The sequence below is a fragment of the Suricata suricatta genome, chromosome 5 (genome assembly GCF_006229205.1).
Source record: "Suricata suricatta isolate VVHF042 chromosome 5, meerkat_22Aug2017_6uvM2_HiC, whole genome shotgun sequence".
Taxonomy (NCBI): domain Eukaryota; kingdom Metazoa; phylum Chordata; class Mammalia; order Carnivora; family Herpestidae; genus Suricata; species Suricata suricatta.
This window is the reverse complement of record NC_043704.1, coordinates 42,953,081-43,025,169: the sequence shown is the minus strand read 5'-3', so window position 1 is coordinate 43,025,169 and position 72,089 is coordinate 42,953,081.

Sequence of the window (72,089 nt, the reverse complement as noted above, 5' to 3'; positions counted from 1 at the left end):
CAAAGCAGGTACAGAGTGACTCATGTTCTGGGTCAGAAAAGAGTATGTGGAAGGCCAATACATGGGAAAGGGCACAGGATACCCAAGGAACTCCAAAAGACACAGGCTGATGGATAGAGGACACAGTGGTAGGGGATAGGCCTGTAGAAATAGGCCAGATCTTACATGATGGGTAGAATCTATTAAGGATTTAATTTTTGTTCTATAAAAAATGTGAGGCATTGGAAGATTTTAACCAGAAAAGGATGAAATTTGGATTAAAAATGCAATATTATTGACCATGTTGTAGAAAATAGATTATGAAGGAATAAATAATTTAGAAGGCTACTAATATAGTCCATGTGATAAATGATGGCATCTTTTAACATGTGTTAATGGAGGATATAGAAATGAATAAGTTCAAAGTGTTTACAAGAGGTAGAATTATCTGCATTTTGAACTGAATTGATTATGACAAGTGGGAAAGAAAGAGTTGAGCTTGAACCACTGTAAGCATAAAAGTGGCTGCTGGCTGAGGTAAAGAACTCTGGAGGAAGACTAGGTTCAATGTGGAAATATTTGATACAGTGCTATCTTATACTTGTGGCGCCCTTGGGTCATCTAATTAGGGAGATTAAATCAGCCACTGAATATGTAAACAAGTACTCAGAGAAGTGACCAGAGCTGGGGCATAGATATTTGGGAGCTATTATAATTGAAGCTAGGGTAAAAAAATAAAATAAAATAAAATAAAAAGGCGAGCACTGTGGTGGAAAATGTCGCATGAGAATAGAAAGGGACTTTGAATAACCTGAAATTCAAAGGCCAGATAAAAGAGCATAAGCTAGCAAAGAGACTGGCAAAGTGTGGTGAGAGAATATGGAACAAATCCTGGAGAATGGCATGGAATTCAAAAGAATTTCAAGAAAGAGTGTCAAATGTTGCATGAGAGGTGAAATACACATTGACTGCAGTTATATGGAAGTCACTGGTTACTTTAGCGAGAGGTCTGTTCAGGAGGGTGTGGAGTGGCAATAATGTGAGATCTAGATTACATTGACTTGGAAAATACATCTGTGATTCATAACTGAAGATAGAATTAACAGATAACTCCTAAGACATTTAGATGTGGAAAGAAAGTAATAGAGAGGCACGGTGAAGGGACATGTGGTATTGACTAGGTCCTGGGCATGTGTTTGGATTTTTGGAATGTATATATGTTTTTAATATTAGAAGAACTGAGCATGCTTGAATACATTCCCCCAAAGGAGACAATCTGGCCAAATTGCTCCAGTAATGCAATAAAGGCAGAGAGAGAGAGAGAGAGAGAGAGAGAGAGAGAGGAAGGACGGATGGGAGAGAGATGAGAACTTACTAGGAAGGAATATGCTGACAATAGAAAAAAAAAGAGAGAAGTAATTCTATAGTAAGGGTCCAGAGAAAACAAGCAGGAACCAAAAACAAGGATGTAGAGAAACGTTTAGCAGAACACAATCACATCAACCAATTTATAAGTATTTTCAGATAGTGTATATTTCCATTCTTCTGTCCTTTTCAATCTTCCAAACTCCATAGCAACCAATTAAGAAACTATGTAATTAAATTGCTGGGAGTAAATTCACATCTCCATTGTGATAGGCACAGATTTAGCCCACAAATAATAGAAATAAACAAGTTCACTTGTAAATTTTTTATAAAACAATTTGATGGTTCAAGATATTTAAGGAAATCATATTGTATTATACTTCTGTGACAAGCAAAATTTTGGAAAGTTCCTACTGAATTCTAAGAGTTTGTGTTACTCATTAAATTACATCTTAGTATTAATATATTTTTATTAAAAATATTTTAAATCCAAGTTACTGTAAATTCTTAGGAACATAATGCTGATTTCCTTGTTGCTCAAACTAAAATGAGTTGTATTTTTCTTTTACTTCTTAGTTCTACAAAGAAGACAGAATAAAATTGCTCTTTATCCAGCTACAAAAAGGAAAGAACTATAGCTAAATGAAACATCACAGAGGAATCTCAAAAACATGTGAATGAAAAAAGCCAGACACAAAAGAGCTCTATGCTTTGATGTGAACATTGTTTACATAGCATATACATTTTTCTTACTAAGCTATATACTTATGATCTTTTTATTTTATTGCATGTAAATCATATGTTAATAAAATTATACTTAAGCATTTCCATTAAAAGTCAATAATAAAAGGAATTTTCTATTTTTATTAATATTCTGGTTTTGTGCTATTAATTTCAAATGAGACCAGTCTCCCTTCAGAATTGGGCTTATTTGGGGGGACACCCATTCTTCCCCAACCTGCATTATCTGGGTCACATTTGTGGGTATTAAGCCATTTCGGAGTTCCCACACGTATCTGAGAATCAAGCAGGAGACACTCTCTTCTATCAGGTACAGATAAATATATCAGCCTTGTTTCCTCTCCCTCAGCTCTATACTCAACTACCATTCCTTACCATCCTGGGAGCTTAGGAACCATTGGCTCTCTTCAAGAAGAGCCTGACTATTGGAGGAGGTCAACAAGAAGACAAGACCGCCTGTGGTCCCACAGGTTGGATTTGGGCAACTGGATGCTCCCATGCCCTCCTGCATCTTTGTAATGCCTTCTTTCCTCACAGAAGCTGCTCCAAGGGCACAGCCTTGAGATAGAAATGTGGTATTGACTGGGTATATAACCGAACCCAGTTAAGGACTCTATAAAACTTCTAAGATTCTGGACACTGGATGTGGAGATTTGCTTGTACTGTGTTTGCCCAAGACACACCTCACATATAAATTCCTTTGTTTATTAAACCTACTACCTGCCTATCTGGAATGGTATGCTTCTTTCTCAGGCCTCTTCTCAGATTATACCCAGGAGGCTCCTGAGACTGAACTAACAATGACTCTACACTAAGGTGCTTTATCTGGAAGGAAATAAAAGAGCACTGCCCTCTTCTTTGCCAAATTTCCCAGTCATAGAGGAAGCTCAACCCTTCAATTTCACATCATGGCTAAGATTTCTTCACTGTGCACTTACTGCCCTAAGAGCCTAGGGACCTCCGGATCAGCCTTCTTTTGCCAGATCCAATCATCCTGAACAGAGGAGCTCTAAGATTACTAATAATTGTCCGCGTCTTCAGCCGTCAGTTCCTACCCAAGGATAAGCCTCATCCCAGTTGGATCCTTCTGTGGGAACAGTTGTTGCTTTGGGAAAAACTGCAGTCCTCTAAAAGCAAAGTTGTGTACTCCACCATGGATACAAACAGGACACATGCAACAGAACTGAATAGTCTAATTGCAGTACAATTTCTTCAATCTAAACAGAAGTAGCTACATACTCATTGGTGTTGAGCTTTACTAGAAAAAAATTTACTAGAAAAAATTATTTTTTAGCTCCATCTTCAACAAAAGGTGATGATAATCCTGTTTTCCCACTTTCCCAACTCTTTCACTTCTTCATCTCAGACACACACCCCACCACCACCACCACCATCAGAACAGAGTTTATAAGCTCAGTACATTGTAATCCATGTAAAGGAAATAAGTGCTAAACTAAAAATGTCTGATACATAGTTGTGACACAGTCATTAACAATATTGCATCTTATTAGACGAGACATCAGTTTCTCAATCTAAAATACAAGAGCCTATTATTTCACCATTTATTCAGTAATAATTTGTGGTTTTATTGGCTTGATGAGTATGGATAAGGCTCCTTATACCACACTTTCCCCTGTGCATTCCCCTAGAGACAGCTTTTTCTCCAAATATAGAATTCAAGATTCCATTTTCTGGGCAGACAATGCTTCTTTCAGTCTTTAAACTATAGTTCTTATCAGTGTCTGTCTTGAAATATTTTTAAAATTCTTAGGGATGAATTCCAGATAGATCATTCTGTTGCCAATGCAAAAAAAAAAATATTGTTGGCATGTCTTTCATAACCATTTCAAATACCACAAAAAATAAAAAACTTAATTTGAACTGTATTTGAATGTATAAATGAGTATATCTAGGCCCATCCAAATCCTCCAAAATGATGCCAATAGATTTATTTAGTATGTGAATGCCCTAATAATGAGATTATAAAGAAAAAAGGAAAGGAAGTAATTATTAATAAAAAAAGAAGTTGATTTTAAAAAGGGAAAAAGGCAATGGTGATAAAACAGGAGGTAGAAGAAGTAGAGACCAGGGTGTCTGGGTGACTCAGTCAGTTATGCATCTGACTCTTGGTTTCAGCTCATGTCATGATCTCACAGATTCATGGGTTTGAGCCCTATGTCAGGCTCTGCACTGATAGTGTGGAGCCTGCTTGGATTTTTCTTTCTCCCTTTCTCTCTGTGTTCCTCCTCCCCCCATCAAAAATAAGTAAATAAGCTTAAAAAAAGGTAGAGACTAAAAACAAAAAGTGAAGAGAGTAGGAAGATGACTGCAACATTTTTACATTTGTATTACACTTTCCAATCTACTTCAGAGAGCATCTTCACTCCCTTGTGATTTTCAATAAAAAGTTCTAAATCCACCTTGTGTACTTTGCTTTCCTCTATTTTATTCAACAAAATAAGCAACAGAATGTGTATTCTTAAAAAGTGAACATACTCTTCTCACATTTAGTCTTTACAAATTAATTGCATGCTCCCTTATGTTTTCAGAGCACAACATCTAGAAAAAGGATAATGGTTCCGGAGCTAAGACTTGTGTTTTACAGCCCTGACTTCTCAGTGTTGTAATCTTCAGTGATTAAAAGAGACCCAGCCTTCATTCCTGGACAAAGGAATGCAGAGGAAAATACTAATAAGCATATTCATAGCAATAATAACAACAACTAACAGGTTGTCAGGTATTGAATCAAGCACTTTATAAACCTTATCTTTCATGATCTTATCAATAATACTGTCAGGTTGACATTACAGTTGAAAAAATCGAGACTCACAGAGGTTAAGAAATTTGACCAAAACTCTAGACAGTATCAGAATCCAGTCTGTCTTAGGTAGAGTCCGCACACTTTCCACGACATCATCTGAGATTTTCAGATTTTCAACCAGGCCTTTCCTAACTTATCAGGGGATAGCCACACCATGCTTTACTTTTCACTTTATCTCTTCTACAAATCTTTCCTATTACTCATCCTGAAAATCTAAAAAGTCCTTAGGTTTGTTCATTCCATCAGCTCCTGTTTAAAGCTAGGGTGATCTTGGGAATAGTCATAGACATAGCTCTGATTCAGCATATATATAATAGCCTGCATTACATTGGCAGTAGCTTCCTTCTTTTCATTTATCATGTGCCACAAAACCATGTCTAAATTGCTAGTCACATTATTGATAAAACTCTCCTCACTGCAAACACTCCCTGAATTCTTTCCCAATGGACTACATTCTGCCTGGACACACAGTTTCTTTAAGGTTGTTGGCAGGAAGAACCAGACAGAAAACTGTGGTCTCATGAAGCCGGTTTCTATAAAGCTGCATACACAGACATATAGAGACAGATAGCAGGACTGGGATGTCAGAAGTCCTTTTGGAGGGGGGAAATCCTCTTTGGTTCATATATCTGCTGGGCCAAATTTCTATTCAAAATATCAAAGAAATGAATTTGGAGCTCTTGGAAGAAAGCCTCTGAATGCTGTCAGCTAATTTCCCAAGATAATAGCAGACATTGTATCATGTTTGTTTGGTACTTAACACACAAAACCACAAAACTTGTTTATATGTATATTTTTTATAGAAAAGATGGCTAAAACTGAAAAGTTACTGCCTTGTTTTGCTGAAAGGGAAAGAAGATACAGGTTTTTAATTTTCTTTCATGAATTAAAAACTGTTTCAAATTATGGAATGGTCAAAGTATAATAGAAGGAAATAAACAGAGGCCGTAAACTTCTATCTCTTTTTGTTTTGACACATCCGCAATTGAACATGGCATTCAGTACATCTTACAAAGGCAAAACAGAAGAATACAGTAGTAATGAACAGTGCTTAACACTGTCTGTTTCATTTTTCAAGACAGAAATGTCCTGTAGAATGAGTTTAAAGAAATGAAATTTTATAAAAAGGAGATATTGGGCATAAACTGTAACCCTTCTAAGTTTCTGAAGCTGTAAAGTGGACAGAAGAAAAAGGAAAAAAACTATCTATAGAAACATGATTGGCACAGAACCTGTTTAGAGAGAAAAAATATTTGAACAAGAGCTATATAAGCCATTACCTGGATCCTGATCCTGTAACAACAAGGTTTAGAAATGAATAAAAAGATTAAAAAAATGAACAAATAAGGAAGGAAAACTAAAGGAAGAAGAAAAAAAATAAGTTGCAGAAAAATGAAGAAAAGTTTAGACATTTAAGTTTATTTATTTATTTTGGGAAAGAGAGAGAGAGAGAGAGAGCACACATACACAAGCAGGGTAGGGGCAGAGAGAGAGGGACATAGAGAACCCCAAGCAGGCTCCTCTTTAGCAGTAAAGAGCCTGAGGCAGGACTAGAACTCACAAACTGAAAGAGCATAACCTAATCCAAAACGAAGAGTTGGACGCTTAACTGACTGAACCACCCAGGCTCCCCCTAGACATTTTTTTTTAAAGAAAAGTAAGTTTTAAAATATATATATATATATATATATATATATATATATACATATTGGGAGAAATAGGGGTAACACATCATCATTAATGACCTAAAGGTGTATCACTTAACACTAAAAAAAATTGTATAATTCACTAACCCCACAAATAATTTTTAAGTTTGCCAAAAAATCCCCCCAAAACAAAAAATTTGGTATAGTGTCAAAATAAATTCTTAGCTCCTTCACCCTCAAAATACTCTCAGGTATTAATTTTAAGCCCCTGTGTTTTTGTGCTTGCATTAGACATGAAAATTAGCTTTTGATCACTTTCTATATAAAAGATTTTTGAGTTTCCATGAGTTCAATGAACTCCCTTCTGTGACTCCTCATGGACAGTTAAGCTACAAATGTTGGTTTGGCGGAAATACGGGAGGGGGGTTTGTTTGCGTGGTTCTCAATTTCAAACGATCTGCCTATGAATATCTGAACTTGATGAAGAGGTTGATTTGAATGCATTTGTAAACAAATTTTCACAGAAATCTTTAGCTTCTGTGTTATCTATGCTTCTGTATTTCAATTGACAAATGTTTCTTTAAGGAAATTAAAGTTCTGTTGGGAGGGACCTGACTGAAAGGTCAAAATAAGAGTTAACAGTTATCTAGGAAAGGAACAGAAGGAAGTAGGCATAGGCCAAGGAAGGTAGAATCTAGAACCTGGAAAGAAACCAAAGAAAATATCCACTTAAATTCTGCCTAGACAAATACTGTAACCCATTAATCATATGCATTAAACATAATACTATGATCCATTAATGATAATTCTTCTATTCTAGATATTACCAAAGTGATCTGCATCTGTCTTTGTTTTGAGGGCTCCAAAATGTCACAAAGGACTATACTGGGCTTTTTATTTAAGATAATTTTTTGGTTTATCTTTTCACAAACATGCATCCTTTGGCCACTGTGAAAAAAATCTTCTAAAATATAGTCTTCTAAAATACTGAAAGATACTTAAGAACAAAATCTATGCAATGTTAGAACCTTTTAATGGGCCACTTACAAAACTCCAATAATCAGAAAACAACTTCATTAAATTTTCATAATTGTATTCACTAATAAATTATCTGCTGTGCCTTTCCTTTAACAATTGGCCATAATAGCAGTCACAGAAAAGAACTATTTCTTTAGAAACAAACAAACAAACAAAAACCCTTTAGCCATTGTTTCTAAATATGAACTGGTAACCAAAGACAGGTATAAATCACAGATCAGAGGTCTTAGTATAAAAAGCTGTGGCAGTAAACATTTAACGATGACATTTCATTTCAGCAGACATAATCATGAAAAGTGGCACCCTTGACAATATAGAAAATCTCAATAAAAATTTCCTAAGAAGAAGTTTATTTGATTTGAACTACTCTGATTCTATTATAAAGCCCAACAATATCATCTGGTGCTAATAATCTGAGCTACTGACCATCCCCTGTCTTGGATCATTATTGTCAAAGGAATAAAAATAATGTCATTGAGTGACTTCTTATTCAATAATTTAACATATCAAGACAATTCATCTAATTCATGTAGTGCCAGACTCTTCCACATATTTGTTCCCTAATTTTTCCTTTAATTCAGTATTCACTAATTACACACATGTTCTCACAGAGGCCTAGCCCTCAGTCCACACAACATAACCATTCCTGAAAGCTGCTGTAGGAGCTCTGAGTATTAAAAGAATGCTGCTCTCTAGTGTCATTGAAAAGAATAGCTAACCAGTGATGACAGCCAGGGCAAGTGTGAATGACAAAGAAGTACTTTACATCAGGACTTAATTTTGACCTCAAACACATATAGTTGCCTGATTTCTTCAAGTGTCTTAGGAAAGGACTCTAGGTGTCAGTAAATGACTTCAGTAAGACACACGGTGCCCCTCAAGTACCTAAGGTCAATGTGGAACTTACTGCCCACCCCCCATTTTATTGAGAAATAATTGGTAAACATCCCTGTTTACATTTAAAGTGTATAGCATGAGGGCCTGATTTACATATAATCATTCATGAAATGATTATCACTATAGGCTCAGCTAACGACCATCTTCTCATACAGATACAATAAAAAGAAAGAAAAAGGGGAAAAAACTTCTCCTTGTGATGAGAACTCAGGATTTAATCTCTTGACAACTTTCCCATATGTCATACAGCAGTATTAGCTACAGTCATTGTGTGGTACGTAACATCCCTAGTACTGACTTACCTTATAACCAGAAGTTTGTTCCTTTCGACCACCTTCCTCCAGTTCCACCACCACCACCCTCCACTTCTGGTAACCACAAGTAGGACCTTTTTTTCTAGCAGTTTCCTTTTTTTTTTTCTTTTTAAGGATTCCACATATAATGAAATCATATAATACTTATCTTTCTCTGACTTATTTCACTGACCATAATGCATTCAAGGTCCCTTTATTGTAAATGGTAGGATTTCCTCATTGTTTATATATATATACACACCCACACAATACACATACATGCATAGAGCTTGGCTCTTGTAACTAATGTGCTATGAACATGGGACTGCAGATATCTCCTCAAGTTAATGTTTTCATTTCTTTTGAATATATTCCCAGAAGTAGAACTGATGGATCATATGGTATGTCTATTTTTAATTTTCTAAGGATCCTTTACACTGTCTTCCATAGTGGTAGCACCGATTTACACTCTCACCAGCAGTGCATAATGGTTCCCTTGTGCCCACATTCATGACAGTAGTAACCTCTTGTCTCTTTTTATGATTCCATTCTAACCAGGTGTGAAGTGATATCTCGCTGTGGTTTTAATTTTCATTTCCTGAATGACTAGTGATGTTGGCCTTTCGTAGATCTCCAGGCAAATGCCTATTTAGGTCCTCTGCGCATTTTGTAATTGGGTTCCTTTTTGGCTATTGAGTTGTATGAGTACTTTACATGTTTGGATATTAACCTCTTATCAGGTATTTGGCTTGCAAATATTGTTTTTCCCCATTCCGTAGGTTGTCTTTTCACTTTGTTGCTGTTTGCTATGCAGAGGCTTTTTAGTTTGATGCAGTCTTACTGGTTTTATTTTACTTGTGTTTTAGGTGTCACAGTTGAAATTTCATTACCAAGACTCATTCATGTAAAGGAGCTTTGTTTTTACGGGGTTTTTTTTCATGGTTTCTGGTTTTATGTTTAAGTCTTTAATCCAGTTGAAGTTAATTTTTGTGAATAGTGTGAGATATGGATCCAGTTTAATTCCTTTGCATGTAAATATCCAATGATCTCAGTACCATTTATTGAAGAGACTTTTTTTTTTGTCCATCGAGTATTCTTGGCTCCCTTGTCAAATATTAGTTGACTGTATATACTTGGGTTTATTGCTGGGTTCTTGATTCTATCGGTTTGTCTGTTGTTATGCCAGTATCATAATTGTTTGATGACTACAACGTTCTCGGATAGCTTGAAATCAGAGGTGGGATGCCTCCTGCTTCACCCTTCTTTCTCAGGATTGCTCTGGCTATTTGAGGTCATTTGTGGTTCCCTGGTAATTTTAGGAATTTTTTTCTACTTCTTTAAAATATGCCATTGGAATCTTGATAGGGATTGCAGTGAATCTACTGATGGCTTTTAACCGTACTGATATTTTAACAATATCAATTCTTCCAATCCACGACCACAGAATACCTTTCCATTTATTTGTGCATTCTTTGATATCTTTCATCAGTATCTTGTAGTTTTGGGAATGGGGATCTTTCACCTCCTTAGTTAACTTTATTCTTAAGTGTTTTATTATTTTTGATGCTATTATAAATGCAATTAATTTCTTTTTCAGAAAAAAAATTGTTCTTTTTACAGCATGTTTAAGTCTACTTTTGAAACTCTCTATTGAATTCTTCCATTTGGTTATCTAATTTTTCAACCCTAGGATTTGTTTGCTTTAATGGTTGCTATTTCTTTGTCTAATTTCCCATTTTATTCATGTATTGTTTTTCTACTTTCATTCAGTTGTCTGTGTTTCCTGGTAGTTCACCAAACTTCAAAGAGGGTTTTTTCTGAGGTCTTTCCCTGACATTTCATAGAGCTCCATTTCTTTAGGCTTAGTTATTAGAGCTTTATTAGTTTACCTTGGTGTCGTATTTACCTGATTTCCAATGAACCTGGATTCCTTACATTGGTATCTGTGTTTTTTAGTATTTGGGCTCCTCTTCCAGACTTTACAGGTTTGCTTTGGCAGAGACTGCTCTTCACCAGTCAGCCAAGTTTGGGTTTCTGGATATGTCTGCTGATAATGTTCTTGGACAGGTAGGACCTGCTAGTTTGGTTTATTTGGGAATAAATTGCTTGAGCTCTGAGGATGAGGATGGAGGGGAGTGTGCCTTTAGCTGAGAACAACTGGATAAGAATGATGGTTTAGTTTCCTTGAGTGTGAGGCTCTAGGATGGGCTCCACAGTTGCTTTGATTCTTTGGTCAGGCTTACTAGATGGTCAGGACTAGGTACTGTATTTAGTATAGATGGGGCTATGAATTAGTTTCCCTGTCCCATTAGGGCAGCAAGCCAGGGCCCTGGGTCTGTACAGCTCAGTGTTTGGGGACTCAAATTAGGCCTGAGTGTGTACTCAATTCCCCAGTCAAGTGAAACCGCTAGTTTTGATCTGCAGACTAAGGAAGCCAGGGGCTATTTTCCCTGTTCCAGTGGCACTACACATTGGGCTGTTGAATGGACTACCGTTTCCCATTTTCTCTGGTTAGCTTCCCAGGTCAGACAGACTGAAGGCATATTCAGCAATGACTGGGACAAGTTAGATCTCCTGCGCAGGTACAGTAGAAGCAGCAGCTTTAAGGCTGGTAAAGCTCTTTGCTGTCTTAACTCAAAACAACCTGCACCCCAAGTTTCCTGGCTGAGCACAGCCACTGGCTTTGTTTTGCAAACTATTGGTTCTGGTTGGCCTTCTCTAGACTGGAGCACTAATGGGTTGCAAGGTTTCCAGGAATCATCACCAGCCAATCTGGTAAGACAGGACTGGAAGATACTCTCCACAATGGGTAAGGGCATGTCTTGGCTTCTTGCCTGAGCTGGAGGCGAGGAGCCCCACTAGGCTACACTCATTTTCCCACATATGCTCTCTGATCCCTAGGGGCTGGAAGCTACCCTCATTCTTGGCTATGAATTATGCATAGCATGGGGAGCTTGCACACGAGGTACTGGCTTTATTCTAGGAGCAGTTAGTTTGCCCACCTGTCTCTCAGCTGGAGTGTTGCAGGGCCAGGTAGCTTCCAGGAGTTGTGGCCAGCCCTGCTCAAAAGGGACCAGAAGACATTCTCTATAGCAGGGGTTCTGTGACTCTGCTCCTTGCCTGCGTATGGGCAAAAGAGGTTGCAGAATAGGCAAAACTTCCCATTTAAAGTTCTGAATAAGGCAGATCTGCACCCTGCCAAGTACCCTGCTCCGAGTGCATCCCTGTCCTGATTCTCTAGATGAGCAAAACCACTGGCTGATATTACTACTGAGCATTGCAGGTAAAAAATCAGTCTACCAAGATCTGTGGGCTGGCTGTTCTGAGCTCCTCCCCCTTTCTCCATCACAGATTACTAGTGGTTGAGCTCCCAAGTATTCCTCTGCAATACTAGAAGTGTGAGATCAGGGTAGAAGCTCCCACAATGTGTCCTTGATGCTGGGGCTGGGGGGAGCTTGTGGTCCCCTGCCCTGTTCTCTTTCCTACTAGAGGAACCAGGGGCTGGGGGCTGGGGGACCTCTGTGAAGTGCTGTGCTGGCCTGGGGGAGGAATACTGCCTTCAACTTGCAGCTGTTTCTCATACCCTTACAAAGGAACAACCTGTGTCCTGTCTTTTGACATCATTCCCACAACCTAATAAGCTAGGGAAAGCACTGAAAGTCAACCTTGAGTCTGAACTGTACTTTCATTTCTCGTCTTTACTGCTATAGGATTTATGAGTCCTGTGGCATACGTGAGAGAAACCAAGGCAATTCTGAGCCAGTAGCACACAGATGGCATCTCTTCCATCATAATTAGACAAAATGTACATCACAAGAGAGAGATATACATTTTTTTGCATACTCTTCCTTGAGTTTTAGCTCCTATTCTTACACTGTTTACGTTACCAGTGTGAAAGAAGGAAATTATCATTATGGATATGTTATGCATAGTAGGAGAAATGTGGGGTTTTTTTTGTTTGTTTCTGGATTTTTTGGGGGTACAAATCGAACATTTTAGAAGTTTTCTTCTGGAAGATTTTTTTCACATTTCTGGTAAATTCTTATTCTCAATTTGAAAATGGAGACTGACTTTAAAATTAATCTTTTTTGACCATAGCTGTGTTTTGGGCAGGGATTTGTAGGGGGGAAAAAAAAGAAAACACAAAAGAAAAAAAACTTAAGCAGTAAAATAAAACAAAATGAAACAAATTTATATTTATATGTAATTTAGAGAAAATATTGCAGGTGTATAAAAGGACAAACAAAGAGGAAGCAGTAATAAGAACACACAGATTATATCTGAAAACACTAAAAAAATTTAAGTTCAATTGATATCAGTAAGGTATTTTCCATGTCTCTCTTGCTCTACTCTTTGGCCTTCCTCCTCCCAGGTACAATCCTTTGCTCAGTCTCAGATCTCTACATTTCTTACAATAAAGTCTGAAATCATAACAAAAGAATCAGAGCCTATCTTGTCCAGGTTTGCAAGTAGGTCATATTTAGTAGCAAATTCTCTCCATTACAAATCCTTTAGTGAAGGCCTAATGCTAAGATATGTTGATATTTTTAGCCAGATGAAGAAGTACTTGAAGCCATCCCTACCTCTGAGAGAAACGATATGGTAAGAAAAGGAATCTGATAGAATTAGAGATTATTTTGAGTTTTAAGCAATGACGGGAAATATCAAATAGATATAAAGGGAACATAGACAGTCATATTCCAAAGATGTCTGCAAAAGGTGGAAACTGAAGTAAATTGGAGGGGTTTGAATTGGTTTGAACTCCAACAGAAATGGATTTTGAGACAGGATTCAATGCAAGTAGTTTTATTAGGGTTTACTGGTTTGATTTCAGGAAATACCTGTAAATGAGGAGGAACATGACTAAGGGAAGGGAACACAATCAATATAGGATTATACCCCGAAGCTCATTGCTGGGGAATAATGGGATTCATTTTAGAACAGAGACCTCTAACTTATCCCATCAGTGTTGATGGAAATGGTGAATTTGTACACCAACTACTGTCAGTGATTGGTGGAAAGCTGCTGCCAGGGGAAATAATGTGCCTGCACTTCTGTCTCAAGCAGAAAGGGATGCCATCTACACAGATAACTCTCAGAAAGATGCAGAAACTAGCAGTTGGAAATTAGGGCAGGGTGCAATAAAATGGCATGGTCACAGGAAACATGGACATGGTCACAGGAAACATGGACAAGGAGAGATTACACTTACTTCCAAGATCTCACTGTGCACATCTTTTCCTAAGTCCTCATTCAGTGACTTCCCAGGGGTAGCTTGAAATCAGCTGTGGTGGAAGGATTTACACCAGGGAAATCAGCAAATGCTACAAATGAGTCTTTCTTCATTCTTTCTTTTGAGAAACATTCTTTTGGTAAACGCCACTACAGAAAGCAATATTTACTAAAACATACAAGAGCTAGAAACCTTGCTAGATAATTTTTTGTAAGTTATCTGCAGAAAAAAATACTATGACCACATGAGTTCCAATCAGCTTCAACACTTGTTTGATATTCTCTCTTCAAAACATCTTCTAACTTTTGTATAACATAACTAATGCCTAAGACAACCACAAAAATGAGGAGTTAGATGACCTTACTCTAGGTGAAATGCTCTGCTAAGTAAGCGTGAAGGTAGTGGGAAAGCAGTAAGATGCAGCAAAGAACAACGGCAGGGAGGTCCAAAAGGTGAAAGGCAAGAAACCCGGCCTCTGGAGCTTGTAAGAAGATGGGAAGATAATTCAATCAGTATTGCTCGGCATTTCTGAGATGCCTCTGGCCTCTTTCAGAAGTTCACAACCACTCACAGTGACGCTGTGTAAAATCAGAGTGGATGACCGAAATAGGTGACCTAATATTAAAATGTCACCTTAATTTCACTATCACTTTTTTGGATGCATGGTTGCCAGAGACAGGTGGGGTGGGTGGTATGCAAAATGGGTGAAGGTGATCAAAAGACACAAACTTCCAGTTACAAAATACGTCACCGGCATGGAATGCACAGTATGGGGATCATAGTTAATGAGACTGCATCGCATCCTGGAAAGTTGCCAAGAAAGTAAGTCTTAAAAGTTCCCATAACAAGAGGAAAAAAGAAATTCATAATGATGGATGCTGACAGACATTAACTAGCATTACTATGATGATCATTTTGTAATATATACAAATATTGAATCATTATGTTGTACATAGGAAACTAACAATGCTATATGTTAAATTATACCTCTATAAGAGTAAGTCCTTTCCTTTTTTCTTCTTTTTAGTTTAATGATATAAAAACGTCCCTCTTACCTTAAGTTTAAAAATGGCCGAAGTTCACAACTTTCTATTTTTCTCAGCTTTTGAGCCAGGTATATTTTACAATTTCTCAACAGACATTATTAGCATAATTATCACTCTGATCTGCATAAAATCATCACTGGTATTCTGCTTCACCAACAAAAGCGACTACACTGTCTGTTACATTCCAGGTCTCAGGATGGCAGCTTTCCGCAAGCGGGAAACCTCTCTGTATGCCAGGTTCCACTTTTTAGCTTCAGACAAATCTTCCTGATCATAATACCAACAATTTTACCACTCCATTTTAATCAGGTAGAAACTAATATCATATTAAATTTCAAAATATTCAATAAATGAAAAGCAATACAGGAGCAGTTTCTCAAATACATTTAATTAATTTTTAAACATCACGGGCACTTTCAAAATTTGTTTTGAATGCTCTCTGCACAAGTTATTTGAATCCACAGTGTACTACCTTTAAAAATATTCAAAGGCTAATAATACCACATGGCATTTGGCATAGGGCATTAAAAAAAATTCTTAAGTTACCTCTAAAACATTACCTGGCAACAAATAGAGGCTCAAACGAAAGAACTCCTAGAAGTGCAACTTTGAATTTGGGGTTGACCGACCCTGATATGGAAAACTGTACAAAGTCCTGAAGGCAGAAACACTATTTGTAGCAACTACAGTAGCAGCAAGAGAGACTGGTGACAGATTGAGAACATGCAAGTCAGCTGGTATCCCCACTGGCACACTACGGAGACAAGAATCTGTAGCTTATTCTTGTGCAAAAGATCAGACACTGTCCTTCCCTGAGGAAGAACACTTAGCTCAAGAGGGTCCTGGCTTCCTATTTTATGATACTCAGGACCTAACTCATCTCATAAAAACCCACAAGGATCTCAGTTATTCATTTCACTTTGCCGCTGGAGGTATCAAACATTGGGCAAAAAATACTCAGTTGTTGACAGAAAAGAATTTCCACTGCCAGACAGGAAAATAGCTGCCTAGTTTGAATAAGTTATCGTTAAATGCATTCCGTTTCCCCAAATTCTTTGCATGTGAATTGTCTGGGAAGACATCTCACAGTTTTAGTGAGATGAATTCAGTCCAAGGCACTGTGCTCAATGCTGAAGAGGATTAGAAATGTAGTAGGGACCAATTTAATACTGCAAACAAATCTGATTTTGGATTTTTTTTTTTTTGGTGTGTATGGAGTGTAGAGGAGTTCAAACAAACTATTACAATCACTAATAAGATGTCAGAGTTTAATAAAACTTAAAGATCTAATGATGAGAGCTATCAAAACAAATGAATTTTGAACGTTCAGACTACAAATTATCAATATTCTTTACACTGTGTGTTGTTGAGACATCATAACCTTACTTCAGAACATGCTAAAAATGTCCTTATCTACTTTCGAATTTTAGTTTTTTAAAATATAATGTATGGTCAAATTGGCTTACATACAACATCCAGTGCTCATCCCAAGTGCCCTCCTCAATGCCCATCACCCATTTTCCCCTCTTCCCCACCCCCTCCCTCACGCACCCTCAGTTTGTTCTCTGTATTTAAGAGTCTCTTGTGGTTTGCCTCCCTCCCTCTCTGTTCGTAACTAATTTTTCCCCTTCCCTTTCCCCATGGTCTTTGTTAAGTTTCTCAAGATCCACAGATGAGTGAAAACATATGAGATCTGTCCTTCTCTGACTGACTTATTTCACTGAGCAGAGTACCTTCCATGCAAATGGCAAGATTTTATTCCTTCTCATTGTCGGGTAGTAATGGATAAAAAAGATATGGTTTATATATCAAACTTCCATTGGCTTACAATATAATCGTGATATAATTACAATATAATTGTGAAAGAGCATATTTTTTTTTCATTACTCCATATAGTGTTATACAACTGGAACCAGATTCCCAATTGAAAAACAAATCCCCAGTTGACAGGAAGCTTTTCCTCCGTTGGTACAATTTGAATGGAGAGATTCTTTCAGATGACTTTAGTGATGGGGGCACTAAGAGCTCCTGAAAATATAGAGAAACTAATTAAAGTCTGATTCATATCCAGACTTCCTTAAAGCTTACTAGCTCTTTTTATATTTCTCTCTGTAATAAAATTTATTAGATTGAATTCATTTATAATTACCAGTTCTCCCATAACCTTTTTGATTGATTGCTTATTTTCAGTCAGCTTTGCCAATCTCTCTTTTTGTCACTTAACTGTGACTATTATATTATGATTCAACTATCATGACCTTAAAGGAGAGAAAAATAATAATAATAAAGGAGCAGGAGAAAAGAAAGGAGAGACTAAGACGTGGAGGATAAAAAGGAGAAAGAATCAACAGAAATAATGAGGCAGATTTTTTTTAATGAGAAATAGAGAAGTATATAGACATGAAAAAAAAAAGTGAGATGGGAAGACAAAAGCAAGTAACCAGAACTAGAAATATCAAGATAGCAGAACTTTCATAAGGAAAATAGTACCTTTTTGGATTATTAGGATTTCACTGCTGACAATATTTTACATTTTGAAACATGTTTACCACCCTTATAATATGCAGATTTGATAATAAAGCCCTGTCTTACCATTCCCTTGTCCCCTCTAGATTTGAACTCATTACACAAGAAGTTCATCCTTGAACTCCATTTGACCTTCACCTATTGGTATGAAACCTCCAATTCTGTCTCTCACCTACATACCATTCTAAGTTTCCAAAACCAATGCCAGATTTTCCATTAACTTGGCCACAATGCCATTCCAAAGCCTCTTCTGCCATATTCACCAAGTCAACATGACCCTCCAAAATCACTGAAATAACAGAATTTAAGCTATGTGCAGCCAAATATAATGTTCAAATGAAATAATATGAAGTTTGTTTTTATATAGTTAACATTTCTATATATATTGAAAGGAATTTTATTTTTTTCCAGTGTATGTTTTTTCCTAAGTGTGTGTAGCGGCCACGAAAATAGGCCATTCACATCTCCTGCTATCAGGAGCATAACTGACATACAGCCTCAGCTGCTGTACTCTGAAGCCATTGCAATTGTACTGAGAGCATGCTTCCCACAGCTGCTCCCAGAAAATTACTGAGTATGGCGGGGATACTAAAGCAGGTCCTTTCCTAATTTGGCTTAAGGACTCCCCATGGGCTGAGTCAAAACTTTCCTAGAAATGTTTTGCAATCTGAGACTTCTCCTATACAACCCTTTCTTCTCTACTTCACCAGGGTCATTCCTACATGATGGTTACATAGTTTTACCCACCACCTCCTCTGACTCCATCCCCATCTTCCCTTGTAGACATTTTCCCTGGAAAATCCTTATATAGAAAATCCTGTCTTAGCACCTGCCTCTCAGAGGACCCAAACTAAAACCGGTGGTATAGAGAGTGGTCCAAGAACACAGGAAATAAAATTTGAATTTAAGACTCACTGCACAATGGGAAAAGAAGATAGATGAGGTACAGATAGTTCCTGGCACAAGACATCAGCTAAAACTTTAGCTAGTGGTGACCTGGGGTAATATCCCAGTAGAAGGAAATGCCACTCTTCTACTTAGTGATCTAAGCATTTGGGAAACATGGAGAAAATCATGCATTCAAAGACAGTAGAATTGACTGGTTCTTGTTAATTTGTACTGATGCCTTGAAGAGAGGTTATGAGAAGCTGAAGACCACTGACAAGTAGCAAAGGGTTCATTATGAGAAAGATAATCAAGAAAATGAAGACCTGATAGAGGTGCAGAGCTCCAGAGATGTTTGAATTCCAGCCAAAGTCGATCTGTGTTGCTCAAAACAGGGCCCCAGTTACGAATACGCGGGATTATGAGGCATGACATAAGGACCTCTGGACTAATTCCCCTGAGGATACTGGCTCAGCAGGTGCCCCCCAAACCTTAAAATCTAATTCCCAATTCTGGAAGATGTTTCAGATATATCTCCCCAACAAGGCAACAAGTGCCATGGATCATTCATCAAAGTGTTTATAAATGCTCTAGTGAATGAAGGACCAGCACAAATAATAAGTTCGGTATGATCCCTTAAATATGCCATAGCTGATGGAAGAAAAGGCAGTCATAGACCTGCCCTCATTAATATCCATGGGGATGAGGGGTCAGAGGTCAGTGCTTAACTACAAGAACCCAGAAGGTCCTAATGACCATAATGACTGGCAAGGTAAGTGGCAGACTGAAGGGGACTGTACTTCTTGTACAGATGGTTAATAAAGCATGGTGGCATCCCCAGCAGCAAACTAGATAAGTTTTGTTAGATTAGCTAATAGAACTGCTGATCAAAATCCAGTGTAAAAATTTAAAAGGTAAGATCGGACACATTCACATAAGGCCATAGAGAAGAAAAACATAGTTACAAAGAGGGAGACAAACCATAAGAGACTCTTAAATATACAGAACAAACTGAGTGTTGATGGAGGTGGAGAGGCTAGGGGGTGGGGGAAACGAGTGATGGGGATTGGGAGGGCACTTGCTAGGATGGGCACTGGGTGATGTATGTAAGTGATGAATCACGGGAATCTACTCTTAAAGCCACGAGCACACTGTACACCCTATATGTTAGCTCACTTGACAATAAATTATACAAAAATATTTAGAAGGCAAGCATGAAGGAGAAGGGACCTAAGGACAGTTATCCCAACATAAAGTCATGATCTATTGCTAAGTTCCCAGATCTAAGTTTATTTTCAGATCTAAAACATATAGATAGATAGATAGATAGATAGATAGATAGATAGATAGATAGACAGATATAGATACATATGATAACCCAATAAGTATTTAATATGATGTGATGATTTTCTTAGTCCTCCCCCAAAAGTAACCCAAAACCATTTACTTGGTTTATCTACACTGTGAAAAAAAGAATATCCAAACTGTTGGAAATAGGTTATTGATATCTAGAGGTCCAAGGCATCATTATGGCCCCTTATTAAAATGGGAGCAAATGGATATCATATAATAAATGGAAGGACTAAAGTCTAGATAAGAGAAGGCCCACTGGCTCTGTGTGCCCACACAGTGGTCATTTCCCCAATCTCCAAGTATATAATAAAAATGGCAATACTTAACGGTTGAAGTAAACTCCACCAATACATTATTGACCTATAAGGTAAGAGTTTTCATAGTGGGGGGGGGTAACTGGAAACACCTGAAATTTCTCACTCCTGACCAAGAATTAAACCAACATCAGTTTTGTATTCCAAGGGATATAGAGGAGATTGATACCACCATTAAGGTCCTCTGGGATACACACCTGGTGATTTCTATCTATCTTCATTTAATTCTGCCATACCAACCTCTGCAGAATCTGTGTGGCTCCTGATGAATGACTGAAGATAGCAGGCTTAATTAATTAGTTGCCCCAATATCAATTGCTGTGTCAGACATGATACAGTTGTTAGGGCAGATTAATAAGACTTCAGGTACATGGCTTACAATTATTGACTTGGTGAATGCATTCTTTTTCATTCTGATTAAAAAAGAGAACTGGAAACAGTTCATATTCACAGGGAACAGATGATAGTATTCATTGAAGGTTTTCCCTTAGATCTATATCAACTCTCCCACTTTGTCATAATATAGCCCAAAGAAATCCAAACTGCCAGAACATTCCATAGATCTTTACACTGATGACGCAATATATCAGTGATACCATATTGACCAAACAGGAAAAACAAGAGGTGGCTAGTACTCTGGGGGCTTTGATAAGACTCATGCGTTCCAGTAGAAAAGAGATAAACCTTACAAAGATTCAGAAGCTATCACTTCAGTGAGGATTTTATGGATCCAGCGGTCAGAAGGTTAGGATATTACCTCCAAAGCAAAAGAAAAATGCTGCATTTTGCACCAGCAGTGTATATTAGTTCTCTTTGGGTGCTGGAAACAAAATAGTCCATTATTAGTAATACTTCTCTCAACTTCAGACATGGTAATTTACATGTCTACTATCTCTGAGTGGGACCTGGAGCAGGAAAGGGCTCTACAAGGGGTCTGGGTTAATTGCAATCAGTCTTACCACATGGACCATGCATGCATCCATGGTCCAGTCGATTCCATGGTCTTTGTAGGGAAAGATGCAATTTTGGTTTTTGGCAAATGCTGGTAGGAAAATCATTCTGAAATAAAATCATGCAGAGAATAAAATCGTGTAGAGAAAACAACAAGCCATTTAACCATGGCAATTACATGATTATACATCTAAAACTGCTCACTCTGAATTGTGTTCTTTTGGACACACCAATTCATAAAGCAGATGGGCCCAATATCAACCCTTAACAAGAAGGAAAATGTAGGGGTGCATGGGTGGCCCAGTCAGTTGAGTGGCTGACTTTGCCTCAGGTCATAAGCCCTCAGTTTGTGGGTTCGAGCCCCTTTTTGGGTTCTGTGCTGATGGCTTAGGACCTGGAAACCTGTTTCAGATTCGTTGTGTCTCTCTCTGCTCCTCCCCTGCTCATGCTCTGTCTCTTTTTGTCTCTTAAAAATAAATAAACATTAAAAAGAGAAGAAGAAAAGGAAAAATGTATATCTGGGATAGATCCTGAACAGGATCAGATGTAAGTAAATTGAATGAGCAGATGGCTCAAATGCCCACGTCACTCACCACAGTTGCACCAGCACCATCCATGGCCGGCACCCATGACCCTATAAGAGATCCCATAAGACCAGATGAAGGAAGAATAAAAACCTGAGTTTGGATTTTAGATATTCATGCAGTCCAAAAGATACGCCCTAAGTGGATAATAATTCAGGTCTGTAATAGAAAGGGAAAATATTCTTTATGGGGAGAGTAGTGAATGGTACGCTTAGACATCTACTTTATATGAAAAGAGAAGTGGCTCAAGGCAAAAATAAGAGAGATTCCTGGGAAGTTGCCGATAGTATAACAAAATGATAAGAAGTAAAAAGAAAAAAACCTAGAAGATTAGAGATAAGCAAGTCTTGGAGACAAGATGGAGAAATGAAAAGGGGCAAAATGGGTAAAAATTTCTGTATCATAGTGTATTTTAGTCTATCACTAAAAATCACCCTCCATGGAGGAGGCACCACACAAAATAATAGACAAAATGAGTAGGCCAGTTGATGTTACCTGGCCTTCCTCATTGGCTATTCCAGAACTGGCATGGTGAGCCCCTGATAGAAATGGGCACAGTGGTGGAAACAGAAGCTACACATGGGCCCTCCGGCACGGATCCCAATGAGCAGGACCAATCCAGCTACTGCCGGCTCTGAAAGTTCCATTTGCTAGACACAGACCAGTGCTGAGCCCTGATGTGTCACTACTTAAACTTTATCAAAATTAAAAATGGTTTCTCTTTGAAAGATACTATGAAGGAAATGAAGAGGCAATCCACGGACTGGGAGAAAATATTCTAAGCCCAAATATCTGACAAAAAACTTGGATTCAGAATAATATAAAGAAATTTTAAACTCAGTAGTGAGATAATCCAATAGAAAATGGAGAAAGGTTTGAATAGACACTTAACAAAAGAAACATAAGCTTGTCCAATAAGCACATGAGGAAGTGAAAAAGAGCAGATCAGTGGGTGTCTGGGGACAAAAATATTGGGAGGGATAAACTACAAATGACAGGAAACTCTTAGGGGTAATAGAAATGTTTTATTTATTGACTGTGGTAGCAGTTTCATGGGTGTATGTATTTGTCAAAACTTATAAAATTGTACACTTAAAAGGGATGGAGTTTTTGTAGATTATAATTATATAATTATACAGCTATAATACATATAATTACATAATTATATATATAAATATTATACCTCCAAAGAATTGACAAAAGAACATTACTATGTAATTTGAAAAGAAAAATCTGTATTTCTATATCCTATGTGAGGGGATAGAGAGGATAAATACAAGGTTATTTACTACTTTAAATCATTTTTTATTTGATTTCCTAACAGTAAAATAATCTTTCCCACTTATGGAAATATAGAGATAATAATAAAAGTGTTACCTTTCCTATTTGGTTTCTCAAAGGAAAAATCACCTGAATGAGAAATACCAAAATGCTTATTGAAAATGCAAATGTTTGGACCGCTTCCCATAGCACCAAATTAAAATTTGCGGGTTATGTGTGTATCACCAGTATTTACATAGAGTTATATTTTTCCCTGCTGTAATAATTCATATGCTTGACCATGTGGGGAGAGGCAATCTCTGCCTGCCATCTCTAAATTACAAACAGTCACAATATTAAGAGTAGTCCTCAAACCTCAAAGCTCCCTTCCACTTTGAAGTCGCTGGCGACACAGAGAATTCACCACTCTATCTTCATCACTGAGTATGTTGAGATTTCCAGTGGTTTCCACAGGTCGGCAAGTGGAAACTCTGTGGTAAGAATCATGTGGAGATTTCCGAGTGTCTCCTGGAATCGGAGGGAATTCCAGAATGACTACCTGGTATGGAGAACTCTTCAAATCCCAGCTCCTGACAGGGGTTTTCTAGGGCTTTGGGGGACTTGCTGGATTGTGTGAACAGCACGGTGTCCCAGGGAGAAGTCCTACATCCCTCTCACTTTCAGTCTCCACTCAACTTTAGCTAGGTCCTTCAGGGAAGAAAAGGTTCAACTATTCTAGAGTTCAGATGAGCAGAATGCCTGGATTTAGGGTGTAAAAGCAAAATAGCACTGCATGTACATTTTTATTTTGTGCTATTGATTCCCTAATTTCAAAAAAAAGGCATAGTAATTAGTGTAAATCACTGTAATTATGCACTGATTATATATACAAACTGTATACAAATACAACTAAAGTAATGTTATATATGAAACTAATAGCAGAACTTTAAATCAACTTAATTTTTATTGACATAGAAGAGAGGAGGAGAGATGAGTGTTTACATATATACAAAAATATGTATTTACTCAGACAGGAAAAGAATCTTTAAAAAAGTATCCACAAAGTAACATGGACTCTTTGCACTTAGTACAGTTTGGACCAACAGTTTACAAAATGCTAACTTATGTAAGGCTAGTTAATTACATAAGTATATTGCTTAACTTGTTTAGACACCTGTGACTCTGTAAGCCTAACTGAAAAGAAAGGCTAATGCTAATCATTCTGGGTAAACCACAGTGCAGAGAGAAATGCACAGTGCAGAGAGGATGCAGCAGTCACTTTGAGTGTACTTTTTCTCAGGCTTCTAATTAGATAATGCATTTAAAAAATGATGAACTCGTATATCAGAGTCGGATGCTTCAAAAATAGGCATGCTGTAGTTAAACAATAAAACTCTAGGTGGTAACGGCTAGGAGGAGACATTCAATATTTTATCACAGGAAATATAAGTAAATCAATGACATCTGTGCATTGGAAGAAATTTTCTCAGTTTAGATTCATCTTGGAAGCTGTTCTCTTCTTGCCAAAATTGAGAAGCTATAAAAGTCCTTCTACCAAGTAGCTTAGTTTAGCTTAGCCGGAGGCTGAGCCCTTATCACAGAGCAGAGAACAGAGGCAGGAGCCCACAAGCTAGCATTTTGCAGACACCAGGTTTTGGGAGATTGGCAAACATGCTTGGATAGATTCAGCAGAGAATATAGAGAATGGAAACCTTTAGAAATTGTTTAAAGCGATCCTCAGTATTCCCTGATTATGACCTTAAGTTCCTTAATAAAAGAAAATGACCATCCAATAGATTAGAATATGAATTAAGGAGATCTGAGAAAAGCAGATTCCAATGACTAGAACCAGAATATCAGCATGACAATAACAACAATAACAACAGCATCAAACAAACAAAACTAAACTAAACAGGTCTCTTTGAACTAGGTGACCTGGTGACTAGTTTCCCTAATCAGACAGGAACGGAAACTAATACCCAAATATCACAGTGCATATTAATTTACTTTGCTACACACTTCTCATTGCAGGTTGTAGATTCCATTCTTTTTTTTAATGTTTTTTTAATTTATTTTTGATACAGAGAGAGACAGAGCATGAGAGGGGGAGGGGCAGAGAGAGAAGGAGACATAGAACCAGAAGCAGGCTCCAGGCTCTGAGCTAGCTGTCAGCCCAGAGCCTGATGCGGGGCTCGAACTCACGAATGTGAAATCTGACCTGAGCCGAAGTCGGAGGCTTAACCAACTGAGCCACCCAGGTGCCCCTGTAGATTCCATTCTTAACCTTTTTTCCCTCTATTATCTTTCCAAGGTCCCGATTTCAAGAATCCTACCATGTATTACTAGAAAAAAATACCCATAAAAGATAGATACTAACTTCTGGTTTCAGAGTCTGAAGAAAGGAAAGTTCTATCTTAACAGAATTTTGAGGTGGCACACATCATAAGACATAGGCCACTTGAAATAAGAGTATAATTATGAAGAAGATAAAAGCTCCTCTTCTTTGAGTTACTGATACTTTGTAATGGCATTCATCACTTTTCACCTTTTACTATAAATATTTGCATACATTTTATCTCTCCTTACACGGAGGGATATGACTTATTTGTAAAAGCATGCATGTCATATAGTAAACATATTTGTAGAGCTGAATGACTAAATGAATGAACAATGTGTGATGTCATTATTTTGTTCCTCAGGGCAATTGAGAGGAGTGGAAAATATATTTCAGGCAGCAAATTCTGGATCTGTATCCAATTTCTATGGGTATTAGACATTTGGCCTTGGGCAAATCATATGACCTAGACCAATCTCTCTCAAATTAAAATTTTATTTGAGTGACGTAGAAGATGTTAGAGAATTGTCCTGCTATAGGTTGAATTGTATCCTCTTTCCCCGGATTCCTATCTTGATATCCTAAGGCCCAGGACCTCAGAATGTGACATTATCTGGAGATGAGATCTGTAAAGAGACAATCAAGTTAACACGAGGTAATTAGGGCGGGTCCTTAAGCCAAGGCGATTCGGAAATTTTGACAGAGGTGTACAGAGGGAGGGAAGACAAGGTGAAGACAGAGATAGAGGGAGAGCATTTCCATATAAGCCAAGGAGACAGCCTTAGAAAAGACCCTTTCTTCACAGACTTCACAAACCATCAACCCTACCAACACCATGATGTTGCACTTCTAGCCTCCGGAACTGGGAGAAAATAAATTTCTTCTGTTAATCCCACCTAGTTTGTGCTACTTTACTGTGGAAATCCTGAGAGCAGTCTTGATAAGAGAGATCTTGAGAAGTTTTATACCTCGCCATGTGGTTCTCAGCATATTGTCCTCCCTAATTCTAGAGCAGAGATCAGCAAACTATTGTTCTGTAAAAGGCTGTAAAGTTCCGTTGGGCTTTGTAGGCCACATGCAGTTTCTGCTGCATTTTCTATTTTAATCCTTTAAAAGTGTGAAAACCATCCTTAGCTGGTTGACTATGCACAACCGGGCTGTGGGCCGCATAGTTTGCCAACTTCCAGAGCAGTGTCTCATGTCACAGGGGAGGCTTTTAGGATCTTTTTTGGTAAATCCTAAAATACATTTTACAAATAGTACAAATTTATTTCAATAAAAGCATCTCAGTTATTTTTTAACAAAATGTTAGTTTTCAACCAACCCCTTCTCTTTACCCCTCAAAAGCTGTAGTAGGATCCTAAGGTCTTTTCTCTACCTTTTATCAACTATGGAATTGTATTTTTAAAGAAGTACTTACATATTAGGTTCTAATTTCAAGTGATATTCCTGACAGATAGAAAACTTTTCATGTACCTGTTTCAATGAACACCTAATTTTGACAGCTGGATCCTCCCTGTCCAAATACACCATGATTTAACAGTTCAGTATCAACAAGGCACTAACACTGCCTTCAGTGCAGAATTAGATATATTGATTCCTCAATAATGTCAAAGTATACTTTGGGTAAAAAAAAAATTGTAATTAATACCGCCCACAAAGGACTTTACAGATCAAAGCCCCAAAGCCACTTCAAAAATATATAGTCCAATGAGCACAGGCAAGGCAGTTTTCCTGCTAATCACAAAATCCAATTTGTTCCTAAATGCTGAAATGTATGTGCTGGAGTTACAAGTGCAGCCCCAGTGCTCACTACTATTTCTTAGGAAATCACTTATTAGGTGTGTAGGTTTGTGAAGTGATAAATAGGTCCTTGTTCTGCTAAAGTGACTAACCTTTATTCTTTATAGATCTATCTCTAGGCATTAAAACATCAAAAAAATCTGTCCTGCTGAATGCAAAAACTTTTCACATTTAATTCTGACTGAACTTCAATTGTGAAGACGAAAATAGAAATTTATTATTGGCAGATGAGTAAACTAGCACACAATTTTTTAAACCAGCAGATATTTCCTCCTTTATCTGTGAACATCTTGTCTTATTTCCTTCCAATTACATTTTTTTTCTTCCATGAACAGCAAATATGTCATTTCTATCATTCTCCTGCTGGTGGCCTTCTGGAAGATGATTGAATTACCCAATCTTTGGAAGGAACAAGCTGTTTTATGTCTTGAGTACCATGGATTTTGTAGATTCTCTAGCTCTGGGGTCTTTCTCAGGTTATTACAGATTTTAAGCTACTTGCACTGAATAATGTTCTCCCGAAGGAAATGAAGGAATGAACTCTGGCTACATGCAGCTCTCCTGGGCACAAAATCACAATGATGAGCTTTCCCTACATCTTAATGAAAGATGGAAATTGTGAGAAGTAATTCAGGCTTTCTCAAACTAGTTAAGAGACTATCTGCATCGAATTCCCCATATTATCTGCTAAATTACAGACTTTTGATTCTGATCCCAGACTTTCTGAATCAAGATCTACAAAGGCGAGTCCCATGTATAAGTTTTCTATTTCTGGTTAACAAATCACCACAACGTAGTGGCTCAAAATAAAACACATTTATTATCTGATCTGTGGGTCAGGAGTAGTTGGGTCCTCTGCTCAGGATCTTACAAGGCTGAAATCAAAGTGTTTACCAGGCCATCTACCTTTCTGAACTCAGGTCCTCTTCCAAGCTTGTGCAGTTGTTGGCAGAGTCTATATTCTTGTGGTTCTAGCTGTAGGACTGAGAGCCCTAACTTACTGACTGTTGACTGAAGGCTACCTCTACTTCCTAGAGGCTGCCTGTGGTTCTCTGTGATATGCCCCTCACCGTAGGCAGTTCACAACATGACTGTTTGCTTCTTCAAGGCCAGCAGGAGGCTCTCTCAGCAGATTGCTAAGATAGAGTCTAAATTATAAATTTAGGGGCACCTCGGTGGCTCAGTTGGTTAAGCATCTGACTTTTGATTTTGGTTCAAGTCATAATCTCACGGTGGTGAGATCAAGCCCCAGATCAGGCTGTCTCTCTTTCTCTTTTTCTCCCCTTGCTTAAGTTTCTCTCTGTCTCTCTGTCTCTCTTTTTCTCCCCTGCTTAAGTTTCTCTCTCTCTCTCTCTCTCTCTCTCAGGGTGCCTGGGTGGCTTAGTCAGTTGAATGGCTAACTCCTGATTTCAGCTCAGGTCATGATCTCAAGATTAGTGAGATAAAGCCCTATGTTGGGCTCTGCACAGACAGCATGGAGCCAGCCTGAGACTTTCTGTCTCTCTCTGCCCTTCACACCCACTCTCTCTCTCTTTCTCAAAATAAATAAACATTTAAAAAATTCTCTCTCTCTCCCTCTGCCTCTCCCTGCTCTTTCTCAACAAATAATAATGATGATAATAATAAATTAAAAAATAAATTTAGAATTTGGAGCCAGAATTCTAAGAATGGCCCCCAGGATTCCATGACCTGCTTTGGTGAATATTCTGAGATATCAGTTCCACAAGTTTTTTTTGTTTTTGCTTTTTTCCAGTTATTTGTATCTAAGAAAGGAATGCATTCAACTAAGAAGATGAGATATTTACTCAAATAAATTCAGATACTTTATTTAGTTTGAATCTTTGTCCTGTATGGCTGTAGACATGTCACATCTTTTATAGAATTCTCCATTCATATAGTCACTAAGGATGACCAGGACATTCTTATAAGTGTTTTACAAGTTTAGGCTGGTAGTCTTTTCTCCTCTCTTGTGTTGGTGTTCCTTCAGTAAGTTTAATGCTACTTTTTTTTCAAGAGCATTTGCAATCGATATGCAAGTTAGGGAAATTTTGTCCATTAAGATATGTTTGAATCTTATTCCAAAGGGTTTTGTCATGACTTATACTCTCCCCAAATTGCTGGGTTCCTAGCACTCACACACAGAATTGATATATACAAAGGGCTCAATACATAACCATTGAATGAATGAATCATTCATCTCTGATTTTAAATCAGATTAATCCTTTGAAGGATTAATTCAGTGTAACACCCAACTGTTGTGATTCCCTAAAAGCACTATGCTAATCCCATATCAGTCTAGACCAGCTCCCCCCCTAGCCCACACAATACCCATGCAAAGCAAGTTTATGTATGTAACTAACTTTCCTTAAAGTAACCAATTTTAAATTGCATGCAAAATATCCATACTTGTATGAGAAACAAGAAATGTGACCACTGACTAAATATTTGATGATGCCAAGGAATTATGATTGGTTGCATTGTGGTAATTAAACTGATGTTATTATATATGTCAAGAGAAGTTGTCTTTAGATATAAAACAATTGATGCTGGCATTTGATTTAAAATAATCTAATTGGAGGGCAAAACAAAGTACATTGACGAAACAATTAGCAACACATGAAGCAGAGAGATAGGTGTGTTGGCGGTGGTGGGAGGGGCATTCATCATACTATTTTCACTTCGTATATTTGAAAAATCCTATACTAAAAAGTTCGTAAATAATTTTATTCTGTAAAATATAATTTAATAAAATAAAAATTTCTCAAATACTCTCCCCTTTGAATTATAGTCTACTCACATGTTTTTTGACCCTCATCTTTCTCTCCTTCCCTTTGCCATGACTTCCCTCTTTTCTCTCAGTAAAAGTAACAACACAGAAATATTTATCATGAAAAATAATATACTTTGTCCAGCCTTTAACCATAAGCTCAGACCTCTATTTTAATATCCAAAGGCTTAGGTCAAGTAATATGTATAAGGACTCTGTTTTTAATGCTTTTACATGCATCATCAATCCTCATCACTTGCCTATGATAAAAAGACGACTACTATACTCTGTTTTACTGTTCGGGAAATTGTAGCACAGAGAGATTGAAGCATCTGGCTAAGCCACACAGCGAGGAAGTAGTGCATCTGGGATTTGAATCCAGATAATATGGTTTCAGTCAATGACCATACAATACTACCTCTCTAATTAGAAGACTGTAGATTCCAAGAGAAAAGTCATCACCTCCCATAGTGGCATGGGGTGGGGATAGGGATTGTTTAGTTTTGTGTTTCTAGTTATTTATTCACCTCATTGATAGACAATTGACTTGACACATCATCTGATATCTTAAGAGATGATCAACCTTTGTTTTTAAGACCTCCTTTCAACATTTTTATCACACATTTTTCCAAGTGTTCAAGTATACTCAGCAACATGTTCTTACTTCATATATTATATTAAGATACTTCATGAGTGAGGAGGATTATGTACCAGAATAGACAAGCTTTCAATCCCCATTACTTTCAGAACTGCTGAAGGCAAGCCGGCCCCTTAGGTTGTCCTATTACATTGCAATGCTAATTAGTTCGTAATAAGTGTAATAAACTCACAAATGTGAAGTGCATGGAGCCATGTTTCATTGAATCAGTTATGCTGTCTGAGCATCGTTAACTCAATTCATAGTTAATTACATATCTCAGCTTTTATTTGTCTATTTTGAAAATGCTTACATGTGTTCATAATTTTAATAAGCAATTAAAATGAATATTTGGTATCTTTATGTAACATATATTATTTTTGGCCACTATAAGAAATACGTAAGTTCCTAGATATATCAAAAATAACCTAGAAAGGAATTATATAGGTGGCAAAAGTTTTATAGATGTTCCAATTTTAAGGTTTCTGGTATCAAGTTCTCTTGGAGACATGAAGTTGAAGATAATTAGTTGGTATTTTAAGGATATGTATTTTTTGCTATAGGAGACTTTGAAAGTGCTCTTTATAAAGTCATCATTTTCTCCCCACATTTGTCAGTGAAATTATTCAAAATATGTGCAATGACTACTGAATCCATTTTTCCTTACCTATGTTATCACTAATCACAACTCTTATTTGTTATGGCCAAGGCACTGACATTCTGCCAAAAAGACCAGTGATTCCTTATAAGATTATCCACCATTCATTCACTGATTTTAGCCCTGCTTGTTTTTTCTTCTGGTATTACTGAATAATTGGTCTAGTCTCAAAATGAATTCTTGGCTCCTTCAACCCCCATACAATTTTTCCCTAATTTCTCCTCTATTCTCCTTCTTCGACTCTTTGTTGCCATTTTTTCCTCTGTCATACAAATGATGGGCACCTAAAAGTTGACTATTTGCCTTCCAATTTCTAGCTCTACACATAGTCATCTAAAACAACAGTTCCTCCATACAAATAATCTCAGCAGTCACCTCTTTCCTTTCAACTTCAGTATCTAAGGTCTTACTCTTTCTTGGGTCCTTTATCATCACCTGCCTATAGATAATCTCCTAGATATGTCATCAGCAGAAACTCTGTTTAGAACTAACATTCTAAAGTAAAATTTGTACTAAAGTACAACATAAATACACAATAAAATACACAACCATAACTGCATAATTTAATAAAATTTCATAAACGGACCATGAGGACCTATAGGGCACACATATCCAGATATTGTGTATCAGTAGCATCTAAGAACTCCCTGTTGTGCTCTATATTAGCTACTATCCCTTTAATAATACTCATTATCCTTACTTCTCACATGAGGAAATAGTTTTGCCTTTATTTGTATTTGTTGTAAGTGGAATCACAAAGTATATATTCTTATACAATTGGCTCCTTTCACTAACCATTATATGTAAGATGTCCATTATATTGTTGAGTATAGTTACAATTTGTTTATACTCCTTGTTGAGTAAAATTTCATTGTATGAATATACAAACTTTTCTTTTTAAATGCTCACTTTTGAGAAGAGAGAGACAGAGAGAGGGATGGAAAGAGACAGAGTGTAAATGGGACAGGGACAGAGAGAGAGACAGACAGAATCCGAAGCAGGCTCTAGGCTCTGAGCTGTTAGCACACAGCCTGGTGTAAGGCTTGAACTCATGAACCATGAGATGATGACCTGAGCTGAAGCTGGATGCTTAATTGACTGAACCACCCAGCTGCCACAAGTATACTAACTTTTAAAATCCATTTTCTGGTGAATGGACAGTTGGGTAGTTTACAATTTGGTACTACCATGAAGAGTGTGGGTTCTTGTTCATGGCTGTGGTGTATACAACATTTCTGTCATTTTACTACATGTAGTAATGAAACTCCTAGGCCACATTTCCCTTTAAAAAGTACTACCAAATACTTTTCCAAAGTGGTTGAACTAATGTATAATTCTGTCCAATTGTGTCTTGTATTCATAGAGCTAACATTTTTTTAAATATCCACTTTCGTACTCTTCCATTTCTATCAATGACAGCAAAACTCTAACATTACAAATATAGGAACTTAAAGTTAATTTAATTTCTTTATTTATGTGTCATTTCTGCACACTAGTGAGTTAGTCAGCAAACATTTTTTTAATGCCTATTTATTTTTGAGAGAAAGACACACAGAATGTGAGCGGGGGAGGGGCAGAGAGAAAGGAAGACACAGAATCTGAAGCTGGCTCCAGGCTCTGAGCTTTCAGCACAGAGCATGACACAGGGTTCAAACCCACAAACTGTGAGATCATGACCTGAGTTTAAGTCAGCTGCTTAACCAACTGAGCCACCCAGGCACCCCAGTCAGCAAATATTTTTTAACTTTTATCAGACTACTCGAATAGTATACTTACCAGAAAAGTGACACAAAAGTTTTATGGGGAAAAGCCAAAATACTGACCTAGATCAGTGTGTCAGCACTGGACTGTAGTCAACAAACAGGTTGTGACACTGCAGAAGATTTGATAAACTGTTTAAACACTTTTATAGTAATCTGGCATTGCCACAACTCCCATAAATTGGTAATTATTCTATTAAAAATTTTTATTGAAATTTAGAAAAGTATTGTTCACTGTAGAGTAAAAGAAGAAGAAAAATAAAACGCACTTTCTTTACAGATAGTTCAAGAAGTTCTGGTCTAGATTGTGATGTTGAAGCTAGAATATAAAATAGGCTGTATTCTGAATTCTTTGAATTTTATCCTATAAAAGTTTTAAAAATTAGAATACACACATATTTATATGGTAGAGAATTCTAGCAGCTATATATAATGGTGATATCAAAGGAAAATGACACTGGTGGTAGCAAACCTGTTTGAAACAAAGTCACTACAGCGATTCAGGTAAGAGTGAATCCTTGAAGAAGTGCAGATAGAAAAAAAAGGGGGGGGATAGATTTGAAAATCATTTCAGAGTTGAGTTTACTAAACTTGATGACAAATTGTCTGGATAAGGAGGAATTAATTGTCAGTGTTAAATATAATTACAAAAATTCCCATATCAAAGGATGATGAGTGAAAAGTTTATAGGGAAAACAAAAATGTTTGATTTTAAACATTTTGTGTTTGAGCTGACTGTGAAGCTTGAAGGTAGAAAATGGAAGGAGGAGGGGCATCTGAGATACAGAAAGTGAGCTCGAAGTCTTCACTATGTAGGACATTGCTCACAGAGGAAGTACATGTTGTAAAGAAAAGAGGCCTGAGTTCAGAACTCTCCATATACTTCCACTGAAAAGGTAGACACTACTCAAGAGAATGCCAACACTAAGTGAGCTGATAGAGAATAGTCAGGAAAAAGAAAAGATAATAATAATAACAATAATAATAATAATAAAAACAGTCCAAGTTAGGAGAAGAAAACACATGCTAAAAAGAAAATGGTCTGTGAGAATGTGAAAACAATGAGAGTAATTACTCTTCCAAGAAGTATGCTGTAGCAAAATGGAGGAGTTAAGACATTGCTTGGGTAAGAATAAATGGAAATGTCTTGTTCGTGGATAAAGGTGACGAAGAAGACGACAGTGGAAATGAACAGAGAGGAAGTATGAAACCAGTTGCCAAATTTTTTTCTTTTTTGACACATCTCCACAGGAGACTTCTTGATAGAGATTACTTCTTATTCATTATTGCCATGCTTTGGCCCAGACTCTCTTACTACCTGCTTATTATCTTAAGATATCAATTTTCTGCATGGTTCCAAAATCTCTAAGCCTGTTCTAAACTACATTTTCCTGAAGTCTCCTGCAGCCATCTACTTCCCTGTTAAAAGATCCTTTAGCTTCAAGTTAAGACTGCTCAGTCTAGCTCAGCTCCTAAAACTTACCCTTCACTTGGGTCCAACAGAGCCAGTATTTCAGCCAGAGAATTCACCAAACTATATTCCTCATGTGAACTTCCAAGCTAGTTTAGTATCTCAACACATTCTTGCTCTTTATATCCATACATATATTGTTAATGCACTTAGGGTTTTTTGTTTCATTTTGTTTTGAAGTTTATTTATTTATTTTTGAGAAAGGGGGAGAGAGAAGAGCACAGAGAGAGGGAGAGAAATGATCCCAAGTAGGGGCTGCACTGTCACTGAGGAGCCCAACAGAGGGCCTAAGCTCATGATCCATGAGATCATGACCTGAGAAAAAAATCAAGATTCAGTTGCTTAATGACTCAGCCAGGCAGGTGTCCCTAATGGGCTTAGATTTTTATTTTATTTTTTTAATGTTTATTTATTTTTGAGAGACAGAGAGACACCGTGTGAGCAGGAGAAGGGCATAGAGAGAAGGAGACAGATTCTGAAGCAGGCTCCAGGCTCTGTGCTGCCAGCACAGAAGTCAACACGGGGTTCGAACTCACCAATCGTGAGATCATGACCTGAGCTGAAGTCGACCGCTTTACCGGCTGAGCCACCCAGGTACCCTATGGGCTTAGTTTTTTAAAAGCAGTTTTAGGTTTACAGAAAAAAAAAAAAAAAGCATTAGGGGAAAGTACAGGGTCCTCAACACTATACATATAATTTCTATTATTAACATTTTACAGAAGTGTGGTCCATTATTTTTTGCAATTGATGAGCCAATATTGATATGTTATTATTAAAGTCCATGGTTTTATATTAATGTTCACACTTTAAATTTTTTTTTAATATTTAATTTATTTTTGAGAGAGAAACAGCATGAACAGGGGAGGGGCAGAGAGAGAGGGAGACACATAATCTGAAGACAGGTTCCAGGCTCTGAGCTAGCTGTCAGCACAGAGCCTGACGCAGGGCTTGAACCCATGAATCGTGAGATCATGACCTGAGCCAAAGTCAGACGATTAACCAACTGAGCCATCCAGGTGGTTACTCTTTGAGATTATTTTTCTGGTGTAATCTTAACCAGATTCGTAGTCCTCTTTTTGCCTCTGACATGCTCACAAGCATTGTTATCCAGCCTTCCCATGTATACTGTGGGCTTCCAGGTACCTTAACAATATATCCTTTTTCTTTTTAAAAAGTCTAAATTAGCCCCAATTGTTTGTAATAAAGAAATCTGTCACAGAAACTGGCACTAGGAGTGGGTCCAGGACTCAGATCCTTGGAGAAATGGAAAATAACTTAAATGCATTATCTAACTTAAATGAGTCTAAAATTAGTGACAATGCATGAATATTTAGAAATTAGAATTTTATGCACATAAGTGAAAAACCATGAACTGAATTACAACTTGAGTTTACCTGGAAGCAAGACCTATGGGGTTATAGATGTAGCTGGAAACAAGAATACATTATTGACTAACTTATGTAACCCTGAAAAAGGTAGCTAAAGTCCTCACCTCCAGTACTTCACAAAGTAAACAAACTTTGTTTGGAAATAGGGCCAATGTGATGGAATTAGTTAAGTCAAATGAGGTCATACTGGATGAGGGTGGGATCCTAGTCCAATATGGCTAGTGTCCTTAGAAGAAGGCAGCCATGGGAAGACAGAGATGAACAAAGGGAGAATGCCATGTGTCAATGAAAACAAAGATTGGACTTACACAGCTGTGAACCAGAGAACACTGAAGACTGCTTACAAACCATCAGAAGCTAAGAAGATTCAAGGAAAGTGTTCTCTCACAGATTTCAGAGAAAATATGCCCTGGCAACAACTTGATTTAAGACTTCTGTTCTCCAGAATGGTGATACAATCAGTTTCTGTAGTTTTTAGCCTCTTTGGCTTTGTGGTATATTTTATTATGGTTTCTAAGAAACTAATACAGGCCTTTTTTTAATGAGAATCTCAAGAAATGTGGAACATTGTGATTGCTCTTAACACTATTTGGCAGATTTAGAAGAGCACAAAATCACATTCCTAAGTTTTTAACTCAAGCAATGGACTTCAATCTAGACACTTTCTATGATGGTGTTAAAATATCTATTATCACCTGTAGTTACAGACAGATACTTGAAAAACAAATGAAGAGATTAATCCTATAGTTTGCTGATCTATAATGACAGTTGCATTTGAAGCCAAGCTCTATCTTTTATATAAGATATGGCATTGTTTTGGAAAAACTAGGATCCTAAAAACTAGAAACAATATATTTGAACATCTGGATGGCATGGAATAGGTCTCTGATATTTCCTCAGCAGTCAAAGCAGCCCCTTTTCTGAAAGTCTTTTTTTCCCCTTGTTTTAAAATCTTATCAGAAAAAAGAAAAGGATCTTAATGCTGCTCCCTCGCCCTCCTTTCCATCTCTTATTAACTACAATCAGATTTCAGCATGACTGAGATGGAATTGGGCATATCACATCATGGAAAAATGGATTATGCACTAACTTAACTCAAAGCTTGCTAATTTTGTCAATAAACTTGTGAGTAATATAAGAAATAAAGGGGTCCCCTAGCAACATATTTGAAAAGCATTTAGTGACTGTTCTCTGTAGCTCTTACAGTGTCAGGGAATTCTGAGTTAATGCTTGTTTATATTTCCAATTCTTGAAGAAGATTCTCACCAACTGGAAAAATTCCTACAGGTCTTCTTGTCCTATGAAAAAGAGTTATTATGGTAGAAATAACAAAGATAAAGTCCTCTGGACTCCTGCTTTCTAGCAAAATAATAAATCAGATAGTATACCACTTAACTGGGAAAATGACAGAGATGAGCGCTACTACTGAGACTTGAAAGATGAATATATCTTGACTGCTTCACCAAAACAGCTGACGAGTATTTGAAAAAGGAGAGTAAATTTTTACAAACTCAGAGAGTGACTCCAAATAATAGTTACTGTTCCAGATGTGGTCCAATTACTAGAACAACTCAGTTCAATTCACGAATCTCTTATGTATTTTAGAAAGATCGATGAATGAGAAAAAAATTAGAAACAAATTCCACAAAAAAACAAATATTTCAAGTCTAAGCATACCTTATATGGATATTGACCTGAAAATGAAGGGGAAGGTTTTGCACTCTCGTTCTCCAAGATTAAGAAAGTGACACTAGTTGGAAAGCATCTTTGTAGTTCTACCTAACATAAACTACATTTGGTGACCCAGGGAGACCTATTTACAGATGTCCTAAATACCTGTAGTGTTGAATCAGATCCCCCCCACACACACACACATACAATCACCACCAAAAAGAAGTTGTTTGATATAGGCTACTGGGCAAATAGCTCTTCCTCTAGGTTATTAAGACTTTGTAGAAGTCAGCTGTGCTCAGAGATCTCTTGTGTCTAAGATAGTTGTACACTATCTGGGAAAAGGACAGTAGGGGCTTTAAAGGTTTTGTTGTATGTCTTCTTTATCAACTAACTCTCCCGGCAAAATGGCTTCTGACTTGCTGAGAAACCCTGAGAAGCCTGATAGAGCGAGCAATTTCCCATGGAAGAATAAGTGATGATTTAACCTGTTTTAAGTCATGAATTGGATGTTATTATATCCAGACAGATATTTTAGCAGAGCAAACTATCACTTAATTACAAAGTAATAGTAGTACATATGGGAAAGGGCTCAGTCTTATGCAGAAAGTAGAGATGGTTCCCACTCCAAATTCCCTCATATTTCCAAGGCATGTATCCCAGCTATAACTCAATTCTCCATCAACATAAACCAGTGAACCCATGAGGATACTCTGTCATCAGTTGTCCAGAGAAGAAATAAATTAATTAAACCTGATGGCTCTGCACAAAATGCTGGCATTGCCCAGATGTGGATTGCTAGGGCATTATAGCTCCACTAATGGCAGACAATGTAATTGACCATATTAGAAAGACCTTCAAGCTGGCCTTCGGATTATCTACTTTGCTTATAAGAAAAGGCCTGCAGTTATGATATTTATTGGTTTCTTTGCTGTATTTATTTTTGTTCATTTATTTTAGTGTAAGGTAGCATGGATTAATTTAGTTAAACCTAAACAAAATTTTTAATGATTACTAATACGTCTTTGGTTTTTTTTCATTTTCAAAGATAAATAAGACTGCTATGTGACTTAACAACTTTAATTCATCCACTGTAGGAAGACTGAGTGGATATAATCTCTGAGTTTAACACTGTGTAATTTTTTTAAGAAATTAAATATCAGGTTATTAGAAAGCAAGCACTTTTTATTAATATTATAAAATCTCCAGAAACTAGTCTAGTCTTTGACTTTTAAAGGGATTCAATGCATTTTTGGCTAATTAATGAATAGGAATGACCACAATAACAATTAAAGGAGAGTCTGAGTCATTTTTGTTGAAGTTTCACAGTTTAAATACTTGCTAATATTGTTAGAATACACTATTCAATCTATATGATTCTATAATTTCTACATTTTAAGAAATATGTAGCAAATCTGGACTCATCAAAATTCTTCCATCATCATACTGATTTGATTACTACAGCTTTGTAGTATATCCTCAAATCTAGAATTATGATACATCAGCTTTGTTTGTCTTTCTCAAGATTGGTTTGGCTTTTGGGGTCTTTTGTGGTTCCATACCAAATTTAGCATTATTTGTTCTAGTTCTACAAAAAACATTTGGTATTTTGATAGGGATTGCATTCAATCAGTAGATTTCTTTGCGTAGTATGGAGATTTTAACAATATTAATATTCCATGACTATAGAATATATTTTTATTTATTTGTATCATCTTCAATTTCTTTCATCACTGTTTTATAGTTTTTAGAGTACAGATCTTTCACCTTTCTTAAGTTTATTCCTAGTTGTTTTCTTCTTTCCAGTGAACTGTATATGTAATTGTTTTCTTAATTACTCTTTGTGCTGCACCATTATTAGTGTATAGAAACACAACAGAATTTGAGGTATTAATTTTATATGCTGCAAGTTTACTGAAATCATTTGTTATTTCTAATATTTTTTGGTGGAGTCTTTAGCAATTTCTAAATATAGTATCACGTCATCTGCAAATGGTAACAGTTTAACATCTTCCTTTCTAACACGAATGCCTATTTTTTCTTGTCTGATTGTTGTGGCTAAGATTACTAGTAATATATTGATTAGAAGTGGTGAGCGTGGACATCTTTGTCTTGTTCCTGATCTTAGAGAAAAAGTTCATGGTTTTTCATTATCGAGTGAGATATTAACTGTGTCTTTTTTATATTGTCCTTTATTATGTTAAGGTATGTTCCCTCTAAACCCAACTTTGTTCAGTTTTTATCATGAATAAATATTGAATTTTGTCAAATGCTTTTTCTACATCAATTAAGATGATCATATGATTTATATTCTGTTTTATTAATGTGGTACTTTACATTGATTGATTTATAAATATTAAACCATCCTTGTATCCTTGGAATAAGTCCAACTTGATCATGGTGAGTGACCCTTTTAATGTACAGTTCAGTGCAGTTTACTAGACACATAGTCCAATGGGACAGAATAGAGAACCCAGGAATAAAGCCATACCTACATAGCCTATTCATCTACAACAAAAGAGGCAAGAATACACAATGGAGAAAAGGCAGTCTCTTCAATAAATGGTATTGTAAAAACTGGACAACTACATGCAAAAGAATGACACTTTACCACTTTCTAACAACACACACACACACCCCTTCAAAATGGATTAGGGACCTAAATGTGAGACCCTGAACCATAAAACTACTAAAAGTGAACATAGGTAGTAATTTCTTTGACATCAGCCAAAGCAATATTTTTTCTAGGTATATCTCTTGAGGCAAGGGAAACAAAAATAAAATTAGACTATTAAAACTATACCAAAATAAAAAGCTTTTGAAAAGCAAAGGAAACCATCAACAAAACAAAAAGGCAACCTACTGAATGGGAGAAGGTATTCGTAAATAACATATCTGACAATAGGTTCATACCTAAAATATGTTAAGAATATATATACCTCAAAATAATAATAATACTAATGTCATCATCATCATTCAACTAAAAATGGGTAAGGACCTGAATAGACATTTTTTTCCAAAAAAAAAAAAAAAGACATAGAGATGGCCAGCAGGCACATGAAAAGATGCTCACCATTACTAATCACCAGGGAAATGAAAATTTAAAACACAATGAGATATCACTTTACACCTGTCAGAATGGCTGGAATTTTTAAAAAAAAGAAATAATAAGTGTTGATGAGAATGTGGAGAAAAAAGAAACCTTGTGTACTACTGGTGAGAATGTGAAATGGGGCAGCCATGGTGGAAAACAGTATAGATATTCTTCTTAAAAAAAAAAAAAAGCTAAAAATATAAAATATAAAAACTATATGTAGGATCTAATAATTCCACTACTGGGTATCTATCTGAAGAAACAGAAAACACTAAATTCAAAAGATATATGCACCCCTTTGTTTACTGCAGAATTATTTATAATAGCTAAAGTATGACACATCCCAAGTGTCAATTAATAAATGCTTAAATACAAAAAAGTATGCATTATGTGTCTATATGTGTGTACACATGTAAGGTGTGTGTGGATACACACACATATATAAATATTACATATATACATATATTTATATAACAGAATATTACTCATCCATAAGAAAAGATGAGATCTTGCCATTTGTGACAATATGGATAAACCTAGAGGGTATTATCCTAAGTGAAATAAGTCAGACAAATACCATATGATTTCACTTACATGTGGAATCTAAAAAAAATAAAATAAAACAAATGAATAAACAAACAAAAAGCAGAATTAGATGTATAAATACAGAGAATAAACTGACGGTTGCCAGAAGGAAGGGGGTGGGAGGATGGGCAAAATGGGTGACGAGGAGAGAAGTACAGTTCCAGTCACAGAGTCAGTCACAACAGTAACAGTCACTGACATAGGGAATAGAGGCAAAGATATTGTAATCATATTGCTTGGTGACAGATGGTAGCTACACTTGTGGGAAGCACAGCTTAATGTATACAGATGTTGTTGAAACGCTATATTGTATACCTGAAACTAATGTATCATTGTTCGCCAACCATACTCAAAACAACAACAACAATAAATTCTGCTATCACTATTGTTTTTTTCTCATTTCTCTTGGTATCTGATAGAATAATCAACTAGAGGTCTAAAACTTGAGGTAAATCTTGATTTCTGTAGTCTGCCTAGGAAACAACATGATTACTGTCACTTTATCCCTTTTCCCTTCCAATCAATTAGAAATTGTTAATGTTTTAAAATAATCTGTTATGGTGGCAATTAAGATCAAAATAACATAAATTATTTGTAAGCAATAGTTTCAATTTATTTAGACTTTTGAAACATTTAAGTAATTTTGTGTTTGCTTTGTATAAAGCATATCAGAACACAAGCAACAGTTTATTCCATGGCCTCAATAAATAGGAGCAAATCTTCAATGATGGTTTTTTAAGGCTAAAATGCTAAGAACCCTAGGGCAGTTTCTTTGACTATTATTAGAATTACAAAGAAGCATGACTCCTTAGAACTTCTAATATCAGAGACTAGTAATTTTTTTCTAGGTCTTCTATGGCCTGGTCTTGTGAAGCCTGAATTCAATAACCAAAATAACTGGTATCAGGTAAACTTTAAAGTTCTGGCTTTGCTCCTAGTGATCTTTTATGTTTTTATTTTATTTTTGAAAGAGAGACTGAGTAGGAGCAGGGGAAGGGCAGAGAGAGAGGGAGACAGAATCTGAAGCAGGCTTCAGGCTCTAAGATGTCAGTACAGGGCCCAACGTGGGACTTAAATTCACAGAGTATGAGATCATGACCTGAGCCAAAGTCAGATGCCCAACCGACTGAGCCACCCAGTCACCCCTGCTCCTAGTGATTTAATCTACATTATATTTGACTTTAAATGGTATTTATTAGAAGCAATCATAATTATTCTTTTCAATGGCATATTTTGTTCATCTTTTGAATCTTTTAACATCAGATAATCACATTCCCTTCAAGATGGACACAAAGGTTGAAAAATTTTTATTTTTAGCCTAAATCAAAGTATAAATATGAAAGATTTAAAACTAAGTCACAAACAAGTATGTGCATTATTCAGTAACGCATTTTTTCTGTAAAGACATTTTTATTTCCACATAAGCATACATGATTCAGAAGTCTTATATTGAATCAAAAAAAAAGAAAGAAAAAAATAGTATGAGCTCTAGCTGTTGTTACTGGTCCTTTTGTTACTAATACAGCACTAATTTAAATAGAACTTCTCTCCCTGTCTTCTTTCATCAGTTCTACAATGATGCTGAATTTTAAATGTTCCAGATCAGTGGTATTTATTACTGTGAAGTAAATGTGGCTTGCAGGTTGAACATCCTATTTCAACTTACACATTAAACCAAAAGGTAACAGCAGATGGAGATGTTGGAAATGTTTCCACTACAAATTTTATCTGAGCAATATATTTATCATTATTGCTTATAACAGAGCAATGAAAATTGAAAGTTTCCCCCCAAAGCAGATCCCAGATTTCTCCAGTTTCCTTGACTTTTAAGTGGCTGCACAGTAGCTAAAAAGAATGAAGAAATTTAAATTATTTTGGTGCTTGTAGTGAAAGGGATTTATGCTGAGCTGTTGAAAATATCTGACCCTGGGGCACCTGGGTGACTAAGGTGATTGGACATCTGACTTCACCTCAGGTCATGATCTCACAGCTTGTGGGTTCAAGCCCTGTGTTGGGCTCTGTGCTGACAGCTCAGAGCCTGGAGCCTGCCTCAGATTCTGTGTCTCCCTCTCTCTCTGCCCCTCCCCTGACATGCTTGCTCTCTCTCTCTCTCAAAAATAAACATTTAAAACATTTTAAAAAAGAAAGAAAATATCTGACTCTAAATGTACGTATATTCTTATAATTTAAATTAACTTATCTTATAAAATAATACTATTTTATAAATCTTATATAATATCCTGACTTTCAAATCAAACTTATTTCAAACTTAACTTATGTGCATAGCTTTGCTGCAATATACCTTTCAGCCTACATTCATATTTTCAAAGAAAAAGTAAAAGATGATTATGAAGATCACACTATTCTTTAATCTGAGTAAATTACCTACACACTGTGACTAAGCTGCGGATTACTTATGGGACTAAATCTTAGCATCTCAGTGTCTGAATTTCCTGTTTGTCCTGGGAAAGTTGGATCAATTGGTAAATTTGAGCTGTATACAGTCTTGAGGACTGAATCTTTTATTCATGCTATTTTCCTGAATTATGTAATTACTATGCCAAATACACATGTACTACCAGATTTCTGGATGTATAGACAGCCTCCTCAGGAAATTTGGTAACTGTCACATTTTACAAGTTATGGATAAATCCAATCAGGAAAAAAATGAAATTTCTGGCTATATTTAGAATTTCAGAAAAATGCAGTGAAAACAGATCAAGTGTGCTTGGCATCTCCATCTGCCCCTCCAGATCCACTCTCTACTCCATTTCATCTTACTCAAGGACTCAAGAGGCTAATCTGTTGAAATATATCATCAGATCTCCCGTGCACTTTCCTTCCAGCTAGGGAAGCTCAGGAGAATTTTGGAAGAAGGGATGAGAGCAAGTTAAGAGCTTTAATTCTCCTGATTATCTTCTTTGAAGTCACCTCACACTGGCTGTAGCCATTGAAAAGACAGAATTCTGTACTCATGATGGTCTATTCCATATTTTCTTCTAGCTCTGAAAATTCCTCCTATCACACATTTTAGACCTATATACCTAGGAGGGTGGCATTTGCTTCTAGTAGCAGGGTTCTGGGATTCTGCACTAAGCTTTGTGGTTTTCTAAGACACTACCCATTGCTTTTATATATATATTGATTGATTGATTGATTGATTTTTGAGACAGAGAGAGACAGAGCATGAGCGGGTGAGGGGCAGAGAGAGAGGGAGACACAGAATCTGAGGCAGGCTCCAGACTCTGAGCTGTCAGCACAGAACCTGACATGGAGCTTGAACCCACGAACCGTGAAATCATGACCTCAGCTGAAGTCAGACGCTGAAACAACTGAGCCACCCAGGCACCCCTAGCCATTGCTTTTTAATTCAGCACTTTATAAAGGAATCATTTTCAGATGATTATCCTAAGACTGGCGTGAGGTGGTATCTCAGTGTGGTTTTGCTTTGTGTTTCCCTGATGATAAGTGATGTTGAGCATCATTTCATGTGCCTGTAGGCCATCTGGATGTTGTCTTTGGAGAAGTGTCTGTTTATGTCCTCTGCCCATTTCTTCACTGGGTTATTTGCTTTTTGGGTGTGGAGTTTGGTGAGTTCCTTGTAGATTTTGGATACTAGCCCTTTATCTGATATATCATTTGCAACTATCTTTTCCCATTCTGTCGGTTGCCTCTTTAGCAGGTGGTGCTGGGAGAACTGAACAGCAACATGAAGAAGAATGAAACTAGACCTCTTTCTTACACCATACACAAAAATAAACTCAAAATGGCTGAAGGGCATGAATGTGAGACAGGAAACCATCAAAACCCTCAAGAAGAAAGTAGGAAACAACCTCCTTTACCTCAACCACAGCAATTTCCTACTCGACACATCCCCAAAGGCAAGGGAAATTAAAGCAAAAATGAACTCGTGAGACCTCATCAAGATAAAAAGCTTCTGCACTGCAAAGGAAACAATCAAGAAAACTAATAGGCATGGACATTCTTAATGATGTCCCTAGTGGTTACACTCTATAGGCCAGAGATGTCAGTGTGAGATACTACAGTAAAAGTTTTCTCTGTGATCTCAGTGGTAATGGGATTCTAGATTAATGGCATACAGATGTAAGCATTCAAATACTAGAGAAAATGTATCTGGCATACAATAAGCTATAGGTAAAGAAAGATCACCAGTGTTTTGATTCACAGTAATCTATGGCAATTGCTAATTATTCATAGATTCAGAAATAAAATAAATCAATCGTTAGGAGTCAACTTACATGCTTTTTATCATACACAGGATGATAAAGTCTAGGTTTTCTTGGCAAAAATTTGACTTGCATTGCCACTTTGGAGATTCAGAGCTTAGTTATGCCTAAGTCAGTTGAAGACAAAACCTAGGTCATAATAAAGGTTAAGGCTGATCAATTTGACAAAGAAACCTTCATTAGGTTCCCAAATAGACCCATAACCATTTACCAGAATGCTTTTGGAAAGAGAAATACCCATACAGCAGAATTTATTAGATACTGGCTCTGAATTCATATCTATCCTCAGAGACCCAAGTCCCATCCATCACATTCCACTAGACAGGGTGAGCTTTGTGCTATTCTAGCAGTGGCCCTAGAACCTATAATGGGAACCAAATATACTTCATAGGCAGAATTCTTATATGAGTTCCCTAATACTTAGAACAGAGCTGTTATTATGGGAAGAACCAAAGAAAAGCCTCTGCATCTCTTCCCTCCTTGAATATAGTAAGCCAAAATATCACCTCTGGGGGAATTACAGAGGTTACTGCTACCATCAAGGACTTGCGATATGCAAGTGATTACCAACACAGCATCAATTAGTTACGTTTGGTGGGTGCAAAGGCCTACTACATGGAAAATGGCATTAGGTTATCAAAACCTTGATCACATGTTCATGCCTATTGCAGCTATGCCTCAATTAGATATCTTTACCAGCACAACTCAAAGCAGCTTTCAGCATCTGCGATACAGTAAATAATTTATTTTCTATTAAAGTCAGTAAGCAAAATCAAAAACAATTGCAATGGACATGTCAGAGACAACCGTGTAATTTCACTGTCTGGCCACAGGGCTATGTCAACTCTAGCTTTCTTTCATAATATATAGTTCCTTAGTTTGCTAATTATCCAGCACTCTGGAAACTTAGTAACATAAGCCTATGCCTGAAGGTAGGAGATAAACCACCACTCCTTATGAGTCTGTTCTGTTGTTGGTGTTTCCAGGAGTCCAATGACTTAGGCCATGTCAGAATATTCTTTCTAAATGGAAAGATAAGACCAACCTCAAAAGAATAAGCACATTGATCTGTGGATATATTTGGATTTTAGAGACAAAATATCCAGTATTTTAGTGAGCTTCTTGTAGCCAGTTTCCAGGTAACTAACAGGGGCCTGTTTTGAGTGTGGTCTGGAACATGAAATGTCACTTCATCAGGTTTAGGTTGTAGTACAATTTTGCTACTATTGTGCATAATGACTCAGTAGTTCAAATGGCTTTGGAATTGCTTATAGCATATAGATGGTGTATGAAGTTTTTGGTAAAACCCTAAAAAGAAAATCAGCAAAAAAGATCATGTCCTTCTCTTTTGGCAGTTGGTCCATATTTGAAAAGCAGCTCCTGGCTTGTGATTGGGCCCATGTGGACTAAATGCCTCAACATGAGATATCTAATGACCATAAACCAAACTACCCATGATGTTGATATATTTCCTAAGATAACAAACTTTAATACTAGTCTGCACAGCAGCATTCCCTTATGAAGTAGTGATGAAATATATAAGATAAAGTTCCTAAAGACGTGTGAACTGCATACGCAGATAATTAAGACTCTCATAGCACCTGTTCCTACTGTTTCACCGTGTCTCTCTCAACCTACGTCTTTGGTCTCATGGAAAGTTCCCTAGGAGTAGTTAATAAAAGAGGAAAAGGTGTAGGTATTATCATGGATGGGTCTACTGGAAGCAGACAGAGGTATATGTCTAGTGCTCTACACCCCCACTCAGAAATGGACCTGAAGGCAGGAAAGGCAAGCCCTCTTGTATGGAAGTCCCTCTCCACATAGGGAAATGGGCCCCTATCGGTCTGCTAGAATAGAACTTAAACAAGTTGCAAAGTTAACGATAAAGTGGACTGGTAAAATATAAATGACAACAATTGCCACAAAAGGATTCATAACTTAAAAGGTATTAGCGCCTAAGGAAATACACCCATTCACCTAAACAAAAAAACCAAATGATTCTAAAAATATAGAAAAAATAAGCATCATGAAAAGATGATTTATTTTTAAAACTATTTTTGGATTTTTTTAATTTAAAATATGCTTTTAATTTTTTAAATGTTTTTATTTATTTTTGAGAGACAGAGAGAGACAGCATGAGCAGGGGAGGGTCAAAGAGAGAGGGAGACACAGAATCTGAAGTAGGCTTCAGCTCTGAGCTGTCAGCACAGAGCCCGACGTGGGGCTCAAACCCACGAACCATGAGATCATGACCTGAACTGAAGCCAGACGCTTAACCAACTGAGCCACTCAGGTGCCCTCTGCTACATTTTTTTATTTAATTTTTATTATAGTAGGCTATGATTCAGGTAAATTTCCCAATATAAAGATTTTTTTTGCTCCCTTGTTTTGAAGAAAGCAATTGTCAACATTTGCCTACATTTATATCAGTGCAACAATACAACAAATCACATTCTTGATCATGTAGGAACATAATGATCAATAATTATTTCTGCCATTTTCTTGCAAATGCTAGAAACCAGTGTTTATGTGGAGTACTGTATGACATGGCCCAATTACTGTCCGGGGGCAGGAATTCTTGGTGTGTTTAAGCCCAATTTAACATTGCGTTTGGCTACCCAATAGATGCTGGTAAGTGGTTGCTTAGGGCAATTGCAGGGTCATGTCAAGGTCCTGGAGCTCAAGATCATTCCAGAAGCCCTGCAATCATGACAGACCAATCACTTAGTGTTTAAATGCCCCACACTCTATCAAGGCCTTGCCAATATCAGTGTATTTTAGCATTTATCTCCTGTAATGAGTAATATAATTGACTTAATTTCTTTCTCTGGTTATCAAAAGATAGAAGACCTCTATGTTAAAGGTCATAATAACATTGGTTAGAAATCTGGGCACCTGGGTGGGTCAGTCAGTTAAGCATCTGACTTCAGCATAGGTCATGATCTCATGGTTCGTGAGTTTGAGCCCCACATTGGTCTCTGTGCTGACAGCTCAGAGGGTAGAGCCTGCTTCAGATTCTGTCTCCCTCTCTTTCTGCCTCTCTCCTGCTCACATTCTCTCTCTCTCTCTCTCTCTCTCTCTCAAAAATAAATAAACATTAAAAATTTTTTAAAAGAAATCTGCATTTAATATGATAAGAAAGCATTATTTAACCAATTAAAAGTCAAAAAATATTAAGAAATATTATCAAGACCACTTAAAGAGGACTATATCTCTTCATATACAGATTGTTTGAAAATATCCCCTGCCACTTGTGAATCCAACAGAAAAGTCCTTTCTTTGTTTCATAAAAAAGCTTACGTTAAGCAGGTGGCAAGGCTATCATTGTGCCCTTTTCCATTTACTTTTAACATACTCTTAATTAAGGATCAAAGAGGATATTCTTATAGTCTGTTATATGGTAAATTAGAAATCCTTCATTCATTTACAAAAATTATTTGGCTTGAACTGTACATCTAGTATAAGATATGCAGCCAGCAAGGCAGGAACATAAGAGAGAGTACACAAAGCCTGTTCCTGCTCTTGAACTTCTTACAACCTGATAAAGGCTAACTGGATGCTGCTATGAGGTAGTCTCTATTGCACAAGCAATTAAACCCATAATTCCCTCAAGTACGTGCATTCACAGGTACACATGCAGCACTGAGATCTGCCAGTGTTAAATCCCAGCCTGTTCTCCTTCAGGTAAGAACAGCCAGAGCACTCTCTAGCCTCAGAGCTCAACACAAATCCCTAGGACTTATATATACAACAGCAGATAATCTTTACCTGCAATATTAGAGATCATTTGTACATGGTTTCCTTAGCCCCTCCTGCTTTTTCAGGAACATACTTTGGCACTTACTATTATCTAGCACTGTAATTTGAGAAAAGCTTAACTATTGCTCCAAAAATTACAATAACATCAACACAATAATAATAAGTAAATGATAGTTTGTAAAAGTGTTTAATAAATTTGAAGCTAAAAAACCGTTCTGAATTTGATTAATCTAGACTTAATGTATTAAGGTTAGGAGTTTGGGTGAACTGGGAGCACCTTCATATCTTATTAATCAACTTAACGATAACTCACAACCCTTGGACGAACTAACCTTCATATCTTAAAGACACCGAATCACATACCTCAGATTTCTAACATCAGGTCCTACAAATTTGCTTGAGGGAAAAAAAATTACTTAAAATAATTCTAATCATCAAAAATTGGGCTTAAAGGCTTTAATAAGTGATTTAATTTTAGAATTTGGTTTTTCTAAAAGTCATCAAACTGATACATACATCATAAACTTATACCAGATTATTCATAAGGCTGAAAGTAATATTCGTAGGCCATTTAATGTAGGGTACCCATGAATTTCACTGTGGTGGGCATATGGAGATAACAAGACTTCAGATCATCCTGTTTCCAGGGGCAAGAATAAAATGCCATAGGATTTAAATTCTAAGATCTTATTTGGTTGGACAGATGCAGATGATAAATTATCAAAATGTTGAAATTATTAACCTGGAATTCTCATGTGTTTCTTTTTGTATACCAGTTAAATATGCCCTCCCAAATAATAAAGTATTTTTTATCATATATTTCTAAATTGCAGACAATTTGCATATGGGTATAATGTATTAAATGGTTATTTTATTCAATGTAAAACACATTAATACATATTTGAAACATTTTTCAGGGCACCTGGGTGGCTCAGTTGGCTAAGCGTCTGACTCTTGATTTTAGCTTTGGTCATGATCCCACAGTTCGTGAGATCAATCCCTGCATCAGGCTCTGCGGTGACAATGCAGAATCTGCTTGGGATTCTCTGACTCCCTCTCTCTGCCCCCCCTTCCTTTCTCAAAGTAAATAAATAAACAAACTTTAAAAAGAAATATATATAAATAGATGTTATAAAAGTAGGTGTCATAAAAGTAGAAATGGGAACAGAAGGAAGCAAAGTCAAGGAGTATTAAGAAAGCTAATACATGTAAAATAAATACATATCATGTGTGAATTTACAAGATATAAAGTTTTTTTGGTATATTTTTAAAACAAATTGAAATGGAGATTTCCAGACTTCTTCCCCAAAGGTCCTGAGTATTTAGCTGTCCATAAATTGGCCATTTACTATTAATACAATACATAGGAGCACAGAAGCACAAAGAGCTACCTTAATAAGAACCCTGGCTCTAGACACTGCTTGCTCTTCTTGTATAGCATCAACCCTAATGCCTCGTGGTAATTTTTGTTAATTACTTCTAGTAGTACAGGACTTCCTGTTTTTGCTTGTTGGTCCACTGTCTGGAGAAACTCAAAGCAGTTTGATGCTCTATAAGCATCCAGTTCAGTGAAACTCCATGTCCCCTGGCCAACTACAATGTTACTTCCCTGAAAACTATGATCCTCATTAGAACCTAAATTTATAGGTAGTGTAAGGATGTTGATAAAAACCGATGGTTTTCCCAACACTTATTGCCTGGAACTATGGATTTTAGTTTGGGAGACATCCCAACAGAAAATAAACTGTTAGTTCAGTACATACATAGCCTCTTAGGTATCCGTCCTACCCCTAGAGGATTTCGTCCATATGCTAGTACCATAGCTAAGCCCTCAGCAGTCCATCACATCATTCTAGAAGGTCATTTGCTACCAGTGAAATCTATGGCTCTGTTTTGTGTTTGTTGGTTGGTTGGTTTGGTTGGTTGGTTATTTTTTTATGCCTCTTTTGCCATCAAATGGGTCCCTGGAGCTGAGGTAACATCCTGTGGATTAACATGTTTATAATTCAGACATTCTATAAGCACTTAGATGGTGATTGCAAGGGAGGTACTACAGATAAAGAACCAGCCCATATCTAGGTAAATATTGATTATAATAAGGAAAATTGCTACCTTATCCAAGAAAGAAGAGGTCCGATGTGGTCAATGTAGCTACTGTGATCAGTAGCTAATTGGTCTTCTCAAGAAATGGTGTCACATGACACTTGATTAGACATTCAGGAAAAAAGCTGCAGCTAATAAATTCTGGTAAAAGAGAGACTATGCTATTGAGTCCATGTATAGCCCATCCCTTCACCACGGCTGCTCTATTTATGAGCCCATCATACCACCTTGTGCTGAGATTTTAGGAATCAGATCCAAGTATTTTATTCCCGTTTCAGATAGTATAGGGAATGACCTTAAAGATAATTGAAGTGAAAGAGTGGTAAAAACACCACAGAATTCTAGGATTTATTCATGTAATTTGCTTGTGCCTTCTAGATATAATTTCATTCAAAATCAAATGTATACTTTCTATTACTATGACAAAGGATTGCTGTAGTCACACTGGAATATATGACTCACTAGATCTAATGGTATTCAGATTATTCCAAGCAGGAATGACTAAAGTGATCACCTGCTTAGATTAGAATAATCTACCTGATCTATCTAGTTTTTGCATGTTCTGGAAAGGTGAAATAATACAGAAATGTTGGGGACCCACAACATCTGACTTTATCAAGTTACTGTTGATATAGATTCTGAAACTAATTTTGTATAAGAAGAAGGAATCCAATCTTTCTCCAGTTGTTTTCACATTAAGTAAACTATTTTTTCTCACTTAATTTATATGCCATCTTAGATATATGTAAAATTATCATATGTCCTGGCATCTACCTATAGATGGTCTTCCACTGATCTATTTGTATACTAATACCATATAGATTTGAGTACAGATTTGTAGTATATTCTGAAATCTGGTAAGTCCTAAGTAATTACATATACTGATAATGAAATTTCTTGCCTATTCCAAAGCATAAAACATTACATAACATTTTGGGGTTATTTGATCAAGTCTGTATCTCTCCAAAACAAAGCTTTAGTTATAAAATATTAGTTATAGGAAATGTAACTCTTATATGATCTCATATGATATTAAATCTTCTCATATAAGAACATGATTTGTATTTCCTTTGTCATATCTTATTTTATATCCTATTAAATTGATTTTCTGTTTTCCTTGAGTTCCACAGCGTTCTTAGTAAGGTTATTCCTAAAGGTTCCATAGTTTGGGAAATCATGTCAGTAAAATTTGTTTCCAATATCCATTATTAGATCTTTATTCCCAGTGTCAAAGAAAATTACATTTAACAAGATTTAGCATATTTGTCTACTTATAAAACAACCAAGACTGAACATATTGAACACTCCCAAAAGTTTTCTCATACCTTTTATCACCCTTTTTCTCCATCCCATTCACCCCATTCCTCCTTCTACCCCTCATTTTGGGGCAACTAATATTCTGTTTTCCACGACTACAGATTACTTTGTATTTCCTAGAATGTCGTGTAAATGGAATCATACAGTATGTAGTGGTTTGGGCCTAACTCCTCTCACTCAGGATAAGTCTATACAGAATCATTCTTTTTGTATCAGATATCAGTATTTCACTCCTTCTGATTACAGAGCATTGATCCATCATATGGATGTCACAGTTTATTCACTCAGAACCGATATTTGAGTTGTTTCCAGTTTTCTTAATATTACAAATAAAGTTGCTACAAACATTTGCATACAAGTCTTGCTGTGGATGTATGCTTTCATTTCTTTTGATGTGTGGAATGTAGAGTAGAATGTCTATATCACATGGTAGGTGAATGTTAAACTTTTAAGAAACTGGCAGACTTTCTACAAAATCGTTACACGATTCTACATTCCCATCAGCAGTACGTGAGACTTCCAGTTTATTTATATCCTCAACCACACTTGGTCCAGTCAGTGTTTTTAGTTTTAGACATTCTTATAGGCTCTTAGAAGCATCACACTGTAATTTTAATTTGCATTTCCCTAATAAAGTTGAGCATATTTTTTTGTGCTTATTTGCCATCCCTGCGTCTTTTTTTTTTTTTTTGGTATCTGTTCAAATCTTTTGACGTTTTTAAATTGGATTTTTGTTGTCTTATTACTCAGTGTTGAGAGTTCCTTATATATTCTGAAATCATTCCTTTGTCAGATATATGATTTATATGTATTTTCTTCCAGTCTTGGTTTGTCCTTTAACAGTATCTTTTGAAAAACACAATTTTTCTATTTTGATGAGTTTAACTTAACAATTTGTACATTATGGATCATTCTTTCAGTGTTGTAACACTGGATCACAAAGGCTTTCCTCTAAGGCTTTTATTTAGAAGTTTAACAGTATTAGGGTTTCCATTTAGGCTGATGATCTATCTTGAGTTAAATTGTGTAGACTATGTTAGATGGTTGAAATTCATTGTTTTGCATATGTTTCCAGTTGTTGCAACACCCTTTGTTAAAAAGGCTTTCTATCCTTTCTCAACAGAACTGTGTTTGCACTTCTCTCTAAACTGTCAATATATGTATGAGTGGGTCTACTTCTCTCTCTATTCTTTGCCATTGACTTATCTATCTTTATGCAATGCCATTCAAAATATTACTGGAGCTTCATAAATCTTATAATTTCTTAAAATCAGGTAGTACTATTTGTCAAACTTTATCCTTTTCAAGGTTGTTGCAGGCTATTCTAGGTCCTTTATATTTTCATATGACTTTCAGAATCAGGTTCTCAATTTCTACTAACACACACACACACACACACACAACAGTCTGCTTGGTCTTTTAGTAGTATTTTGTTGAATCTGTAGATCATTTGGGAAGAATTGACATCTTAACCCTATTGACTGTTCTGACCCATGAAACAGCATGTCCATTTAAATTGGTCTTTTAAAATATACCCTACTAATGTTCTGTAGTTTTCAGTGTTTAAGTCTAATACATATTTAGTTAGATTTATCCCTAGTGATTTCATATTTTCTGATGCAAATGTATATGAAATATTTTTAACTCTGAGTTCTGAATGTTAAAAATATATAAAAATCCAAATTTTATATATATTAATGTTCTATCCTGCAATCTTGCTAAATTTGTTCATTACTTCTAGTAGCTTTTGTGCATATCCATTAAATTTTCAATCATGTCACTTGCAAATAATTACATTTTACTTTTCAAATCTGAATGTCTCTCATTTTTGTTTTTGCCATATTGGACTGCCTAAGTTCTTTCTCTTTGTAGCTTTCTCATCTCTGGTACTTTGTTCTGTAAATTCTAAACTCTCACCCCATGACCATCTCTTTGATGCATCTCTATATTTATGGAGACACTGGGCTTATATTTATATACATTTATATTTATATTTATTCTTACATATACACATATAGTGAGATACATTATAGACGAATTCTGAGGTTACGATACTCTAATTTTATACAATGTGGCTGGTTGTTTATCTTATTCTGGACAGAAAAAAAGAAACCTTATCATTAATCTGAAAACACCTCTAACTTTACTATGTTAGAAAATTACTTATGTAAACATTCCTTAAATCTCTTCACTGAGAGGAGGATCAATACTGTGCAGAGGAAATGTGAGATGTTTATGAAGAACTGTCTCCCAACATAAAGCAAAGAGAAATTTCCAGTATTTAAATGAAGCTATTAACTTAAGGAAAGAAGAAAAAGCTGAATAACTAGAATTGCTCTTATTGAAGAAATTTAACAATTTTCACTAAACTTCACTACAAACTTATTGAAACTAAAATAACAATAAACTAAAATAAAAATGGTTACAACTGAAAAATAGGTTGTTCCACTAAAGTGTTAAAACAATAAGCTACCTCAGATTCTTGATCAAAAACCTCAGGGGTGCATGGGTGGCTCAGTTGGTTAAGCGACCAACTCTTTACTTTGGCTCAGGTCGTGATCCGGAGGTTCACGGGTTTAGAAATCACCTTGGGCTCTGTGCTGACAGTGAGAATCCAGTTTAGGATTCTCTTTCTCCCTCCTCTCTTCCTCTCCTCTGCTCATGCTCTTTCTCTCTCTCTCTCTCTCTCAAAAATAAATAAATAAACATTTAAAAAAAATGGGGCACCTGGGTGGCTCAGTCAGTTAAGTGTCTAATTTCAGCTCAGGTCATGATCTCATGGTTTGTGGGTTAGAGCCCCCCTCGGGCTCTGTGCTGACAGTTCAGAGCCTGGAGCTGCTTCGGATTCTGTGTCCCTCTCTCTCTTTTTGTCCCTCCCCTGCTCATGCTCTGTCTCTCTCTCCAGAAATAAGTAAACATTAAAAAAAATATGCATGAATAACACAATTTTAATATTAAAACACTAAAATATAGCAAAAACAAAAATCTTCCTTGTGGATATAACTGCAAAGACAAAAGTGGAGTTTAACAAATAGAATTTAGTATTGTAGCTAAAGAGCATGGATTTCTTTTAAGTTTGTTTATTTGAGAAAGGAGAGTACATGAGGGGGAGGGGCAGAGAGAAGGGGAGAGAGAAAAATCTCAAGTACGGGGCTTGATCTTGTGAATCCTAAGATCATGACATGAGAGGAAATCAAGACTCAGACACTTAATCAACTGAGCCACCCAGGCACCTCTGTTTTATTTTTTTAAGTAAGCTCTATACCTAATGTGGGTTTTGAACCCTCAACCCTGAGATCAAGAGTTGTGTGCTCTACCAACTGAGACACAGGCATCCAAACACCATAGGAGTTTAATTCCAGGAAATCAAGGATGATCCAAAATAGTCAATCTGTCTGTATAATATCCATATCAGTAGAGAAAGGTCATTATAAATATATGCTGAAGAGTATTTGACAAAGTTCAGGAATCATTCCTAATAAAAACTGTAAAATTCTAAAGTAAGAATAGAAAAAACTGTTAGATATCATGAAGACTACCTCAAACAAATTATATGATATTTAAAATAGTTTTCCAAAATTATAGACAATAAAAAATATCACTGTTATATTTCAATATTTTAAAGTAATTCTAGCAAATGTCACAGATAAAAAAGTGAAATGGGATGCCTCAGTGGCTCAATCAATGAAGTGTCCCACTTCAGCTCAGGTCATGACCTCATGGTCCATGGGTTCGAGCCCCGCGTCAGGCTCTGTGCTGATAGCTCAGAGCCTGGATCCTGCTGCGGATTCTGTGTCTCCCTCTCTCTCTGTCCCTCCCCTGCTCACACTGTCTCTCTGGCTCACAAAAATAAGTAAACATAAAAAATTCTTTTTAATGTGAAATAATTAGTAACAAAGTCAGAAAATAAGATATAAATATATACACTTATAGCTATATTTTATGGCTTATTGTTTTGCTTTCTAATTACTAATGTTAAATGTTTGACTCATTTACTTTCAATCTTTCATAATTAGCAAAGCTAATTAAAGATAAATTTTCCCAAGACTATATCATTAGTTATCTACCATAGTTACGTAAGTTTCTTTGCAATGAAATGTAGCAATTTCACCAAGTTATCTAGGTAAGTCCTTCTATAGGCAAAGATTCAAGGTTTTCTTCAAAATCCTTCTGTTGATGGCTTAATTATTACTTTTACCTATTCCTTTTTCTTCTTCCTTACTTTAATATTGAATCTTTAAAAATATGCACTTACAGATTTATTGAGGTATAAGTATATATACATATATAATAATTCTATGAGTATTATACATGGATTTCTGCTTCTTTGCATTTAAATTTAGCATATATTTTTTTCCTTTATTCTGAAACAATATTGAAGAACTTCAATAAGATTGAGTAAAACTTCTATAAAGTTATGATGTTGAATATAGACTAGTTTGTTTCATAAAATCTTAGGAAAACAGATGTGAAAGAGATATCAAAAGCTATCTGCTTTTAGTAATGACATCAAAATTATACTGAATTATTTTTATTCTCTTGATCCATCTCTCTGATGATCAATGTAGCCTGTTGGTAAGAATACACGATTAAATATAATTATCTGTAGAATGATAACATCTATATGGCTATCGAACCTGTAACTTTGACATGGATAGTGTCATAGTCACTCAAAAGAGTTTAGTAGACTATGTAAAAGTTTTAATCACTGTGAATAGAAAGCTTGACAGAAGTTATAAAAATAATTCTTTTTACAAAAAAGAAAAAGCTATATTAGCATTACCTAATGACTGACTAAAAGATTCAGATTTGAGAAAGAAAGAAAGAGAGAGAGAGATTGGAGAGAGACAGAGAGAGAAAGAGGAAAAGATAAGATAAGATTCTCATGGAAAAGGATTCTTATCCTTGCTTAGTTCAAATGCATTCCTTTGAAAATAACATATTAAGTATCAGGGTATTCCAGACACACGGTGACCAAGATATGCAGGGGACGAGGCTACCCTAAACTTCAGATAGGAAAATTCAAAGAAGTTAAGTGAAAGATGTAAATGGTCATGGAGTTTCAGACTTTAAATAGGGGAAGTTCAGAGAGTTTGGAAATCACTTGAAATTGAATTTCCACCTTTGAAATTACGCCTGCACACACACTCACACACACACACACACACACACACACACACACACACACACATACACAAACTCATTGAGAAGAGTTTCTGAAGATTCACACGGGCTCCATAAAGACAACTTGGATGGTTTCAAATTTTAAATTTACATGCAGAAATGGGTTTCAGAGGCATTTAACCAAACACAAATATTAAAGGAACATGAGACTGGAAGAATATTGCCAAAAAACCAGAATGGACTGAGGTTTGCAAATAAACTACATCAGGAAAAATAAAACCTTTTAAAATTACAGTTCTACCCAGAGCAAGAACAAAGAGAGTTCACCTGGAATGTGTCCAGCAAGATTCTGTAAATTGAACATGTGACACAAAATGGGATTCTGAAAAATTTCTTTTACTTTCGTGGTCTCTGACCAGGAGAATGATTTTTAGCCTGGAGAAGGTAGAATAAATATTGGTAAAAGCAATTGAACCTCAAGATATGTAAAGAGATGATAAGATAGCATTTAGCTTCTCTAAATGATTTCAAGTCTCCAGGCCTAAGAAGATTACATACCAGAGTATGGTGTAAAAAAAAAAAAAAAAAAAAAAACCACCTGCAGATGAGATAGTGACCTGCAGGATCGAAATTTCTTATCTTTCAGCCACTGGGGGAAATAGAAGGTGTGACCAGGAATCCAGAGCTAGAAACATTTAGTCCTAACTTTCAAAAGGAATGGAAAATATAGTACCTTAGAAGAATTTCTTGTTATAATTTGTGTGTCAGTTCTCACTGTTCTAAACCAAGAGCAAGGCCATGAATACATTTTCCCCTTTGAGATGGTTACACGTAGAAAGCAGACACAGTTACCATCAGTGGATCCTCTGTTCTTTTGCAAAAACCTAAGTTCCTTGAAGAGAGAATGTTGAGTTCCAGATGCCACTAATGCTCATCAAATATTCAAAATATTGTTCTATAATTCCCAGCCTCATTAGCGTTAAATTTGGAACCATGTGACAGTTCAGGCTAATGAATTACAAATGGAAGCAATATGTTTTATTTCTAGACCAAGAGAGTTTAAAAGCCAGATTCCTCCTCTGATTCTCTCTTTCTCTGCCACAGACAGGTGCTGACATCATAAGACAGAAAAGAGGCTGGTTCCCTTAATCATCAGAGAGAGGACAACCTGGGACAGTTTGTATCAGAATTTATGTGAATAAAATATCGACTTCTGTTTTGTGAAGCTATTTGTATTTCATGATACGCTAGAGTAGCTAGCATTAATTTCCCTCCTCTCATATAATTACTCACCTAACTAAAAAGTTGAGAGTTTAAAAAAAGTCTGGTATATTGTTAGAGTAGAATTATAATTTTATTTATAGGAAGTGTTTATCAACTGTGTGTTTTCATTTCATCCTCAGGCTGGTCTTCCTCATATAAGCGGGCCCAGGCCTCACATCTGTGGCATCTTATTATCCAGAGCAAGAGAAAAAAATTTTTCTTTTATTTTTGTTTCAACCTAATATTCTCTTTTACTCTGAGTGGGCTGTCCATGAACCAACCACTGTGACATAGATAGTTAAATTATGCTGATTAGCTTCAACCAATCAGGGCCCAAGTCTAGAGATGATGATGGATCAATCCCTCCCCAACTTCACTGTTGCTATAGGTCCAGGGTAAGTTGGAATGGATCCTGGGAAGAAATAGCCATGAAATAGTAACGAGGTCTTGAATATTCATTAGATTTTTGTTCTGTGTTCAAAATATTTATAACAATTTAAAAGCACATTTAGCAGAGTCTTAAAACTTATAAAGTCAGTATGTTAGATAACACAAACAAGGTTCAAAATGTTAATTATGAGTTGGAAAAATAGTTTAAATCTAACAATGTAAATGTTCCTTAAATAGAAATTTAAAAACCAGTATGTAAGATATAACTTGTAAGGACCTAGATTGGGATTTAAAAGGAGTAATTATATAAATATAAGACCAGGTAGACAAAGATTAGTACAAGCTTCTGTACAATATCAGGGGGTTATAGTTACACAATCAATCGACAATGTGCTGAGGCCATCCAACAAGATAGAACAATGTTAGATTTTCAAATAGACATAAAAAAAACCTACAATCATATTTTAATTTATATAAATGAAACCACTCTTGGAACCTATGGGAAATTATGGGAATCACAATTTAAGAAGAATATCAAAAACTGAGACTCAATCTGGAATATAATGAACACACCAATGAAGGAACTCAAAACTCCATCAAGTTTGGAGACATTGAAGAAATTGTGGCTGCTTAGTCATGAAAAAGGGGCTTAAGAAGAATTTGTTTACGGTCTTTAGGTGTCTCAAGTGCTGTCATACTGAAGAACTTATACAACTTATTTAGAGGGAATAACTACAATAAAGTGACTGAAATATAGAAACACTAATTTAATGCTATACCAAGAAGGCTTTTGTAACAGTCATAGATACAAATGAAAGAGGCCACCTCAAGGCAGAAAGCTTTCTCATCACTACTGTGAGCTCAAGCAGAAGGAAGACTTTGACTTGTTAGAGATAATGTAGAAAAAAATGCAAATGTGATGATAATTTTTATAATCCCTTTAATGTCAGTGTTTCTAGGTTAATATGAAATAAACTAGATTTCACTAATCTGTAGGAGTAGTATCTTTTAATGCTTATTTCCCTAAAGATGCTACAATTCTACCACATAGTTTCAGAGAAAAAGAAAAAAAAATGTCAACTTTAAATGGTCTCTGCTTTTCTAGTTCATGAGAGGCTTCATACATTTTATGATTCCTAAGGACACAAGAACATGCATTATTTCCACTAAGAAAAAAAAATATGTAAGTTAGCATCAACCCATGAAATACCATGCTGTGTTCATTAATTGCAATGATAATATTGGTTAAAATATAGCATTTTTAAAGAACGTTATCTATATCATCATTGGTTTATGACTCGGGTGTCTTCACTCTGTTAGCCAGAAGGATAAAACCAAGATCAGCAGTGGATAATCCTTATTTCAACAGTGCATTCACTTAGCAGAGTTACAGGCCATTCTCTGATTTTTCCACCTATGACCAACCAGTTTGGAATCGCTTTTCTATAGCATATCTCCCTTAGCCTCAAAAACAAAACAAAACAAACTAAAACAAACTAAAAAAAAGCATAGTATCAATTTGTGGCATTGTACTTTCTTTTGTCTGGGATGAAGCCAACTAAACATTAAAGGTTAGATTCCTAGATAAAGTTTAGATAGTAGGACTAAATATAAATCCAGTTTTCACCAACAGAAAATTATCTCATTGGAATAAACAAAAAGTAATTCATCTTACATGTTTCCTACACCAAGCAGTAGCTACGGAAAGGCTTTTACCTAAAGTATCTGCAAAATATTTGCACCTCTTTAGAGATCTTTAAAATCCACCAAAAGTTTTTTGGAGTTCAAATCTATAAATGTGAAGGAATTTCCCTAAAAACGTGTGTACCACCAAGGTTTTTTTTCACAGTTACATTGTTTTTATAAAGTTACAGCTGCCTCTTGCTGAACTTCCATGGCATGTCCAAAAAGCATTATTATCTGGAAGCTTTCTAACAGCCTAAATGAAATAAACTGATATATGTTATCTTTCCAAACAACTCTACTGATAATCTTTCAAGGAAGCTTTAAAAACCTCAAATTTTACAAGAAGTGAATTATTTGAGGTCGTTTATAACAAATTCTCTTTGTTTTCAATAGGATAGATCTAAGAAGCAAAAAAGAAAAAAGAAAAAAAAAACACCTCTCTCCCTGAACTCCCATAAGCTACTTCCTGGGTGAATAGTCCCCATTTCAAGAACAATTTACTGGGAACTTTTATCAACCTTTTTATGAAATTAAAGAAAATATTCAAGAACTATTCCTTGACAAGCACAATAGATGATACCTTTGGCTTTCAAAATGTGAATATATATTTGGAATTAAGCTATTAAGTACGTTAGATCACTTCCCAAATTACTACAAGTGAAGGCCAACTCTATTCTTTTAAAATTAATCCAATTTTTTGTGAATTACGTTGTTAAATATTTATATTTAGACATTTTTCAACAAGTAGTTAGGAAAGTAGGGAAAAGTTCATACATTTGACAGCTCAATAACATGGACATCTGTAATTTCATGTTCATTTGGCTAATATCTATATAAGGTTTTGCTTTGTTCCTTTTTCAGTAATATTATTCATCGGTGTAACAACAAAAACACTTTCTGCATTACTCAAGATCCAGTCCTAGTATATCTGATATTTAGTCCTTTATCATCACCTTGAGTCTGAAGTGAATGGGTTTACGAAGTTAGTGCCTCGGTGCTAATAGGTAAAGGAAGGAACTGGGTGTGTGCTGAGTGAGACTTTTCCAAACCTGAAAAGCTCTAGCTGTGTGTGGCTTAAAGGGAAGGCCACTACCCAAACTCCAGCAACTTATTCCTGTATAGGAATTATAAATTTTTCTAAAGAAGCACAACTTAGATTTTAAGGTAAAATTTCTCAATTTTGAAATGTTAGAATCTATCTCAAGATTTTAAAAACACCAGACAGAAGAATATCCTGAGAACCAAGCAAAACACATGTGCAGCCGAAGGAACCCTAACTACAGTCCACACGTACGGATGGTTTGCACCTCTGGCCTAGAGAATGCAGAACATTAAGCAGAGAGAATCATAGTCGTCCATCTCAGCCTCCCTCTTCACATTCTTCTCTCCTTTCAACCCCTCATTCTTCGAGTACTTTCTCTTTTTCCTTCCTTCCCAATTTACCCCAACATGCTCTTGTTCCTTGAAGAAAAGCAACTAAAACTTAAGGAACATAGTGAGAAGCATACTCGAAAACCGACTTAGAGCTACTTGGATAGGCATTAGAGTCACCATTATTCCTTTCCTATTTTACAGCTGTCTGTAGGCATTCTTCCCCGGACCTAGAGTTAACCTTAATTGTGAGGCATAACCTTCGGTTGTATGCGCACAAATGACCACAAAAACGTTCAGAATGATTAAAACCACTTAGTAGAACTTGACTTTCATATGGATATATGAATCTCCATACCCCATGCTTGTGATTCACAATGATATAGACAGATATTAGATTAGGTAACACCAAAGGGTTGATCTATTTTCTTAAGAATGTGTTCATGTTGGTTTTCAACACAATCAGCAAACAAGCATCATAAGACACAGGTAAACAAGGGAGGAACTCCCTGTACCACTCTACTGAGGAAGACATGATTGAAGGTTTACTTGTAAATGAAGCCCTCAGGACAGTAAGAACGGTCTTAAAAGGCCAAATCCCCAGACTTGCTGCCGTTTCTTCCATTAGACGAGAAAAAGGTCTTGATTATAACGCTTAGTAAGCCAGTTACTTTCCTCTATGTTTACTACTGGAATTATGGTAGTCCTAATCTTAAAATATTACACACGGATACAGAAGAGTTACATAAATGAGAACTACATCATTTTTAAAAGTGTTAAAAATTAAATTAATTAAATATACAGCAAAGAGTAAAGGAGATTAGAAATAGAAACAAAAGTATTAGCTAGAGTGATCAAAGCAAGCTTTGTATGCAAAAGGCAACTCAGGGGAGAACATAAAGGAAGGTCTTCTTATTATATGCGAAGAGAATACTATTTCCCATTCAGAGAATTGCATGAATTTGCTATTTGGTTGGAAGACATAGCTTATGGGAGTCTCAGAGGGATTTGTAAAGGAGTATAATAAAAGTTCAGGCTGAAATGATGGACCAGGATCAGTATGAGAGGTTTGGGTTCTTTTTTAATTTTTTTAATGTTTATTTTTGAGAGACAGAGAGAGAGAACATGAGCAGGGGAGGGACAGAAAGAGAGGGAGTCACAGAATTAGAAGCAGGCTCCAGGCTCTGAGCTGTTAGCACAAGGCCTAAAGTAGGGCTTAAGTTCAGGAACCATGAGATCATAACCTGAGCTGAAGTCAGATGCTTATCCAACTGAGCCCCTCAGATGTCCCTCAGTATGAGAGTTTTGAATGCCAAATTCCAGGCCAAAAAGTTCAAACTTTATTTAGGCTTCATGTTTGGCCACCAGGACTTTCTGTAAAGAATTGGAAACAATTACAATTAAATTTAAATTTTCAGAAAATATTTGCTGAGGCACTTATTAGAGAGAGAATTTGAAAACTCTTTCCAAGAGCACCTGGGTGGCTCAGTTGGTTAAGCATCTGGCTTTGGCTCAGGTCACGATCTCACAGTTTGTGGGTTCAAGCCCCTCATCGGGCTCTGCGCTGACAGCTAGCTCAGAGCCTGGAGCCTGCTTTGGATTCTGCATCTCCCTCCCTCTCTGACCCTCCCCTGCTCACGCTGTCTCTCTCTGTCTCTCAAAAATAAATAAAAAGCATTAAAAAAAACTCTTTCCAAAACTGATTTTGCAAAAGCACAAATCATTTGATCTTTAATGCAGACTGACGGTCCATCTACTCAGGCTAGCCCACCCAAAAGGGGTGAAAACCACACTCCAGGGCACATCTGTGCCTTTGGAATCACTGTTTAAAAAGAAAAAAGTATACTTACAACTATAAATTCCTCTAAGGCAGCATAAAAGACATCTTTAAAAGAAAACTAATTATACATATTTACATATAAAATCCACTTCACATTTTTAATTAAACTCCATTTAACACATCAGACACCTTATTTTTCAATGTATTTCTTAAATTCACAAAGGAAAAAGTATTGTGCTAATCTGACAGTTTGGGGGAGGGAAATAGTCCACTCAAAAGCATACAATAAAGATTAAATTCTAACATATGAAATATTATTGCTTGTCTTTCTGAGGAAATGCTCTTCATTACTTTGTATCTATAAATCTATACCCAGAGTGTACACACACACACACACACACACACACACAAATTAGACACATACACCTGTGAACAACATAGGTTGTTTTCACTAAACTACATCTTTTTGATGAAAAAGTAATATTTAACATAACATACAGTTGGGGCTTAAAACATAAAAATAATATATATTCATACAATGATGGAGAAGAGAAAATTAGAAAGCTTCTCCCTACCCACACATCCATACATTTTCCCTTTTAGAAGGCATGCAGGTGTTTTAAATTTTCTCTTCAAGCAGAGATAACTGTTCTGACTTACACAGAAGAGATTTTGCTTTCAAATCTGTGGCACACGTCAAGCTACATATGTCTTTTTTTTGACAGCAATGCTTTATGAATTTGCATACATACACTCTGTTGATGTGTCTCCTTTTGTTTGCAGTTATTTGGAGCTCAAATTAGGATGTTGGTACCTACTTTTTACTCAGTTCTTAGGACATCATTTACCATGGAACATTATTCTACCTTTAGATATCTCTGCCAACTCTGTGATGCTTGCCATCCACTTGTCACATTATACTTGCTAGTTAAACACTCTTTATATTTTAGTGCTGAATCTTGATCATGTTATAAAATTGATCACGCTAAACTTCTAGAAACCAGACCTGGAGGGCCACAGATACCTCCAGACCAGTTTCTCTGTTTCCAAGGCTAATGCCTGTCCCCAACAAAATTTCCTAATCAACTCTTGAAAAGCAAATTCTAAAATCATTAATAATGGAAATTTATTTGCTGCTTACTTGTATTAGCTTGAAGCACCATGATTTGAGAGTTAAGAAACTCTGAGTTATATAGCTAATAGACCCTAGGAAAGTAACTTAACCTTCTGAGCTTTGGGTTATCTATATAAAGATTCTGGCAATAGATTGTCTTGATTCACAAGGTTGCGCTTGGTATTGAGATATTGTATATAGACTATTTACTATAATACCTGGCATAGACTAGGCACATATTATTAATTAACTAAAAATAGATTTTAATAAATGGAAAAAGTAACATCCCAAAATATTATTGAAAAAACTGCATTCTTTAAAATGAAGTTACTTAACATACTGTAATAATAGTTCCAACAGTTCCCGAAGGAATAATTGCCAATCAGCTCCTGTGGCAATTTAATAAAATCTGAACCAAATCCATCTTCCTTCAAGAACTTCACCAACCATAAGGTGGAAAGTATTGATGAATATTTACTGAGCTATTACCTTTTGTATAGCCTTGTAGGAAAGAATTGTCAGCAATCTCTCTTTCTTTAAAAACATGTATAATTTACCTTGAGGTGTCCCCATAAAATTGAAAAGCAAATGACACGAAATGAAGATAATGTTTCAAATGAAGGAGAGCAAAGAACAACTTAAAATACAAATAAAGGCAAACATGCTTTCTGAATACTGAGCAGACCAGCACAATTGAAGGTTTGTCAAGGTTGAGGCTAGCTACACCCAAGGAGCTTCAATATAAAGATTAAGGATCTAGATTTTTTACTGTAAGAGATAGAGCACTACTAAAGATCCAAAGCCGAACAGTGATGGCTTCAATCTGACTTTTAGGAAGATTGATCTACCAGTGATGAGTAGATGCAGTGAAGCGAGGAAAGAATAAAGACATGGAAATCAGATGGAAAACTACTTTGTTCATCTGAGGAAGATATCATAAGGAACTAAAAAAGGTTACTGTCCATCAAAATGAAAATTTCAGAAGTTATTTTGAAAAATCGATAACTTTAATAACCAATTAGATATGAAGGGAAAGAAAGAAATTAAAGATGACTATTATTGTCTTAAGGTGCCATGTGAATAAGTCAACTTAGATATGATGACCTTTGATGAAAGTTATTAGTAAAAGCTAGCTATTATCCAGCATCAACTATGTGCTAGATACTCTTCTGTCACATATATTAACTCATTTAGTCCTTGCAGTAATGCTCTGAGTCAAATATTATTATAGCATTTTTTAGCTAAAACCTGAGGCAGATAGAAGTTAAGTGAAAAGACTAGTATAACTAGTAGATGATGATGGGCCAGGTTGAAACCAGGTGGTCTGGCTCCAGGGACTATGCCTTTTCCTACCACCCATACAGCCTCTTGCCCTTTCAGTGCTATCTTCAGGTATGACACTCAGGAAAACTACTTCCTCCTAAGACCCTTAGAGCATTTGCACAGTTCTCTATTCTTCTGAGTTTCTGCATCAAAACTCAGTACCAAAAATCATAATCCACAAAATAAGATCAGTCAGAAATTGTATGTTATCCTTATCTTTTCATAAAATCTAGTCAAAGCCAAGGAGATGAAAAACTGCCAAATACTATAATTAGAAAAAGTAGTCTGCAACTGACAGCATAATTAGAGGAAGTTAGACATGTCAGATTCCGTGAGTGGTCTTAAATAGAAGACTCTTATGTAAAGACCTTTATTTTTTCCATGTTTTATGCCACATTGTTGACTTTTAGAATTTATTGTTTCAAAAAATCATTAGAGATTTAAAATTAGTAAGATACCAGAGCTTTCCCCTAACAGGACAGTGCTCTTGGCTGCAGAATGCAGCTGTAGCCCAAGAACATTGGCCATGAATGATTAAGAAATAATTTTCTTGGAAATGCTATACCCTGTCAGGGGACGAGGGAGTGCTGCTTCATGTTATTACAGTGTCATGAAAATGGCATCTGATTTCAGCTGGGGCCCCAGGTCGCCATTGCCATTTCCTAGTTTAGAATGTTTGAATAGAACATCAACTATGGCCTGTAGTGCAAAGACGCAAGACAGAATAAATTAAAGACAGAGTTGAAGTGACATGCAGAAATAAACCAGGCAACCAACATTTTTTTGAGTATGTTGGAAAACCATTTTGTGATCAAAATTGTAAATAACATCTATCTAATGCATACAACACACACACACACACACACACACACACTAATCTTCATAATATCTCTGTGAGCAGCTACTGTTTTTATCACCATTTTACAGATTAGGAAACTGAGACACAGGTTAAATAACTTTGCAAGGGCATGTAGCTTGTGAGTGTCAGAGTCAGGATATACATCCAGGCATTCTTGGCTTCAAAGCAGAAACTCTTAACCTCTCTACATAACCATTTATCAGCGCACATTGGAACAAAGCAAACTTTTACAGGATATTCTTTGGACATTTGCAAATGAAAAGACCCAGAAATATTTGCCCCAGTACTAAGGGCTCTGAAAGAAGGCATCCCAGAACACTCATAGAACACTGTGAGATAAGATTCGGAAAACATAACAAAACTGGTAACGTAGTTGGGAAAATGCGATAAGAAAACCAAACTGGCCTGGAATCACGATTTTACCCCGAATCACACTGACTTAGAATTATTATCTAAAACTAGTGAGGCAAAAATAGAAATTCCCATTCCAGGATTTGGGGAAGCCATTCTCAATGAATCATTTTTAATATTTCAGAATTCCTGAATATATTTGTAGAGACCATGGGTATTTGAGGATCCCTTACAGACATCTATATTAACATAAATTAAGACCATCTACGTCTACTAAAAAATATACAAATAAATAAAAATATGATTTTATTCTAAGTATGGAACACTAATCTTTTCACATTTTTTATCCAATAGGAATAGAAATTGGTCAATGTTCCATGCAGAAACCCACTATTATTTTTGGAAAAATTGGGACTGGGACCAAGCCCACCTGGCAGAGCCTAGCTCTTAACACTTTAAACAAGAAATTTGAGGAGTTGGTAGTAATTTATGTCTTCTTGGGGAGAGATTGTAATTTGACTTTGGAGCAGACTTTCCTCTGCACTAAGAACTAATCAGGGAGTCTTACCGGTTGTGGAGACCACACATATAAGGATTTTTAGTGAGAAGTTAGATCAAAGTTTAGCAGTGCTTTAAGTACTAACCTACCTAAAAGAGAAACAATAGTAGTTTGGGATATATTTTTTTTAACTTTTTTCCCAAGAATAGATTATCAACTTGGCAGGCAGAACTGACCCTCTCTTAGGGCGTCTGGGTGGCTTAGCTGGTTAAGCGTCTGACTTCAGCTCAGGTCATGATCTCATGGTTCATGGGTTCAAGCCCTGCATTGGGCTCTGTGCTGCCTGGGATTCTCTCTCTCTCTCCTGTTGTCTCTGTCCCTCCCCCACCCATGCTTTCTCTTTCAAAAATAAATACACTAAGATTTAAAAAAAAAAAAAACTGGCCCTCTCTCTATTTTACACTAAAGCACAGACTTTGCGAATGGGCTTGACTGGCTAACCAGTCCTGGACATTTGGCATCCTTCATGTGATGTTATTTAAGATTTAATATACCAGAATACCAAAAACCTACCATCAACTATTGTGGCTGTCTTGTTCCAGCTACATATCTAGGGCTGGAACAGAAATTTCCTTCTGAAGGGAGTAGAACTTCTCACTGTCTGTCATGTTAGAGCATGTTTAATCTTGAGACAAGATATTAACCAATGCGTGACATAAAAGAACATCTTTTTTTCTGCTGAGTTGGGAGAACAGGAGCATAGAGGCTGAAGACAGGAATGGGACCTAGGCCATGAGATACAGTGATGTTTTTGAAGGATCTCATTGGTTTGGGGCAAGTGGGTGAGCTTCTGCTATCCAGAGCCTTACATGGGGTAAAGCAGGAATTCAGATTTGTGATGCCAATTTATACCAACGATGATGTTAATGATGATGCTGTTGGTGGTGGTGGTGGTATTAAACATTCCAGACTTCACCAAACTAACATTCCAAAGCTTACCATTTCTTGTAACATTTAAAGTATGCTAATTTCATCCTTACCCAGATTTCCAGTATTCTAATAGATTCCAATTTGTAAGTGTTCTTGAGGATATCTAAGTATGTAAGTGTTCTTCAGATTTATTCTGCCTTTTACAAGCCATCCTAGTCAGGCGGTCAGGTTTGTGATCACCACCAGCCCTCCCATAGTCCACCTCTATTTTCTTGAGACTAGAGACCCACAAACCAATACTACTTTCCCAGTAACACATCATATAAACTGGCATCACATCCCTCACATTGGCACTAGACTTGCTTCGATTCTCCAGAGTGACAGGTGACCAGATTACAACTACAAATTTCCTAATTTGGAAAACTAGATTTTCCAAAGATTTGGTAATCATGCAAAAGAATTACAAAACTGACAGCTTAAACCTATGCCCTGGGTCATCCTCAGATCTTTAGCCTTAAACACCTCCATTAGGTATTTCTTCCTGTGTGGCATTCCCTGTGACCTGCTGTCATCTTATGTACCTAGGGTAAGTGCACAGAAGTATGTCTCCCTCTCCTTGGAATCCAAGTCCTAATTACTTGAGTACTAGAAAAAGAAAATAAGTTCCTTTATTACCCCCACACTAAGGCTTGTAGCTCATTTCTGTCCTAGGACAACCTTCTTCCCTGGATGCCTGACAATATGAATGTGCATTTCCCCCTACCTTTAAACAATAAGGATTGTCCTTGCCTAAAGTTGCTATGTGGCCAATGCATCGGAAGCTAACATTCTTGTATTGTTTCTCTAGACAGGATAATTCATTTTAAAATATCATCTCAAAGACCACTTTGACAGTCCAGAATAAGCTTCAGAATCTCAAACTGTGCTCTTTAAGTGTCTCTCTAATTACAAGATGTGAATATATGTCCCCATATCCTGGCTGCCATCTTTAGGTCTCCACTTCTGACAACTCTATGAGATGGGATCCATTATTATACCTATAGGTATAGACAGATTATATCGCTTTGCCCAAAGTCAAGCAGTAAGTGAGAAATATGTGATTCATGCCCAAGTAGAATGACCTCAGAATCTTCTCTCTCAACCACTATTCCAAAACTGGTTTTGAAAAGAATTCTCCAAGATGATACAGTCTAAACATCTGTTTAGGGAAGAAATATTTCTTCCCAGAAGAAACAATCCATAGATATTGACTCTGCCCATAAAGATAAACTTATATTTTATTATTGCAGAGTCATGACCATTCCCAATTTTTAAAATGTGACTTTTTTTTTTACTTTTACCCATAGAGTGATTTTTCCCAGAACAAAGGAGCAGTCTTCCCCTATACCTGAACTCAATCTTCCAACACTAGAGACATTAAAAAAAAAACTGTTTGTGGCTTTAAAATGGAAGTCCTGCTTACAAATAATAAAGATACTATAAATATAATAAATACAAAACTAATGTATACCATTTACCAAGTAGAAACTATTTGCCAATCACTGAGTCTTATGTCTAAATATATGTTTGTGCATGTATGTGCTCTGAAAAAAATTTACAAGGTCTTTACTCTTCTCCTGATTCTACCCACAAGTTATGGAAACATAAAGATGAAATGACTACTTTGAGATTAGTTAGAAGCTCATTGATTGTGGAAACCAAATTTTCTGACTCATAGTCCAGTGCTCCTCTGCTACATCCTTTGAGCCATGTAGAATAACTATTATTTTTTAATTCATTTAATGGCTCGGGTAAGTCTCTAACCATGGTAGGCATGCTTTGTGAGGTGTAGGGGGGCTTAGGCACACTCTCAGTATGCTTTCAGCTGGAATGGGATGGATGTACAATGAATGCCTTTCTTTGCAAAATGGTGGAATAAAGGCTATCCCAGTTTTCATGTCTATCATTCTCCACCAAGGCAAGTGAAAATCATTAGCGCCTTTTAAGGAAAATCTTACACTGTCAGGACAAACAAAATGAGCACAAGAGCACTGGGGCATTCCGTTAGATTTCCTCAGCACCAGCTATCAGACATGCCAAATCACATCTTCACATATATGAAACAGAGAAAATGCAAGCTGCCTCTATTGCACAGGTGCGCTGTGGGGCTCAAATGAGATAAAAAGCAAAAGCTCCTTGACAAACATGAAGTGCTTTACAAGTGCAAGTTTTTCTTTTCTACATACGTCACTGTAAGAGAAACAAAATGTGGTAAATTACAAAATAAAATAGAATGTCATTCCATATCATCGTCCTAAAAATGGAATATAGCTATCTTTGATGCAGGAGTCTGATACATTCTGAGGAGGAAAAAATATTTCTAAAGTTAGAATTTAATATGTGACTATTTGCTCCACTGATTTCCATTACATACTTTTAAAATTACTTTATGTAGTAAAATATGTGGGTATGTACATATAAAAAAGTTATTTAAGAATGTTTTTTAGACATAAGGCTCAAAAAATAAATATGCAATTTTTTTAATGTTTGTTTATTTTTGAGAGAGAGAGAGAGCAGGAGCACAGAGAGGGGGACAGAGGATACAAAGCAGAATCTGCACTGACAGTAGTAAGCCCAATGTGGGGCTTGAACTCATAAACTGTGAGCTCATGAACTGAACCAAAGTCAAACACTCAACCGACTGAGCCACCCAAGTGCCTCTAAATACACAAATTTTAACATTGGTTACCTTTGAACAGTGAAATTATAAATTTGGAGAATAGTGCTCAAAGGTTATATCACATTTTTATCAAAAAGTCTGTATTGTCTGTGAAACCAAAAGATGTCTAATACTTTTTTGCCACAGGAAAACTCCTAGAATGTTAGGTGTAAA